Source organism: Ctenocephalides felis, unplaced genomic scaffold, assembly GCF_003426905.1.
Source record: "Ctenocephalides felis isolate EL2017-DRISC unplaced genomic scaffold, ASM342690v1 CF-g0.4_SCAFFOLD_01886, whole genome shotgun sequence".
In the NCBI taxonomy this organism is placed as follows: domain Eukaryota; kingdom Metazoa; phylum Arthropoda; class Insecta; order Siphonaptera; family Pulicidae; genus Ctenocephalides; species Ctenocephalides felis.
This window is the reverse complement of record NW_020538040.1, coordinates 180,803,043-180,875,131: the sequence shown is the minus strand read 5'-3', so window position 1 is coordinate 180,875,131 and position 72,089 is coordinate 180,803,043. Positions and strand designations below refer to the sequence as shown.

At 29.1% G+C, this 72,089-nt stretch overlaps 3 protein-coding genes across 3 annotated transcripts; 1 reads left to right on the top strand and 2 right to left on the bottom strand.

Annotated features, from left to right (window-relative positions):
• The first annotated feature begins 30,052 nt into the window (after nt 1-30,052).
• Nucleotides 30,053-32,145, top strand: LOC113378243 (S-adenosylmethionine mitochondrial carrier protein homolog). The gene is made up of 7 exons (XM_026618769.1): nt 30,053-30,195; nt 30,266-30,422; nt 30,509-30,618; nt 31,342-31,462; nt 31,533-31,685; nt 31,763-31,901; nt 31,980-32,145. Exons 1-7 carry the CDS (start codon nt 30,148-30,150, stop codon nt 32,095-32,097), a joined length of 846 nt encoding a protein of 281 aa, XP_026474554.1. The 5' UTR covers nt 30,053-30,147; the 3' UTR covers nt 32,098-32,145.
• Nucleotides 32,146-32,186: 41 nt separating this feature from the next.
• On the bottom strand, nt 32,187-40,194 carry LOC113378239 (protein toll-like). Its single transcript, XM_026618766.1, is given in 3 exon segments — nt 32,187-33,417; nt 33,420-35,688; nt 39,966-40,194. Coding segments are annotated over 2 exon segments (3,174 nt in total). The 5' UTR covers nt 35,641-35,688; nt 39,966-40,194; the 3' UTR covers nt 32,187-32,464.
• Nucleotides 40,195-43,802: 3,608 nt separating this feature from the next.
• On the bottom strand, nt 43,803-46,259 carry LOC113378241 (E3 ubiquitin-protein ligase UHRF1-like). Its single transcript, XM_026618768.1, has 2 exons — nt 45,643-46,259; nt 43,803-45,570 (listed from the first exon to the last, which is right to left on the bottom strand). Exons 1-2 carry the CDS (start codon nt 46,036-46,038, stop codon nt 43,807-43,809), a joined length of 2,160 nt encoding a protein of 719 aa, XP_026474553.1. The 5' UTR covers nt 46,039-46,259; the 3' UTR covers nt 43,803-43,806.
• Between the last annotated feature and the right edge of the window lie 25,830 nt (nt 46,260-72,089).

The window sequence follows — 72,089 nt, the reverse complement described above, 5'->3', positions numbered from 1 at the left end:
TAAAACTTGTATGCAACACATTAATTCCGTTATTATTAAACGCGTTCATATTACAATTATATTGCAAATATAATGTGATAAATTATTGATATCGATGCAATAAACTTCGAACTGAAACAATAATGTATGTCCTGGATATATAAATTGAAATTCTGAAACCACCATATTAAATTTCATTTTAATTTTAATTGTGAGCCATAAAGTTATCGAACATTTTATATTAATATTTATGAGCTTATGTTTTTATATATACATATATTTATGTTATATATAAATCCTTGAAATTTTTTTGTTTGACGTTGAGATATAATCTTACAAAATAAATAATCGTAATATAAAATTAGAAAATTCAACATATGATTAATCTGTAAAATTTTTATGACTATCAGAAAACTAAAAGTGAACTAGTGGGGTATATGGCATCGTGCCTTAAGGCAAATTGCTGGAACTTCCCGTACTAAAAATTAAAATTCTTAAAAAAAGCTTTAAAATTATTTAAAACTTTGAAAGAGTTAGACTTTTGAGAATTTTTGACAAAATTTGACTTTTTTGAAAATTTTGAATTTTTTTTTTGTATTTTGAAACTTTTTGAGCATTTTTAACATTTTTCAAAGCAATCGTACTGTCTAATGGTCTTTGAATGATTCAAATCGGTTAAATATTCCCGAAATCGTCGCCGAAAATTTGTATCCGCACACACACACATCCATTTTTTTAAGGTATGCCAAAATGTTCAGATACCTCTGAAACGTAAAAATACATAAAAAATTTATTTTCGATTTTTTTGCGATTACTATAACTTACCCTACGGGAAGTTAAAAAATATGTTTAAAGAAATAAAACAAGATTCTGCAAATCGTAACAAATGTGCAAATATATAATCTATCAATAATATTAGCTATGAGCCATTTAACAAATACAGAATACATCACAGAACTCCTTCTTATACAAATATAATTTTGAGTATTTGCACACTTGTTACTATTCCTCTAGATTTTAAAACATTTTTCACGCTATCCCCCATATAATTAATGAATTTAAAATCTGAATAACATAGTATCTGAGTACCAACTATTATGACAGTTTCGATCACAAATTCCATTAATCATATTACAAAATCCATTCACAGCACGTTCTAACATATGAATATATAGATGGTAGGTTTTCAAAATAACAAGTTGCTATGATATCTATAACATTAGTATTAAATCTGTCCATAAAACACGCTCAATCATCGTCAAGTTTTATGTAAGTTATCAAGCGTATAAAATTTCAGTAAACTATCCTTGGAGAGGATCTAAAATGCCAATATATCTTTTCTGGATGATTAACGCTCCGCAATTTGACTATGGAGCTTGACATGGGATTAAGAAGTTTGAAAATACTTGATTTATATATAAGGAATTATAATAAACTATATTTTTTTATATCAAGAGAATAATTTTGCAAATCGAAATAGTGGTGCTGAAACATCCCGTATCGTAATTCAAAATATTTAAAGGCTTTTAATGTTTTTTTCTGGAAAGTATGAGAAAATGAGATTTAAGAATGTTGGATTTTTATGAAAATTTAAAATTGTTTCAAAATTTGGAAAAATTGAAATTTTTTATCGACGTATCACTGAGGGAGAGAGTGGGTCCAAAAAATCTCTAAAAAATCGATCACGTGTTTAATGGACGCCCCCTGACGAGTATACTCCTCAATTCCAGTTACTGGTTAATGGTTGCACCTGAAGTATTTTTCTTACAAGTTAGTATATTTTTGTATCTACATAATACGATTACATTACAAGTTTATTATGGAGTCGAAAACCGTGGTACGTGAATACAATACAAAACATGACGGCTGATGTACCTACTCCAGTATGCTCAGAAGAACAAATAATATAAGCAAATAGCCTCTGTTGCTCAGCTAATGAAACAACTGCGTAAATACCAAGAATTTTTTCCATTCGGAGACACGTTGTGCATCGGGAATTTGTTTACTTATAATTTATTATGGATTTGCAAGTATGGTGATGTTTTATGTTGACACGGAAGCTGAGGTAAAGGAATTAAGAATCCAATAGTAGATCACACAAAAAATCAAGCTTAAGAAGAACACTTCAGAGAAACATCAACAGATCTAATAGTAAAGGAATTAAGAATCCAATAGTAGAATCACACAAAAATTCAAGCTTAAGAACAACATTTTGAAGAAACCGTCAACAGATCTAATGGAATAGAATTGGTAAAGTTGGGTTAAATGTAGGGCGCTGACTCAATGCAATAATAGAAACTTGTTCGAACAAGCATACTTCATCTTTCTCCGTTTGAACCCTATCTCAAAATTAATATAATTTAGCTGTTATGACCACTGTCACTGCCTTACCGGTCTCCTCTATAGAATATATAGAGCCAATAAAAAACAAGAATAAGATACTTGAAAAATATATTAGTTCATGTCGAATAGATCCTAGAAACGTTTAAAATACCTGGTTTGGACTTCGAGGACAATCTATAACATTGTGCAATATAATGCAATTCATATTAGTTCTCTCTCACAAATTGTAGATTGGTACTTTCATACACACTCCAGGTCAAAGATATTCTAGTTGTCGTTATTCAAAGTTTGGCCACGTACAACACAATTACCTCAGTTGATTCTACTGGAAATTGCATTCCGAATTCGTCACGTGAGTGTTTCATATATTTTAATTGCATATATTGTGTGCAATATTGGCGAACATTTCTATTTTGCATACTGTTTCATGTTAATTCACAAAATTCATTATATCGAATATTCGAACTAGTGAGCTTGTTTGTTTGAAACGTAGCAGTTCTTGGAAAACATACACACACACACACATATATATATATATATATATATATATATATATATATGTATATGTATATAATAGTTATTCAAAAATTGAATATTAGATATCCAAAATTTTTTTTAATTGTTGAGAAAAAGTAAGTTACTTCAATTTTCAAATAAATAAAAAGTATATACATGTATAAAAATATTTTTGTTTATTTTAATAGTTCCTCAAGAAGGGCACATTTCATATCCCCGAAGCCTAAAAATAATTACAAATGAAAATTAAATTGAAAAAACTAAACTTGTAGTTCGAATTTTGGCAAAAATTCGAACCTTTTAAATCGCTGTATTAACTAGTTCTCTGAAAATAGTTATTAAATTGAAAAAATATTGGTTAGGAACAAAAGTTAATGAAGCACATTATATATTAAACTCGGTATGTATTTTTAGGTATTGACATGGTATCGAAGTATTTTTGACTCTTTATTATATTTGCCTTCAGGTGTTCTTCAGAATTTTAAATATTTACGCATTTCATATGTTGATATGAATATTTTTATCAGATTATAAATCGATCAAGAATTTTTGTATTAAAATAAATATTTTGAAGCAAAAGTAATTTATGTTTCCTGATAAACTTAAACACACTACCAGGAAAAATGGATACATATCAAATGTCAATAATAAGATACATATTAATTGTCAATTACGTTATTATTAGATGAGTCCATTATAGTTTGTTTAGAATCAAACTGATGTACTCTTGGTGTCAAATTTTCTCTTTTGCCTTATAAATAAAAATGTAATTTTAAACTAGTGGTGTATGGCATCGTGCCTTTAACCAAATTGCTGGAACTTTCCTGACCGTAATGAAATGATCGAGGAATAATAAATGTTATCAAATAAATTATTAAAAATACTGTAACATTTTCTAATATTTATAAGAATTATATAAACTGAATTACGAAGTTAAAATTATTTATTTAAGGTATATAAGTGAGCTTTAGACCTTTAGCCTGAATTAAAATTAAAATCTGAATTATTCTCGATATACAAAAAAAATTTTTGGGAAAAAATTGAAATAAAAAAAATCCAATTGTTTTGCAGACACAAGCAGAATTTTTTTTGAATCATTCAAATCGGATACTCCGTTCTCTCAAAAACTCGATTTCTATTTTTACACTCTTTTCTCCGTATCTCCGTAACGGCTGGATCTGTATTGCCAAAAACTCAATAGGAATCGATTGCTTCTTGAACCATTCAAATTGGTTCATTCATACGCCCGAAATCGTCGTCGAAAAATTGTTTCCACACATACACACACTCATCCATTTTTTCTGAGGTATGCCAAAATATTCAGAAAACGCTAAAACATAAAAATATGCGAAAATTTTCATTTTCGATTTTTTTGCGATTACTATAATTTACCTTACGAGAAGTTAAAAAATATGGTCACCTTAGTACTAGATAAGATTAAAGATGCCGAAAGAAAACATCGCATGATACTCTAATGTTTCAGTTTCCTCGAAAGCACCATAAAGTCTTGCTAAAGTACATGAATCTTGCAGAAGTTGCTCATTATCATTAATCGTCCATATAGTAACATTGTCCTCTGAGGAAGGTAATATTATAGAAGGGTTCAAAGACCTTCTTATTCATAAGTGCCCAAGTATGTTTGGATCCCGACACCGGTTCCTTCACGTCGCTCGCACTATCAATTCTATATTTTACGATGATATAATAAAACATTTTATATGACATTGCGGTAACGTGCGAATCTTGAATAAAGACCAGAAAACGAAAGCATACTTTTCGCACATCACGCCACAAATGCGAGTAAACATGACACTATTTTTTGTAATGAAAAATATTTCAATTATATAATTAATTTTTCTTGGGGTAAATTATAGTAATTGTAAAAAAAAGATCGAAAATCGAAATGTTTGCATATCTTAACTTCTTAATACCTCCTGAACATTTTCAGAAGAAATTGATGTATGTATATTAGGGTAATCCTTAATATGGACATTTTCGAATTTCCTTGGTCCCAAGGGCTCAAATGGTTCCAAATTGATAAGAAACAATTCTCTGAAAGTTTTAGCTCTTCATATTAACTTTTAGATAGTGCGCAATTCAATCAAACTTCGTATGGAAATAGCATGGAAAAAAATTTGAAAATTAAAAAAAAAAATTTTTTTTAGGTATAACTTAGCCACAAATGAATTAAAAGTGAAAAGTCGTGTCATTTTTTATTGAAAATTTAATTTTTGAAAATTTTTTCATGCTATTTCCATACAAAACTTTGATTGAATTGATTCTCTATCTAAAAGACAATATTAAGAGCTAAATCTTTCAAATAATTGTTTTCTATCAATTTGGAACCATTTGAGCCCTTGGGAGCAACGAAATTCGAAAATGTCCATATTAAGGACCACCCTAATGTATATGTGTGTGTGTAGTATGTATGGTGAGACGTACTTATTAGTTTTTGGTTAAAGCAGGTCAACCCGTTTTGCAGATACGGGGCAGAAAGTGCTCAAAATGGCAAGTCTGGTTAGAATGATTTGAAAAACATTTCACTTGTAGTGACAGAGAAAAATTGATGAAATTTTTGGTCCAGCGGTTTCCGAGATCCAGAAAAAAAGTTGTATAAAAGCCATTTGGCGGTCAAAAATGACCATTAGACTAATGCATGACAAATTATCGAATATTTTATAGAGAGATTAATAAGTACAAAGGAATGTGACTTGAAAATTACCAGGACTCATAAAGAGTAATTTGAAAAACAATTATTTATTATTAATCTATTTAAGTTAGAAATGTAAGCTAAAAAAATTTTATACAAGACGTTTATTTCAAGTGTAGATTTTATCAAGTTTTTGAAAATTGGCATATTTCAATGAATACAAAAATTTTCTTTATGATTAAGTCTGGATATGGTAATCTTGATGTTTATAATTCTGTCTACGATAAGCGTTCAAAAACAGATTTGTTAATATTAATTAAATGATAATCAACGGTTTGAATCGGCCATTCAAAACAACCATGTTTAAAAAAAAAAAACACGATATTTAATTTTCGTATAGACTGTTTTCTCATGACTGCTCGTAAATTGTTATCGAATTCTCTATTCGGAATTCCATATGTTCGACGTACGAAAACGGAATGTGGTTTTTATCAGAAAGTTTATAAAATATAAGAAATATGTCTTCGGATAATGAAAATTAAACAGGACATTCTATCAGTATCAAAAAAAACAACTGCACGGTTTGCAAATGCAAATTTTGTTTAGATTTGTATGGAATGCCCGGTTTAATATCCAAAAATTTAAAAAATGATAACTGTGATATTTTGAAATGATATCCGGGGAATATATCTATCTCCATTGTCACCAAGAGTTACTGGAAAGAAAAACATTCCATGTCTCCAAAACGTAGAATAAAAAAAATAAAAATTAGATTATAGTGAGGAATTATGAACCATTTTACAAACATGAGTAAATGCGCCAACTTTTGGCGAAACTAGCAAACACATTTTAGTGCTTTTTTTTAAAGGATGGCCTGTCAAAGTCGATCAAGTTTGAAAATTTTTAATTCATAATTCAACAAAAAGTCATAATTCTTGAAAACTTGGAGCAATTGAGTCATTATTTTAGTAGACAGTAGTAGTCCTAGAAATGTTATTCACCTTTACACTTCCAAAGTTTAAAAAACCAAAATAATAATAATTAACCACAGGAACCGAAAAATCGTCACATTTTCATGAAAGCTCTAAGCTGTATTAAAAGACTCATAATTTTGAATTAAGTAAGATATTTTTTTGCCAATTTTTTTATGATAGTTATGATCAGTACTCATAACCTTGTTTCGGCTTGACGGTAAGTTCTGGGATACCCTTTATATAGATACTTTTTGTGTTTATATATAAAGAGATACGAAAAAATAGTCCACTAACACCTGGTGCATTTCAATAACCCATAAATCCTAATCAGTTCAAAAAAGTGTTCAAAAATTAAGAGAGCCAGATACAATAGCACCGACCATGAAGACCTGATACAAAGGCGAATATTTCTCATTCGCAAATCAGAGATTCGCTCGCTTATTGTGAAATAGTCAGGGCAGAGTGTATTATAATTAAGATGTCCAAGAAGGCAACGAACAAAGGTATTACACTAAACAATGGGCCAATAAATAGTCGGCCGAGTCAGCACGTTGATATGCCTTCTCTTGGTCTTGGAGAAATGAATGCATATTGTAATTCCAGAACGTAGCGCACGTGGATGGAAAACTAACGAAAACAGTCAGTTTATAAAATACATTGATTGCGACCTCTTCAAGACCAACAAACAAACAACTTATAGATGCTGGTAAGTTGATTCTGTCAACAGGGTAAATAGAAGCAATCAGAACTACTCAGAACTGACTGCTTGACAACTTAACCTAGTATTTGATGAGAAGACAACCCAGTGGTTAACCATTATCATTTGTATGGCGATTATATTAGATACATATATTCTATATAGTTTATTTTCACTTAAGAACAAATGAGATCTATGATCTGGTAACATTCTGTTTGATATAGAGCTAGCAGAATTGGGATCTAATCAAGAACAAGGGATTGCTAGCACCTAGTACCTTTACCATTGCTCCTCAATGGACTCGAACAAAATATATACATGATTTTCTTAATGATTTATTTTGTATATATAACATTGAGTTAGAATAAATCGCTGGTAAGTCAATTCTTTCACAGACTGAATAAAATGGAGTAAATTTTTAATTATCATTATTAACTTCCCGAAAGAGTTAGTGTTTTGGTCAGAAAATCCGATTTGCTCATTTTATGTTTTTGCTTTCTAATCACTAAATGTATTGACATCAAAATTGATCCAAAACTTGACAATTGACAGTTGACAGACATTGAAAAAACTCAGTAAGGACTCAAGTTAATAAGTTTTGTGTGATCAAGTTGTTTCTTATTAATTTGCAGATAAGTAAACATTTATTGTCCACATTTTGACCAGAACTCCTAAATCGATTTTGAAAATTCAAGAACTTTTGGAAAGAAATCTTGGAAATCGTACTGATTAGATATTTTTGGTAAAGATTGGTAAAGATTGAAGAAAATTAATTGTTCAAATTTTTGACGATTTTGATGATACTTTGTATGATAATGATATAGTTAATAGTCTAAGCAAACATTCTAAAATATTATAGTCCTGGAGTAATGAACTGTGCCAAAGTTGCAGAACTCTATTGTCCAAATTTTGAAAGTTGCTTAATTTTTATGAATTAAGTCGATTCGTTCATATATTTGCTAGACTATGCAATTTGAATTAAGACAAAACTAAGCAAAGTAAACAGAAAATCCAATTTGATCATGTGTGTGTGTGTATGTGAGCCAAAATATGACATTTCGTCGACGTCTTCTCACAATCATCTGCACCAAACAAACCTCCTGAATCGATTGATCAATTTTTATGACACTTTATATGATGATGATATATGAGCCAATTTTGCTGCAAAATAGACCAATATTAGGGCTATGTTACGTTCCAGTTTTCATACAAAATACTACTAAATACTATCAAAATGGCATGTATTTGCTATGCGATCAGGCGTCTTACACATAAAATGCTACTTCACTCATAAGTTATCAAGCTATATCTCAAAGATGCAGTTATGAAAACATCGTTTTTTTCTATTTGTGCGTTTTCTAGGATAAGATTTCTATCTAAAACGCCTGACTGCACAGTAACCACGTAGGATTTTGGCAGTATTTTGTACAATTTTGTATGAAAACTGCTACATAACATAGCCTTGCCATAACATTGGTCTATTTTACGGCAGAATCGGCCCCATAGTTAGAAAAATATAGTCCTAAGAAAAGTGCTTTAATTATAAAAATTTGTCCATAAAATAATGGTCTGGGTCGAAGTTGCTATTGTCTAAATTTTTAAAAATGCTAAATTTTTATGGATTTGTTCACATATCGAAAAGTCTATGCAATTTGAATTAAGACGAAACTAAGCCACTTACACTAAGTTTTAATATAATTTTGTATACTATTACATAAAATTCATTATTTTTTATTACGCGAATGTCATCAAGCGCATGCTATCTCATGAGAAATGAATGAAGGTCAAAAGAGGGTTTCATCATGATTAATTTTACTGATAACATGAAATGCCAAGTTTAAAATTAACCCTGTGAAGCAAAATTCATTAACATAATTAGTGGACGCTTCAGTCCATCGGGGAACGGCTTGAATGCGTAATGAAGTATATATGAAAGATAAATAAATGCTAAATCATTGGATATGGAAATTTTCCTAAATATCAAATAGTGCTTTATATACTCATACAATAGAAAATGAAATATAATTACAAACATTAAAATTAAAAATTTACTATAAACAGGTAATAATTAGCAATTAATGATCAGCCTGTGCTACTATCAATTCAATCTAATACATTCTCTGTATTTATTTTAATTATTATTAATAATAAAACAGCATGCAGAGCTTCTGTTCATGCTGAGATATCATCTCACTTCGAGCAGGTAATAGTACGTGTTATAGTTTGATATGCAGATAGGTAGATTTTACGCCTCGAAATGCATTGCAACGCAGATGAATAGGTTATATAACATGAATACATGTCGACATTATGGAATTATGGGATAGTATGCAATGCAAACTTTGTATTATATTGTTTCACGTTTATTTAAACTTCCTGTTTATTTTTTTGCCAGAAAATCCGACTTGCTATTTTAATTTTATCGCTAGAAAATCCGACTTGCTAATTCAATGTTTTCGCCAGAAAATCCTACTTGCTAATTTAATGTTTTCGCCAGAAATCCAAAGTGCTAGTTCCGTGTTTTCGCTAGAAATCAAAAGTGCTAATTTCATTTTTTCGCCAGAAAATCCGTCTTGCTGATTTAATGTTTTCGCCGTAAAATCCGATATACAAATTTAATGTTTTTGCCAGATCATCCGACTTGCCAATTTAATGTCTTCGCCAAAAAATCAGACTTGCTAATTTAATGTCTTCGACAAAAAATCCGACTTGTTAATTTTATGTTTTCGCCAGAAAATCCGAATTGATAATTTAATGTTTTTGCCAGAAAATCCGACTTGCTTATTTAATGTTTTCGCCAGAAAATCCAACTTGCATTTTATGTTTTTGCCAGTAAATCTGGCTTGCTGATTCAATGTATTCGCCAAAAAATCCGATTTGCCAATTTAATGTTTTTGCCAGAAAATCCGACTTGCCAATTTGATATTTCTGCCAGAAAATCCGACTTGCTAATTTAATGTTTTCGCCAGATAATTCTACTGCTAATTTAATGTTTTTGCCAGAAAATCCTACTAGCTAATTTCATGCTTTCGCCAGAAAATCCGACTTGCTAATTTTATGTTTTCGCCAGAAAATCTGGCTGGCTAAGTTAATGTTTTCGCCAGAAAATCCGGCTTGCTAATTCGCCAGAAAATCCGGCTAGCTAATTTATGCTTTCGTCAGAAAATCCGACTTGCAATTTAATGCTTTCGTCAGAAAATCCGACTTGCTGATTTGATGTTTCCGCCAGAAAATCTGGCTTGCTAACTTCATGTTATCAATTCGGCGTTTCAAATCATTCTGAATCGTTTGAGATCAAAATTGGAAATGGTATGTGTGGATATGAGCCGAAACTTAATCTTTCTGCGAAAAATTTAGAAACCATTCATTCTATAAAACTCTAAGGATTCACATTGATTCGTTATGCAAACTATTTTTTTTAAATTAGTAAAAAAATACCAGATTTTTTATGAATGTGTTTTAGAATAAAAAATTCTGAACCGATTTTGAAAATTTAAAAATACCATTTGGGAATCGTGTTTGGGAACTGGGAGCTTTTGGCCAGTAAAGATGGGCCAGGCCTTTTCTTCGTAATCGAATGCTAAAAAAATTATTTCTTGCTTTTTCAATAAAATTATGTCCATAACATCCTAAAATATCAGAGTGGGTTGAATTATAAAAAATATCAAAGTTTAACAGGTCCCGCGTTTAGGACACCCAAACTGTGTACTATACAATACAAATTTTTTTTTTTAAATATTTCAATTGGAAATCGCATTAATTTAATTTTAGTGACAGCAAAAACTTTATTTTTCAAATAAACATTTGAAAAATATATCTAAATAGCTAAATCTTAATGGTTACTGATTATGTCCATTTCATTATTAAATATAAGGAAGTACATAATACTTGTTCTAAGGTAAAATGCCACTTACAACTATTTATTTTATACCGGCATAGCCTAAAAATATTCTGAATATCTTGAAATTTTGAAAAAATAACCAATGGATACTTATTTATACGCATGACACTTGTCAATACACAAAATTCTGCCTTTTCTCCTCACGAGTCTACTCGTCAATGAGAGTTAACTAGTTAATTAATATTATAATTATTGCTAAAATTTTAATGTATTTAGTTCCAAGTTCGATATATGCACATTTAATCACAAATTTTTGTAACTGTAAGAATATAAAATGAATTTTATAACTAAAAACTGAGTAAATCGTGATAGTGATCCATCTTGGCCTCAGTGAAGAAATCCGACTCACCTGTCTTGGGATTTCTTCGAATTCTTTTCTCAGATTTAAGATAGAGCAACTCTATAGTTGAAAAGTCGTAGTCACGCAGCATTATATCGAAAGACACACCAGTTGCACAAACTCGTTGCTTTGAAGTTCAAACTCAAACGCTATTCACAGAACTGAGAGAACTCAAAGTGGTCGACTTACTAGGTTCGCAATAAAAAGAAAATGATATGGTGCAATATAATAGACTGACACACCGGTAAAGCAACATGCACATTCTACGGCAAACAATAGTACGGTTTCATATCAAACACGAAATTAAATCTTGCACGGCTCCTGTATGAATGCATGCGAATGCCAGAAAAATCGATACGCATACGCGAGATTGCTGTTCATAGTAAAGGAAATTTGCAACACATTCATGTTCCTGCAACATTCCTTTTTGAAGATTGTGAGAAAGACTTTTCACTTTGAAATGCGTTTATTGGCTCTCAAAATATATGTTATGGCAAGGCTATGTTAGGTAGCAGTTTTCATACAAAATGGTACTAAATACTGGTAAAATGGCATGTATCTGCTGTGTACTCAAGCGTGCAACCACATGGCTTTTGACAGGATTTAGTACCATTTTGTATGAAAACTGCTACATCAGTTTTTTATAACATAGCATTGCCATAACATTGGTATATTTTAAGGAAGAATCTTTAAATGCAAAAGAGCGCACTAAATGCCAAAAATGGATACAAACTTTTTCATGTTTTCATCGAATCAAACTCTTACTAACATTTGACTCATAACTTTCCTAACTGAAGATTAAACAAAAATAATGAACAAAATGAAATAAATAAAAGATTATGAATATAAGACATCAGCAACTGAGAATAATCTTCAAGTGTTCATTTAAGTGTTTCGTTATTCTCTAAGCTTCTTTAGCATAAGGACACAAATTAGGAAGAAACTATAGCTAAAAGAGAAAATCATAGCATTCTAGATCCTCCTCCATAATGTAATGCCTAAGGAAAAAGCAGAGATTTTAGTCAGTATTATACCCAGATGATATTGAGCCTAACATACCCAGGCCAAAAATCTAAGCCTGGGATTCCTGAGGAAGTATTTCTTTCAAAATATAAAAAAGTGAGTGTTCTACGCTACTAAAAATTAATAGCAACATTGTAAATTACAATTATACATTTCACGTGTTATTTTTATCTGCACACTTATGTCTATTTACAGTAACTTTAATAAACGATTACTAAATGTGATCAAATGGATACTAATTGTGAGTTCAAGTTTAAATTTTTTATATTAAGATCTATACATGCTATACATAAAACAAATGATACTGCAATAAACAGTAGCAAAATCCATGTAGCTTCCTAAACTTGTTTTGGAGTAAAAATCAACACAAAATGCTTCAGTTAGAAAAAAAAAGTTCCGTAAACTAATTTTCTAACGTCAAATATAATTGCTCTAAAGTGCTTTTAAGATCACTTATTTTAATGAAATTTTTTACTCTACAAAGTCGAAGATGATATTATATTCGTATTCGTGACAATATTTTTTATATTGAAATTTACATGCGCAACACTTAAAGCATATAATACAAGATAATAAAATCCCGAAATCCATATATTTTATAATTTGGTATTAGGACATATACCTAAAAAATCAACAACAAAAGATAATTCAGTTATAAAAAGAAGAAACTTTTCTTTTATCAAGCAAGATACATAACGAGCTATGATAAAAAATTAAATGATACAAAAAAGTACACAAGACGAATATATAAAAACGCCAAGGAGTGCCTGTTATACTCATATTCAAATAAGCATAATTGAAATTCTTTTTGGTTTTGTTTGTTGTTTTATTGCTAGTTATCAAAAATAATAAATGATAAAAAGGACTGATAACAGAAAATCACATATTTTTATAGAGTATAGTTTGGTGTAGGTGCCCTTTTTGTTAGGAAAAGTTGTATGAACATCATTAAATATGTTCATCATTAAACTTTACTACAGTTAGAAATTTATATAAAAAAACTCGATGTTGGGTAAATAGGAGTCCCATGCAAAGCTCAAGGGGGGCTTTTACATGAAGATGTGCTTTTTTGTTTGAAACTACTAAAAAGGTCAATTAAGAATGCCAAATATATAAAATTTATATATTTTTACAAGACATATCGATTCGAGCACGTGTAATAGTTAAAAACTTGGGCTAGCACAAGTTGTGATTATCACGGGTTTGATCTCAGTTTTGGCCAGCTAGATATCAAGCAGTATGATATTAAATTTCAATTTAAGGTTATTATATTAAGTTTCAACTTAAAGTCAGAATTTTTGAAGAAGACGTTGACATAAAATTGTGCATTTATCTGCAAATTATAAAGAAACTGCTCGACCGATCGTGGAGCAAAACTAATCCACACGAGTCCCCATCACGTTTCATCAAAAGGCCAGTACATTTTTGAAATTGATGCAGCTTTTTTGAGGAAATATCAATAAAACGTCAAATTATGCCTCACATGCACGAATGTTTTTTCCTAATTTTCGTGCAATTTTTTTTTTAGTTTATATTTTCAATAGCAATCAGAATGCAGTATAATTATATGAGCTATGTGGCTCATATCATTCACACACACACACACACTTTCAAACACAAATATAAATTATTGTGATAAATATTATATCCATAGTTGGAGAATCACTCCAATAATCGTGTAAAATGATTCAGAATGATATGAAATGTTGAGAAAATAAAATTAGCTAATCGGATTTTCTCACTAAAACAAACTTCCCCTTTGAAAAGTTAATCATTTTAATGAACTTTTTTATCATTATCTTGAACAGCAATCAGAAATTAAGAGTCTTATAAGCTGGTGTACTGATTTGGCAATACTAGTCGGTTCTCGAGTTGGCAACCCGAACAGTTGGCCCATTTGTGCGGTGAACTAGTTTTGAAATTTTTGAAAAAAATTGATTTTTTTTTAAATATCTGAATTATTCAAATCGATTGATTCGTGTTCCCGAAAATTATCGTCAAAAATTTGTATTCGCATATACACACACATCATTTTCTTCTAAGGTATGCCAAAATGCTCAGGAACCTCTGAAACGTAAAGATATGTAAAAAGTTTCATTTTCGATTTTTCTGCGATTACTATAACTTATCCTATGGAAAGTTAATTATTATTTCTGTAATAGAGCAAATATGTATTGATGCAGCAATGCCGGATGAGGACTATGGTTACTAGGAAAGATATTGCTATCTATATTTATAAGAGAAATGATGTTACTACTGCTTTACAACAAGCTGCTCGAAGCGGAATCGAACCCGCTACCTTTGAATTATTATATAAAAATGTATATTTTTAGCATAAGACATTTTCCAAATCATGTCCTAATAGCACAGTGATCTTTCTAGCCTTGTATTATCCGTATATCGTGTCTCTATAATTGAAAATCGATTTTCATTGTCGTTTACAATGCAGCCCTAGTGGCTCGTAATCAGTGGAGCGCTCAATCCGAACCAGAACGTTGCGCAACAATACCGACATCGACATCGACATCATGCAACGGCCGTCTCTCCTGCACACGAATCTCTCCCAACCGAACTATTCTACAACAAAACGAATGGATTCGCTTGTCAAAATGTCGATAACATTTATAAATCGAAATAAAATTGATATATCACCATTGTGCAGATGTCGTGGAAATATGTATCGAATACGACGAGCAAATTTGCTCAGATGGAAATTATTTGAACAATTGCGACGAAGTAGACGAGATCCAACAGTAAATGGAGTCATGTTAATAGAAAGTATAGTAAATAAACTATGTATTATTATAATTTCAATTCGTGCAGTAAATGGGTCAAATTATTGAACATGTTAATAAGTACATAGTAAAGTGCTTATTACAATTTTATCGACACCTACTCGGCATAATTGAAGTCGCGGCCTGATTTAACTAAACTAAATTAATTCGATATGAATTGTTTAAATCAGCGATCATAATGTGTTTGCTAACGTACATCCTAAACGAATATTTTTTTCTCAAAATTACAACCCAACGGGCAACCACTCTTCTTCATATTTGTATAGACTATATATATTGGATATGTTTATATATAATAGTGTCCATGTATGCGTTGTAGTAATGCCCACAAAAATCAATTTGCACTTGAGATTATATTTCGATCTATAGATTTTTAACCTCAAGAAGAATTTGATATCATACAGCTTGATATCGAGCTGACCGAGATTAGTTTGTTCTAGCCCACGTTCTTAGCCATGACACCACAAGGGGCTCAATTCCATATTTCTAACAAAAAATTATAAATGTTAAATACTTACCAATCTTAATTGAAGTTGTTAAAAATTTTATGTCAAAATAAATTATGGAGAATGCAAGAATGCAGTTGAATGAAGATTTGTGGTTGACAAGTCAGACAATATCACAGATTAGTAATAATGATATTTAATTTATTTATCTATTTATTTTAATTGATATTTTTTAGAATTATAAATTACTAATTTTCGAATTAAATACAAATTCAAGAAAATAATGTCTACGTGAAAAATAATCCCACTCTAATAAATTGGTAAATTATTTTATTAAAGCCTTCAAATAAGTAGAGCTTCGGCTTTGAAACCGCAAGATTTCATGTTCAAATCCCACGTTAAAAGCAATCTGGTATCAAGCAGCAACGATCTCGATTCTCGCTTGAAATATATATTTAGAAATTGGAATTTATCGATAGCAACTTGCCTGTAGTTGCTGAATTCGAAGTTGCGATATATGGGAAAAAAACTAATAATTTTGGGACCTTCCTAACGATGTATAATACTTTATATGTTTTCTTTACAGAAATATCTAAACCGTAAGATCACTAGATCACTAGGACCACTAGATGGACCACCCGTTACCTAAATATGCAAATGAATAAAGACAATGGGCGTACTATGTCACATAACATTTTTTTCTTTTTTGGACAATGATCAGAAATTATTTCGAGGAGCTTTAATGTAATTCTTTAATCTAATACAAATAATTAAAAAACAATGATATAATTTTAACATTAGCCATTCTCTGTTTGCAGGGAATACATTAAAAAGCAATTTTCACTTAATATCTTAATAGATGTTTTACTCAAGTAAAAATCTGATATCACTAGTGCTTGTTATCAAGCTGGTCAAAATGGGTGTCGAACTCAGAACTGAGAGTTGGTAAACCAAGTACAATGAGCAGTATGTAACAACCGTAGGTTGCCTTGTGATAAATCTTGGTAGTAAAAAATCATCATAACAGCTCATGATAATAATAATAATAAAGGATATTGATGATTTTTATCAGAAAGGTAGTAATGTTTACTATAGTAACAGATTGAGGGGCCAATTCTCGGATAAAATAGAAATGTTACAAGTCCATAATCGTATGCGTTTCACACATCTAACCTCTAAAAGGCACAAATGTCAGAATCATAATTTTGGATAGACTTCATGTATATGTTATCGAAGTGACATCAAAAGTTGTGCCTTTTGTAGGTTAGGTTTGATGTGTAGACAGATAACATTTCTATGTTACCTGAGAATTGTCTCCTGAGCCTGTCTAAAACAAGGTATGATATAAATCATGTCTAATAATACATATGTACTTGTGACTTGTGATCATTTTCCACCTATTTTCATTGTTTTATCAAGATACATTTACCTGGCAAATATATTTCTCGAGAGCAATTCAATTTCCCGCAACGGACAATAACCTCGTGTAATGGTTACGAATAATTACTAAACGACGGAACATAAAAGTGAGGAAAAAAAATTTCACGCCGCGATAAGGACAATCCGGTTAATTAATTAGTGAAGTTCACGGAGACCGTGCGGCGACAATGGCATTGGAAGAATGCCATCCAGATCATTGCGCAACTTAAACCGTTATTTTGTTATTTACTCTCGAACTCTTTCGAAAACTCAAACGAAATTTGTTGAAAAGAACTTGGAGGAATTGATAATTTTCTATGTGAAAATTTTCTCGTTGAAAAAGGCAAGGTGCAAGAAGCAATTTGCCTTAAGGCAAGTTGCATGAACTTGCCAACATATGTAAGTAATCTGGAATTTCGCTGGCTCTAAAATATAATGATAAAAATTTTAATTGTATGTACTTTCTAGTTTTAATGACGTTATTAATTATATACACGTGCTTTTTAAATTTTGCTCTCAAACGATTCAAAATGACTTGAAACATCGAAACAAAATTAACACTAGGATTTTCTGGCAAAAAATTATCAAGGCTTTATATGAATCAAGACCTTCATATCTTATGCAAGTTGATGAATATTTCTCAGTTTTCATTTTATTTTAAATTAAAATCATATATTTTTGATACAGGTTTGAACATTAAAATGTTTAAATACAACTCGATCATTGAAGGCATTTTGGCAGATACTATGCAAATTCACTACATTGAAATTTTATCATTATTTTTATTTTTAATTATTAAATTACAATCCGTCTTACAGTGATTTTAAGGATATATGTAAATTATCGGATTAAAGTTTTTAAAGGTTTTCAATTTTGATAAAATAAGATAACTTGGATAATTGGATAAAGTTTTATCATATTGATTTTTACACACTCTTTGCACAACATTGCCCAGAAAAGTTATTTCCACTTGGAAACGTTTTTCTATCTAGGTAAACATTATGTTAAATAAATTTCTATTTTATAAAATTAATTAAAAAATCCTTGCAAAATGGGCGAATATGCTTTAAAAAGTTGATCAACTATTTAAGTGAGTATTTGGTGACTACTTCAAGTGAATAATTGATGTCATTAATTTTATTATATATTATTACCTGCATACACAAAATAAACGATGCTACTTAATTAATTTCATTAGTATTTTTAAAAATACTCAGCTAATTCAGTTTGGTTAAAAAATATACTTCATATATATAAATTTGAACAAATTAAAACAATAATGATTATTATTTCCATGATATATTAGACGACATATTATTATTTTCACTTTATGAACTATTACAAAAATATTTTAATTAAAAATACATGATGTAATAAAAATAAACTTCATTATTCATGCATCATTTATTATTCTTGTGGCATTTTATAAAAATCGCAAGTGTGAATCATACAAAGTAAATGCAAATTCCGCGATATCAGCTAAACAAAAACTTGTAATTCAATATTTTTGGAATAAATATAAACAAATTAGTGACCTAATAAAATAAATAAATAATTAGTAATAGGGGCAATCATATTGAATGGATTAGATATTTGTATGAAATTTATCTGAAAATAGTAGGAGGAAATAAAATATAATATGAAAAAACAAAATATTTTTTCCCGAGTTTCAAGCAGTAGCGAGTTTCAGACAACCTGATATCGAGCAGTAGTGATATCAGTTTTTACTCGAAAATTAGGAAAAAATATGTTTACAATAGAAAATATTGTGTCTCCAATCGAGTATTATTTTTAAAATTTTTGAAATTGGTGCCCAGCCATTTTTAAAAAAAACATTGACGAAAGATCACCAATTTTGGAACTCATATATACTATGTAGGTGTGTGTTGTTACAATTTTGGTGTCAAACGGTATAGAATGCCTTGATACCTAAAATTAGCAAATCGGATTTTTTGGCAATCATCTAATTTAGATTTATTAAAGTAGTATAATTAGTTAATTAGAAAAGTCATAGCTTAACCACTGTATTTAACTAGCTTCCGTTTCACCAAAAACAACATCGGGAGCGGCATGTGTATCCGGAATATTCATGTTTGATGAAAAAGCATTTACGTGTAAGCAATTTTATTTACCCATTCCATTCTACAAACATACAACATTAATAAATTCATTCCAATACTCCAAATTTCTTCAACATCTAACATTTAAACATACAGTTACAAACATGCAGGTACCGACATATACAAAAAATAAGAAACGGTTTTGTGCCAGAGACGAAATATGATCGTAGGTGATTAATTCTTTAATACGTTTGCCGAGAAATAGAATAATTTTTCTTAGAAATCGTAATGCAAAAACCCGATACCATGTAACTGATATGTGTGGAATGAGAAATAGACATATGGCTGGTGAATAATTTATTGATAACATTAAATAGGATATTTTATTCTTATATGGTGTCCCAGAACTCAACATCAACGGAGTGAGAGTCATGATTGTAACCATTCCGAGACAAAAAATTGCATGCAGTTTTAAAAGTATGAGCTTTTCAGAATATACAATGTAAATACATATAATTCGTGTAGGTAATAATTATAAATATTTTTGTAATATATAACTATTCAAGCAAAAAAAATAATTTTTAACTAGTGTTGCATGGCATCGTGCCTTAAGACAAATTGCTAAAGCTTCCCATACCGTTTGAAATATTCGAGAAATACTAAATGATTTCAAAGAGATAATTATAAATACTGTAACTTTCATCATTTGAATTTAAATGACAGAATATAAGAGTGTATTATGAATGAATAAAATTCGAATCATTTTTGATATTAAAAACAATTGGTTTTTTTTTAATTTTGGAAAAAAAAATTGTCTTTCTAAACTAATCGTTTCCTTATAAGCAAAATTCAAGAATCGAACCATTCAAGTCGGATGCTTCGTTCTCTCAAAAACTGCCATTTTTTATAAATTTAGCTCCGTATCACCAAAACGGCTAGACATGTTTCTGCCAAAAACTAATCAACACTTCTCCCCATCATTACAAATTTAATGTTTTTTTTTGATGCTCTGTTCTCTCAAAAACTAAATTTCCATTTTCTGCACTCTTTGTTTCATATCTCCGAAACGGCTGGAGCGACTTTTGCCAAAAACTAATTAGCACGTCTCCCCATCAATAGGAATCGATTGCTTTTTGAATATTTCAAATCGGTTGATCCGGGTTCCTCAAAACGTGGACGAAAAAATGTATCCATGCATACGCACACACACAAACACATACATCGTTTTTTGTAAAAGTATGCCAAAATATTCAGAAACCTCCAAAACGTAAAAATATGCAAAAATTTCCATTTTTATTTTTGGACGATAACAATAACTTACCTTACGGAAAGTTAGAAAAAATTATATGCTGACGAGATTTGAACCCAATCTTTTTAACCCTGTCATCTATGAAACCGAGCACGAGAAGTTAATTTCAAAACTTAGATTAGTTTTTATAATTAAAACCATTTTTCGTAGACCTATAATAGTTTAAACTATTCGGTTTCAATATCAATACTATCACCATGCAAAGCTTCATAAAATTCCCCAGAAGAGTAAACATGAGAATCTCCTTGTTAGGTCAAATAATAGTCGATCAGTAATCAATTGGATAGAGTTTATGTTTTATGTAACATTATATAAAGTATGCAGTATATAAATAAATTCATTAGGTTTATTACTAATTAATAATTTATTAATTTTTTTTTCGGTATCCAGCTCTACAGCAACAAGCGCGTATAGCACAAGGTTAATGAGTTTTAAAATGAGTCACTGGTTAATGCGTTTCAAATGCGATCCAATTAATATAACATTAGTTGGAATTAAGTAATCAGTTCATATAGGAATTCGCAGATACGTTAAATAAACATAAAATTAGTTTATTATTGGAATACATGTTTCAAAACTAAAATATTTCTACTAACAGTGTTCGTATCACCTACAGCATTGAACACTAATGGATTGCAGAACTCGTAAGGTTTCTTTTATAACGTTATTTATAATCTCACATTCTTGTATCTAAATCCTTTAACTCGAACATGTATTTGCATTCTTAGCAAAAATAACACACACAAAAAATTGCAACCGTAGAGTGTTTTCTGACAACTACCAGTTGTTACATCATAAGCAGATAATTGCAAACATACGTTTTGCTTAGAATCTGCTTAGAAATACAATCTAGTTCAAACATGTAATTTGTCTTATTGCTAATACCTTCATTTTAAGAAAAGTTATTTAACGTATTGAATATTTCAAACATAAATAGTTGCATTTAATTTTTATTTGGGGAGTAAGTGGTAGAGTCTCGGCTTTACTTTAATCATAACGTTTCGAATTTCAGTACCATTATATGAATGATTTTTTTTATTGAACTTGTAAATAGCAATCGAAATAATATAATTTTATAAGTTGAAAAGAGTAATAAAGCTAATATTTTTTTAAAATAATGCATAGGAAATTAAGTATGTATATAGAAATATTATTGGGTAGAATAGAGAAATGTTGCATAGAATATAATGTAATGTAGTAGGTGACTAAATGCTCAAAGTTAGCAAGCCAATTAAATGAAAAAAAAAGAAATAATATTCAAAAATGTATGTCATAAATATGTTTTAAAGTGATAGTGATACGAATAGTGTTATCGGGTAACCTTATAATAAAAATATATAAGAAGTAGAATTCCAGGTCCATTGGGTTGTCTTCTAATTAGCCATTGGTAAAAAAAATCATTACAACTGTTTATAGGAAGTCAAAATCTAATTGCTTCTGCAAAAGAAATGTTTGTCTACCACTAATTCCCATTAAATATATATTTTTCAAAACTATTAATTATTATTAATTAAGCCAATAGGTTGGAAAGTTCTTAAAAAAAAAAAACAAATATGTAAAAATTAATTTATTCTATTCTATTCTATCTAGTATTCTGGTCTAAAACTTTTAAAACATCGATTGTGTTGTTTATGGATATTTCCAAAGTTTAACAATTCAAAAATATGTGTACAAGAGATTTTTTTCAAAATTTAAATTATTTTCAGAGATTGACCACAATAATTCTTCCACTCTTGCATTTTTCGCGAAACTATCTTTTTGGATATGATACCCACGATTTCCCAACTTCTACTGGACCGATTTACTCAAAATTTTTATGAAGTCTTTCATATAAAATCCTCTTCAGTATAAACTACTTCCATCCTCAAATTCCGATTTTTTACTACTTTTAAAAAATTGTATAGATTTTTTTTTCCGGGCTAAAATCATGAGTATGGTCAGGTGACATTTTTTGAGAGACTCTACCTCATCACATCACATTTTTTTTATTTCTTAAAAGAATAATTAACAACTTATAAAAAAATATGTAGTAAAAATATTGTTTGCCTATTTTACTAAGATGACCATACGTCCCGGTTTGCCCGGGACAGTCCCGGATTTTCATCTTGTGTCCGGGTTTTTCTAAAAGCAATATTTGTCCCGGATTTAGTTCTTCTGTTCCGGATTGTACCGGTTCTTAAAAAAATTATAGAAAAATTACTAAAAATTATGAAAACAAACAAACAAGTGCTAATTTTTTTTTCAATTAATTATGAAAAGAGTGGAATTTTTCCTATATTCTAAGTCAATGACAGGATTTTTGATCCGAAGATTCCTGTCGCGAAATCGAACACCCTACCAATGAGCATGGCTATATAAAAGACTTGTTTAAATATATGAAAAAATATATAAAATAATAAAATATATAATTAAATATAAAAAAATATATCCATGTATAAAATATATATTAAATTTCGTTGATTATAAACCCTACAAAATGTCATGACAATTTGTTTCTATCAAATTCACGAGGCTCACTTGATTACCCCAGTATCTTTAAATGGCATTTGTTATTTTAAAGACCTCCCTCCCTGCCCCGGATTTTTTTAAACTAAAAATTACCGTCCCGGTTTTGACTTAAAAAAATATGGTCACCTTAATTTTTCAGCCATTTAAAAATCGCATAAAATTCATGCCTCTAGACCAGACTAAGGGGGCGTGAGGTTTTTTGGAGGAGAGGGGGTTTGACAAAAAATCACGAAATATCACGTGGGGGAAAGAGGGGTATAGTAAGATATCACATGTATTTATTTTTTAACTGTTTTTTTTTTTTAAATCAAACATATTCAAAAAAAAATTACTTCATTCAAAAGTTTACAGTTTTTTCACATAACTAAAAACACACGTGATGTTTGGTGAGGGTTGGGGAGTAATTTTGAATATCACCATGTATCACCAAGGGGAAGGGGAGTTCCAAAAATCCTTAAAAACTCGCTCACATGATTAATGGACGCCCCTAAGGAGGTATCCCTTAAGACAAAGAAAGCAAATTTTCAAAATTTTAGTAAGTTCCCACATCATATAGATATATGTAAGCTACTAACCGGCCTCGATCATTAGACACAGAAAAAAAAATTATCCGGTTTAGAACAATATGAGCAAATTACTCACATGTTGCAAGGAAACGTGTACGAACATATAATTTATTATACAACGCGCAGATATTTACGATTAGCCAGTGTATGGCATGCCGTCAACAAAAACAGAGTTCCAATTATCGCATGACAATAAAAGTTGCAAAAAGCACGAGAGATTATTTCGATCGCATGCCACAGAGCTAAGAGCGAAAATTTCAAGGTGTAGAAGAGATACCTATAACCGAGACGCGTCGCATTTAAACGCATCCGCCTACGCTGGTCAGGCATGTCAGGCTCACGTTCGAGAATGGGAATGGGACTCTCGGGGAAGGGTCAAATATGAAAGTACTTTGAACAAATACTGAATTAGGTGTAAGTAGCATTTTGCCTTAGGGCAAGATGCATGAATTTTCCGATATATGTAATAACTACCATCCAAACGAACTGATTGCAAGTCTTTACAACACCACACATAATATATAAGATTAAAAAGAATACAATTAATAGATCTACCACATTAATAAATAATAAGTTGTTCCACCATATTATTTAAATAGGTGTGTGTATGTATGTGAATATGTAGTCTGTGTAATGTACTTTGTTTATAATTGTATGTATATTTGAGTTTCTTTTTTTTCTTTATTATACCAAAATTAAAATATAATTTAATACACTAATAGAAGGTGAACCACTGGGTTTATCTTTTAAAATTTAATATGTTGTTTGTCAAACTAATTACTCAATGTCTTTCTATTTAGACAGATTGTAATTTATAAGAAAAAAAAATGTAATAACTAGTGGGGCGCATGGCATCGTGCCTTAAGGCAAATTGCTGGAACTTCCCGTACCAAAACTTTTTTTTTTGAAAAAGATTAACATTTTTGAAACAAAATTACTCTGAAAAAATTAGATTTTTGAGAAATTATAAATCTTGACAAAAATTTACTTTTTCTGAAAAAAAGACTTTGAAGAAAAGTGTATTTTCAAATATTTTGGTAATTGTAAACTTTTTTTCAAAGCAATCGTACTGCTTTAACTGCATAGAGACGAAATATCGAAGCGCGTAAGCGACGCGCCGCCGACTAACGTATAAGCATTGGTACGGAACCCATAGGAATGTAAACAAAATTTATACTTATTGTTAAAATCTCTATAAAATATCTGATTATTTGATGTACATATGTCCAATAAACATTTTTGACCGCCAAATGACATTTTTCTTAACTTTTTCTTATTGAGAGTCCATAACCGCTGGACTTGCCTTCCCAAAAATTTCCCAGTTCTTCATCTTCTCAATACAAGTAAAATCTTTTTTGCCCCGTATCTTCGGAACAGCTAAACCTGCCTTCGCCAAAAACTAATAAGCACGTCTCCTTATCAATACGAATCGAATGTTTTTTAAATTATACAAATCGGTCGATCGGTATTACCGATATCGTCGACGAAAATTTGTATCCGCACACACACACATACATCCTTTTTTTTAAGTATGCCAAAATGTTCAGAAACCTTTGAAACGTAAAGATATATGAAGATTTTCATTGTCGATTTTTTGCGATTACTATAACTTGCCCTACGGAAAGTTAATAAGGCGACCATACGTCCAGGTTTAGCCGGAACAGTCCCGAATTTTCACCTTGTGTCCCGTGTTTTTACTTAATTTTAATATTTGTATACCGTTTCCGAAAGAATATTCTTAAGAGAGTTAAATTTTCAAAAATTTAAAATAAAATTTATGTCAAATCAAGGTGCAGTTTATAATTTAGAAGAAATGTTTTTTTTTATTGAAAATATAAATTTTATACATCTCAGACAGACAGAAGTGTCTGGTATGAGAGATCGTACAAAATATGTATACAATAATATTATTTTATACATATCATTATTATATATATTATATGTATATAATATGGTCATTACAAACATTTTATATCATTTATTCTGGGTTACAATAAATTTATTTAAATTGATTTTATATTGAAAAATAGTAATAAAAGTGAATTTAATTGTAAATTAATTTATATATCATTAATTGATTAAAGTTCTAGAATATGTACATATTGCGCGTCGCTCTTTTCAACTTATTAAAAAAAAGATAAGTCGTACTTCAGTTTTTTTTTAAGCAAAATTTGTCCCGGATTTAGACCTTTTGTCCCGGATTGTCCGGGTTTTTGAAAATCAAGCAGTAAATTAAAAAAAATATGAAAACAAACAAACTAGTACTATTTTTTTCAAATTAATTATGAAGAAACTTGTACAAGGCTCAAGAGTGAAAAAGCATATAATATATCTAAAAAAGCATATAATATAGATGGAGAAGTATTACATATAATCACATAATAACGTTCTTACTAAAAGTACGCAATTTTTATTCTAAAAAATATATAAAAACCAATTTTTATTGTCCCCTTAAATAGCATTTGTTATTTTAAATATCCCCCCTTCCGTCCCGTCCCGGATTAGCATAACTAAATATTGTTGTCCCGGTTAAAATAAATAAAAATTCTGTCAAAACCTGAAATTAACCTAGTAAGAATCCAGTGAAAATCTAATAACATTCGGACAAGAATCAAACGAAGCAAGAATGCTACAAGAATTTGATAAGCATCTAGCTGGAATTTGGTTGATCTACTAAGATTCACGTTAGAATCTGGTTAGGATCTAGTTAGCATCTATGTAGAATTTGCTTCAAATAGTTAGGATTGATTTAAAATCTGCGTACATGACAAATACATTAAGAAAGTTACAGTTCTAGTGCGAATCTCTTCGCAAACTCGTGAATTAACCTTAAAAAACTAGTCAGCAATATTATCTTTCAAACTTTCGATTTTTCAGATCGATTCAGAGATTTTTATTCAAAAACTTATACAAAACATAGAACAATAATTCACAAATGAACATCAAAATAATTATGCTTAACCATTAGGTATCCAAAGGAAACTGTCAATGTATAGTAGTTATATTTCTATGTTATTGTTGATTAATTTTTTTATTTTTTGAAGTAATAATGTTGAAATTTGTGTTTTGGTTTTTCTTGGTTTGATTTACTGAATGTTGACACTTATTACACATATTAAGTATTATTTTAAATTATAACACACTGATAATGAGAACCTAGTCTCGAAACGTTTGTGAAATTATTATTTAATAAATTATTTCAAATAAAGTGTTGTTTGTTAATATTTCTAAATTAAATATTAACCCCTGTGTTGTGTTATAATAATCATTAAACAAGTAACATAAGTAAAAATAGCTATTATTTTAAAAAATGTATACGTGCAAGTACTCATAAATATACATCTCAATAAAATAATTTATACATTTATGGTTTATAAATTTATATAATTTATAAATTTAGGTATTTTTACTTTATCTGGGTATTAGTTTTAAGTTAGGTTTGAGATTGTAAGTAATTTGGAAGATAGGAGTAAATTTTAATATCTTGCAACCACCATATAATTTGAAATAAACATAATAGTAAATTTAAGAATAAATTTAATTAACTGCCCAAATAATTGCAAATTCGCACAGATAAACAGGTCTATCTCCTCCGCCGCGAAGATGCGCAAACATTCAAATTTAACGATATTGGTAAAAAAGGAAGACAACACAACACAGAGATTCTTGGACTAAGGCGTCATGGATCGCGTGCATCAAATGTGTAATAAAAATTCAACTTATACACAGGGTAAAATATCGATCAGAAGCACACATATATAGGTCAGCTTTGAGAATAATATGCCTTGCTCACCTGAACGTTTGGATTTGATGTTTCAAAATTGTTTACACTTGTTTACACTGAAACACACACTTTGAAAGCACAAGTTGTTAACCACGTGGGGGGGGGGGTAGAAAATTTATTGGAAAAAATAAAGTTCACAAAAAACTGAAGTTTAACTGCACTTTGAGGGTTTTAAATAAATTTGTTTTTATCACAAGCAGGTGACTAATGTGAGAACGATACGACGGGACGAGCGACTTGCCTTAGCCGAGCGCCGCGTTGTTGTATGATGGTTGTGATTGTGATATAGCGGATTCTCATACCGCGACGAGGCCCCACCATCGCGTCGTATACGAAGCCGAACTCTTGTACACTACGATTCACAAGTTTACGAGTTGATTACACACCTGACTTACGGGCGGACGGGCGGACGGACGAGGCAACAGATTTTTGACATTTAAATTTTAAATCGCTTCGGTAAGCATTACTTACATTTTTTTATTGAATCATGAACTAGAAGTGCATGGCATCGTGCCTCGAGGCATATTGCTGGAACTTCCCGTGCCAAAATTATAATTTTTAACTAGCTGTAAGTGGAATTCTGTCTTAAGGCAATTAAGGCATCGTGCCTTAAGGCAAATTGCTGGAACTTCCCGTACCAAAAATTATATTTTTAAAAACGATTAACATTTTTGAAACAAATTTACTTCGAAAACAATTAGATTCTTGAGAAACTATAAATTTGACAAAAAATTACTTTTTTTGAAAACAAAATTTTTTTGAAAAGAAAAATGTTTTCTTCATTTTGACATAGTTTGGAAATTCTGAACTTTTTTTCAAAGCAATCGTACTGCTTGAACTGCATAGAGACGAAATGTTAAAGCGCGCAAGTGCCGCGCCGCCGTCTAACGCATAAGCATTGGGTACGGAACCCATAGGAATGTAAACAAAATTTATACTTATTGTTAAAATCTCTATAAAATATCTGATAATTTGATGTGTATATGTCTAATGATCATTTTTAACCGCCGAATGGCATTTTTTTTACTTTTTTCATTAGATCTCCGAAACCGTTAGACCTGCATTCCCAAAAATTTAACCAATTTTTCATTCCGTCAATATAAGTGAAATGTTTCTTGAATTATTCAAATCGGACGCTTCGTTCGCTCAAAAACTAAATTTCAATTTTTGGCACTTCTTGACCCCTATCTTCAAAACGACTGGACCTGCTTTTATCAAAAATTGATCAGCACGTCATCCTATTTAGAGGAATAGAATGATTTTTAAATCATTCAAATCGGTTGATCTGTGCTCTCGAAATCTTGGACAAAAATTTGTATCCGCACACACATACATACACACACATACGTACATTTTTTAAGGTATGCCAGAATATTCAGAAACTTTCAAAATATAAAGATGTGCAAAAAATTTCCGTTCCGATTTTTTTGCGGTTATGATTTTTTGGCGCAATCGCTTTGAAAAAAAATTCAATTGCTATCAAAATTTACAGAAAATGTTAAAAATTTCAAAATATTCGAAAAAAAATTAAGGCAACCATGCCTTACTAGTTAAATATAAAATCTGGCCGAGATTTTTGGCTAAAACGCGTACGAAAAAATTTGTTTCTTGGATATATAGAAACTATATAGAAACGGCTTGGACGATCGACTAATGAGTGAAAAACTTATCAAATTATATCGAATACCTTTTAAGTTCTTGAAATTAGTTCTACCGTTTTTTCTTAAAAAAAAAAACGTCGACAAAATGTGAAACTTCGGCTTCATACACACAGGCACATTTTTAATTTGTACTGCATTTACTATCCCAGTTAAAAACAAATTTAGTTTAATGAATGAAGTTATGAGAAATATCAAACAAAAAATAATTTCAAGATGATATCTCTTAACATTAATCTTCAGAGCACAAATTACATTGAGAATATGTGGACGAAGCTATAACAACAAAAACAGAAAGAACCAACTAAATTACAAATTGTAAATGTGAAAAGAAAAGCATTAAAACATTGCAAATGATTAATTTTCAAATTAAAAAAAAAAAACGACGACAAAATGTGAAACTTCGGCTCCATAGACACAAACACATAGTATTTTCAATTTATACTGTATTTACTGCCCTAGTTAGGAACAATTTTAGGGTAATGAAAGGATTCGAAATATCTAACAATAAACAATTGAAGAATAAAATTTCTTTCAGAGCACAAATGACTCCAAGAGATGTATACAAAGTCTCAAAGTTTTAGGTTTCAAATAAAACGGACGGTATAAAAAGGTTGCAAACCACTGATTTTGAGTTTCAAAGGATACATTATTATTACTACGTTTTTGGAAAAATCAAGAGAATAATTATCCATTTTTTGAAGCTTCTAATCATTATTTTTGCTGTTGCAAAATTTTATAGAACGCATATATAATTATTGTACATTATAGCAAAAAATTAAGTAAAGGAAATTAAATTATCTCATGTATTTGGATCCTTTTTTTAGCGGAAAATTCAAATTTTGGAAGTAGCAAAATATTCTAATGTGATTCTATTATAGTTTATTAATATATTTATTATCAAAATAGATCTTTGGAAATTTAAACACAAATGGCATTTTGAACATTTTTAGAGACTTATGATCTCTAATATTTTGAAATTTATAAAAAATTGTAGATCTTGAATGAGAATCTTATATGAATCTTAAAGAAAACGAACTGAAGTCTTTCTTCAAGAGATAGCAGCACAGTTAGAATTCCATAAGTAAACAAATGTCAAAATGCACATTTCTGTTGATTAAATAAAATAATGCTATGAAAATAATAACGTAGAAAAAGTTTCATGACTTAAACATCAAAATGGATAATACACTAGAATCAAAAAATGTGTACTTATCATCCTTAGTGGTCCGTATCAAAAAAAATTCACATCAAAATTAAGAATATTTTGAGGTTAACTTCCAAATTTAATTTCTAGTCTGGAGGGGTAGCAGGGCTTGTAGTAGACATTGCTCTATTTCCTCTAGATACATTAAAAACTCGATTACAAAGTCCAAAAGGTTTCATCAAATCTGGTGGTTTCAGAGGCATATATCATGGTTTGGGGCCAGCCGCTATAGGAAGTGCTCCATCAGGTCTAACTTAAAATCTGGTGCATATTTTATCTATTTTTCAACTAATTACTTATAATGTAAATATTTCATTACTTTCATTGATTTAGCGGCTCTATTTTTCTGTACGTATGAAAGCTTCAAACATTTGGCATCGCCTTATGTATCATCATCTACGGCTCCTTTAATTCACATGGCTGGGGCATCTGTTGCAGAAGTGGTAATAATAGAATCTATATTTTAAGTATTAATTAATTATAATGCAATTTAATTGTGCTTGTATTTTACATAGAGCTGGAATACTACCTGTGAAAAATTTACTTGCAAATATATATATATATATATATATATATATATATATATATATATTGCCATGTTTTTAAAATATACGCTATCAATTATCACTTCATTTAAAAATTATGTCAGAATAATTTTTTATTAGAAAAAGTGATGTAGTTCAATCATAAATTATAAGTAGGTCAATTGCTGAATTTGCAATATTTTACAAAAACTCAATCATCATGAAAACCAGCATGATGCGAAGACAAATATTTGATCACATTCTAAATGTAGAATATATTTTTAACTTCCCGTAGGGCATTCTTCTTTCTAAAGTTCTTACTTCCTGGTGCTGTGCTTCAGCTTTCAGTTCCCTGTATCAATCATCAGCATTCCAATCTATTTAGTCCTATTTTTGGTTCAATTAAGTTATAAAATATTAAAACCTTTTTACAAAACTATCAGTATAAAAACCAACTTGATGTCGAACCAATATTTGATTAGTTTTTAAATATAAATGGAATAAAATGTATTAATATACCACAATTACTGTATTAAGATGTTCTGAATGAATAAAACTGAATGAAAATCAAACAATCAAATTCCACAAATTTGACCAATTGTAATTCATTACTTTTATTGACCTAAGTTATTTTATTTTCAGGTGGCCTGCTTAGTAAGAGTTCCAGTAGAAGTAGTTAAGCAAAGAAAACAAACAGCAGGTATAAACAGATCATCCATCGCTATCTTAAAATCAGCATACAGGATAGAAGGCTTCCTAGATGGTAAAATATTAAATTTAATTCATTTCAGAATGCATTGAAACATGTTACACCTCAATATTATAATTTATAGGTATTTATCGTGGTTTTGGATCCACAATATTAAGAGAAATACCATTTTCTTTCATACAATTTCCTCTTTGGGAATATTTTAAGAAGCTCTATGTTGAATTATCAGGAAGTCCATTGAATCCATTAAAAGTTTCATTATGTGGAGCACTTGCAGGTGGTTGTTAAATACATAAATATATGTACATGATTATGTTGATATCTCAATGTACTATAATTATTTATATTTCTTAGGAGGAATTGCAGCTGCTGCTACGACACCATTAGATGTGGTAAAGACCAGAATTATGTTAGCAGAACTAAGCTCTTCAAAAGTCAATTTGAAAATATTATCGGTACTTAAAAATATTTACAGGGAAAATGGTATTTCAGGGTAAGCATATAATGCCTTGAAATTGTATTTTCATTATCTGGTTGAGTACATGTTTTTTTTATTGCTCAAATTTCTTAGATTATTTGCTGGCATTGTTCCAAGAGTTTTATGGATAACAATAGGTGGTGCAATATTTTTTGGTTCATATGATCTCAGTAAAAGAATGTTTGAAATGTATCACACAGAACCAACTTAGAAATGTTGCAATTATGAAAGGAGTGAAAATGTAGACATAGAATATTTTTAGAAGAAAAACCAAATTTTATATAAAACCATGTTGTGTATTATAGCTATTTATATAAAAATAAATTCACTAAAAATGTGATTTTCTCATTAACAATAAAACCTTATAAAATATGTACATAACATGTAAAATTGCATATAAAACTTATCAATTATCAATTATCAGATCATTAAGTCACAGTCGATAGGAATGATTCTCACATTTGTTCAGTCCACATGAGTATTTGCAATAAAAAATTATGTTGATGCTCATTGAGCACAATAAGACACTATATATATCAGTCATATCTCTAACACTTAATTCTAATTAAATTAATCTATTAAACATCACTTTGTTTAGCACTGCCATTGATTGCACCAGTGAAGAATCCACCATTAACTATGCCATTTAATTTAATATCACCATTTTGCATAATTGGTGAATTTGTTCCATTATTTTTAACTACAGGATGAATAAGATCTACTTTATCATCAAAAAGACCGTTTTGAATATTGGCATTATTTAATCTTTTCCCTTTAACTTTAGGTGGATGAGGTAAGGCATATCTCAGTTTGTCCCAGAACCACGGATCGCCCCATTCTAAGTAGGTATTAGTAGACAAGTATGCTTTTAACTCAGCATCAAGGCTATCTAAAGGACCAATATCCCCGTATATAATTATTATTACTCTTGCTCTGCCTTCTGTTAAAGCATTGTTGTGTGCTGTTCTAAACTCCATTTTACCCCAAACACTTTCTAAGAAATTTGCTGATAATATAACTACTGTTCTCTTAGAATCTTCAACTGATCGAGCAATTTGTGTGGGTATCCATTCCCCAGCTATCCAATCACGGTAATGCAAGCATAACTTGAAAGGATACTCTCCGCCTTCTAAATTAGGCACTAACTGATCTGTTACAAATTCTTCATCTTTATGAGAATATGAAATAAAAGCATCAAATAGTTTGTCCTTGTCAAGTTCTTCTTCTGTAACAAACCAGAGGCACATATTATGAGCAAAGAGCCAAACTTTGATCTCTTGCTGGTAATAGTAATACAATGCAGCTGCCGCTCCTAACAACAATCCTAATATTGCAACAACTACGCTTACTGCCACAATCACTGTATTGTGAAAGGGACAAAGTTCTCCAAGGGAAAGATCAGACCACTTTTTACCAAAACAAGTTATATTTTGAAGACCTTCCACAGTCTTGTAATTACTTTGCATGTATGATAATAAATCTTTGGATAAACAATTGCACATCCATGGATTGGATCCTAATGTCAATTTCGAATCCTTGTTTTATTTTTGAAAGCTTGAAATACCGAATTACTTATAAAGGATAAATTGTTGTGAGCCAATTCGAGAACTTCTATTTGAGGTGGAATATTACTTAAAGATAGCTCTGAAATATTATTGAACTCAGCATTGATTTTTCTAACATATGTGTATCCTACAAGGCTCATATTTGGAAGACTACTTAGATGATTGCCTTGAATATACAATTCAGTAAAATTCAATTTGCTTGCATTAAGATTTACAAGTGGGGGAACATGCACTAAACCTGCATAAGAACAATTAACAATCAAAGCAGTGTCAAAAATTCTGACTTCACATTTGCACTCCTTTGGGCAATGCTTAGTTGCACTTTTTGGATGATCGAGTGGACAAACTAATAACTTAGGATCCACTTTGCTTATTTGTACCCCTTCAAATTGTTGTGGCTGAGCACATGACAAATTTTTAGCTTCTAATTGTATCATTTTGTGCACATTTGGATTAAGTGTTCCTTCAAGATACCTCACAAAATGGTAGATCGAGCAATCACATTGTAAAGGATTGTCATCTAACAAAACCTTCACAGTATCTTTACCATCACTTTGAGAGTTTCCCAGTTGTGCAGCCATTTGTTCAGCTTTTACTAAATCAATTCGTGATATCATATTATGCCTCAGATCAACTTCAATAGAATTACTCAAGAAGTGGAGATTACCATGGAACGCCACATCTTTGATGTTATTGTAACTTAAATCCAATTTCTTCAAAGTTAGTAAACTCAGTCTCCAATCAGCAAAAATGCTTGTTAATGAATTGTTGGATAGATTCAAGGTGCTGAGCATGACAAGGTTTTTGAAAGGAGAATAGGAACCATAGGAATCATCAAAAGTAGGTGAACTAAATGATAAAAGATTATTTGCTAAATTAATATGAACTAAATTGTTTGTTCTACTAAATGCATTATAGTCAATCAGTTGTAATTTATTATTGGCCATGTTAAGATTTTTCAGATTTTTAAGGCCATTAAATAAATCTTCGGATATATTATCAATGTTATTATAACTAAGATCTAAGATTTCAAGACTATTTAAACTAGAAAACAACATATTTGGTATAAACGTGAGATTATTGTGATGTATCATGAGAACTTTTAAATTAACCAAACCTTGGAAGAACTGTTCAGTAAATGAAGATAATCCATTGTAACTCATATCAATGTTCGTCAAATTAGAAGAATTTTTAAATAGATTATCAGGAAGTGATGTCAGTTGGCATCTATCTAAACTTACATTACTAAGATATTTTAAATTAGCAAATAAATAATCACCCAAAGTCATATTTGGATTCTTATTAAAGGAAAATTTTACAGTAGTAAGATTTACATTTTGTTCAAATAATTTTGATGGTAACAAGGAAAGATTATTTGATGTTATGTATAATACAGTTAAATTGGGAAGACTGTGAAATATACTTTCATCTAATATTTGCAGCTTATTTGAGCTCAAATCTAAAGCTTTAAGATTTGATAATCCTTCGAATGCATTATTTGATATTTGGGTCAAGCTATTTTTCCATAAATTCAGCTGTGTCAATTCAAAGAGATTTTTGAACACACCATCAGGCAAATCATAAATATCATTATTACCCAACTCCAGATATTTCAGCTTTGACATACCGTCAAACACCCCTTGAGAAAGTTTTACATTGTTTGAGCGAAGATCTAGAGATGTTAAATTTTTTAAATCAGAAAACAGATCTGCTGGTAGATTAGTAAGCCCATTACTAGATAAAACGATTTCATTTACATCTGTAAGACCTGCAAGATGCTTTCGCACCAGTTCATTCGACAAATTCCTGTTGTATGTTTGAAAACTCAGTCTTTTGAATTTAGTGATTCCTATGGATTTAATGATATCCAGCAAGGAATCATCTTGAGGTAAAGGGCACATTTTGAACATCACATACTGCAGATCACCTATAGCTAGATTTGGAAGCAGTTTGTAGCTTGAAGATTCTGTTATGGATTGGCATTGAATCTTTACAAAGTCTTTGAAGCGGACATCCATTAAAAAAATAGGATTTTGTAAGTCTCCATCCTGAGAACATAAGATATCTTCTACGCCTGAAGTGAAGCCCAAGCATTTGCAGTACTGAGTGCTTTGGCATCTGAATATTTGTGTATCGCTGTAAACTTGACTTACAGCAGTCATGAGAATGATGAAAATTAAGGCACTCATTTTGGAATGTAGTTCTGTTTAACGTCAGTGCATATCTGCAGTTTTTATCTGTAAATGTAAATGATTCAGGTCCTTTAGAATAACTAGATTGTAAAAATGAAGTAAAACAGTACCAAAATGTATATGAAACTAAATTGTAAAAAAAATATGAGGTTTGGTGAAAATATGGAAATGAAATTTGATGAGGATGAGATGAATGAGAATGTAACTAAATTATCTACATCCAACACTTGGAATTTTGGGATATATCCATAAAATCAATTGCTAGTTTAAGTTTTTAATTCAGTGAATATAATATATAACCAAATCGTTATCCTAGAAATTATTTGTTAACGAAATGGAGTATTTAATAATATTTGTGCACAGTCCATGGTTGCATGTGAAAGCAACAATTTTTGTTTGTGCATATTTACAAGTAAAAAATAAATATAAATATAATAGAAGAAAGTACTATATACAGTTTTTTAGTGGAGAAAAATTATGACAATGTGAATATAACATTACACTTGAAAATTTTGTTCACCACCAAAATAAATGAAATAATAATTATATAGATATATAAAACGTTTAGTAAATTAATTATTTTATTAATTTATTTATTAATATTAAGTTATTTTTATTAATTTATTAAAATATTAATAAATGTTTGAAATTTGGGCAATTATAGCTGACATAGATGATGTTGATTGCTTTATACAAACATTTTGCAAAAAAAGAATGCAAAATTTATGAATATTAAATTGTAGTAACTGAAAAGTGATCATTATAACTAACATTATAAATTATAAATTAGACATAAATAATAATCTCAAGGCAAAACTGAGAATAGTAATTATACAAATAACTCAGTAATTTTAGCATACACACAAATCTATTAGTATAAATAATAGAAGTTTTTTAGTGCAGAAAAATTATGACAACGTGAATGGACGTACAACACTACACTTGAAAATTTTGTTGTAACACAAAAATGAATGAAATTTGGGCAATTTTAACAGACATAGATGATGTTGTGTAATTTGTGTAAACAAAGGATACAAAATTTATGAATATTACTTTGTTATAAAAGAAAAATAATCATTGTAAATCAAACAACTACTGATAATTATATATACTAATAACCCGAGCATAACACCGTAGTTCTATAACACGGATTCGCTCTAACACGGTGTAAGAATTGATACCATCCCCCTTATAACACGGTAATTCTATACCGTGATTCGCTCTAACACGGTTTAAGAATTGACACCATCCCCCTTATAACACGGTAATTCTATACCACGGATTCGCTCTAATCAGTTCGTTTAAGAATTGATACCATCCCCCCTTATAACACGGTACTTCTATAACACGGATTCGCTTTAACACGGCTTTAGAATTGAGCAAAACCCTGATAAAATACAAAATATAGTAAAATCTATGAAAATCAAACTTCATTTATTCTAAAATTAGTAAAATCGCAGTACAATAGCTCAATGAATGTGAGGAAACTAATGCAAAAGATAACTAATTTGATAATTATTATTCGAGCGCGTACGTTCTATAAGAAAAATTCTAGGCCTGTCCGAACAATTAATCTTAAAAAAAAATTCTTCAAATAAAATGAGCATAAAATTTTAATAAAGATAACTTTGCATGTGGTAAATATATAAAAAATGATTACTTTTGAAAAAAAAATAATGGACGGATCTGGAGGAATCTGAAAAAATTAATGAATATAACAATATTTATTATAAAATCATCATGTGTAGCATATTTTTTTTAATTCTTCAGAACGTAACCCCTGTTTTTGTACTAGTTCTTTGTATCGTATAACACGAATTCGCATAACACGCTAATTTTTTGCCATGTAAAAACGTTTAGTAATTTCAACATACAGAAATCAAGGCCTAGACAACATTAAAAATGATATCTTCATATAAACGTTTATATCTTTTGATTTTTGCGCCATTCAGAAAGGATAGTTAAAGGATCCTACACTCAGACGTGAGGGCGCTGCTTTTGGCATTCAAATTAATGGCGCAAAATTTGAAATAAAAATTAATGAATTTTAGTAATCGAGTATTCGAAACTGAATTTGGTATTACAATCGTATTATGTTTTGTAATAATACAATAACAAAAACATACTAAACTATATATAGTTGTTTTACTATAATATAATATATAGTTATTTTACTATATAAAATATACTAGATAATAAACATATAATGAAATCGAAATATAAATCAACAAACGCACTGCCGGTTTAAATATATATCACATCTAATCTACTGAAATAACTTCTACACTTTTTCTACTTATTAATATAAATATTTGATGAAATTCAGTGAATAATGTATTAGAGTATTAGTTCATTACATCGTTGTCATTCTTTAACTCCTATTAATCATCCCATGCAAAAGTTTGACTTTCTTAAGCTATTCATTTTCTTCCAAGTATATCCAGATTCGTATAAAGTGATAAGCTGGAAAATTTCTAAATACTTTGTCTTTTTTGTAGAAGCTTATACTTGATTTCTTACATAATTTCCTACAACTGGTCTATTTAATAATACTACGATAATACTATTAGACTAATCCGTCAATGCACTATGTAGTATTTATGTCCTGTATCTGAGCTGTTCTATTTATTTAGTCGAAGGGCTATGCATTTGAGAGCATAGTAATGAAATCTTCATTAACAAATTAAATACAAAAACAAAGAAGAATCATTATTTTAAGCTTATACATGATTTCTTACATAATTTCCTACAACTAGTCTCTTTCCTTAAAGTGTAATACGATTAGACTAATTTGTCAATGCATTACGTAGTATTTATGTCCTGTATCTGAGTTTGAAGCTGTCCTATTTATTTAGTCAAAGGGCTATGCATTTGAGAGCAAAGTAATGAAATCTTTATTAACAAATGTAAATACACAAATGAAGAAGAATCATTATTTTGTCAAGTGATACAAAAATAACACTGACGTTTCTTAGTATCCGACATAAAACATTTGACAATACTTTTTCATCGGTCCTGAATCAAGGTTTATCTCTGAGCAAAAACAATATTGAAATGTGATTAATTTAATGATTGTAATTATTCTCTTCACAAAAGTGTTAAAAATATGAAAATAAAATTAAATTTGCTATTTAATCATTCATATAAATATTTAGTGAAATTTAGTAAATAATGCATTATAGTGTTAGTTCATTACATCATTGTCATTCTTTAACTCTTATTAATCAACCCGTGCAAAATTTGACATTCTTAAGCAATTAATTTTCTTCTAAGTATATCCAGATCCGTGTGAAGCGATAAGCTGGAAGATTTCTAAATATTTTGTCTTTTTTGTAAAAGCTTATACTTGATTTCTTACATAATTTCCTACAACTGGTCTCTATAATAATACTACGGTAAATACTATAAGATTAATCCATCCATGCACTATGTACTATTTATGTCCTGTATGTGAGTTTGAAACTATTCTATTCATTTGGTCGAAGGGCTATGCATTTGAGAGCATAGTAATGAAATCTTTATTAATAAATGTAAAAACACAAATGAAGAAAAATCATTATTTTGTCAACTGATACAAAAATAACACTGACGTAGTAGCTAACATAAAACATTTGACAATACTTTTTCATCGGCCCTGAATCAAGGTTTATCTCTGAACAAAAAACAATATTGAAATGTGATTAATTATGTGATTGTGATTATTCTCTTTACAAAAACAGGAAAACAAAATTAAATTTGCTCTTTAATCATCCCCTTCACAAAAATACTAAAAATGTACAGTAAATTTTAGAAAATGAATAAAGGGCTTCTATTTTCAAACGGCTTACCTAAAACCAAAATATTTCTACCTGAAGACATTTTTTGTAATATTGAATAAAACTTGTGTATATATCAAATTCAGCGATACGTTCTCAAAGCGGAAATAATTTACACAAATACTGCGTAACATTGAATATAAAATTATGCAAATTTTGAAAAATATATGATAAACATTTGTTGGTAGTAATAGAAATAGAAGTAGAAATGTAAAGGACGCATATAGTAAGGAACAAAAGTTTGGTAAATATTTTGTTTCCTAAATATATGCGTATATTAAGAATTATTATGTATTATTATTATATTATATGAGTAAAAATGTCAAAATTAAATGTGTAACAAAATATGTTGCATACGACATTCATCGTAGTACTTAAGAGGTTAAACATAAAAAACAACAGCATCAAGACGCACAGAGTAGAAAGCGTACAAAACGGTAAATTATGCTAAAACCACATGAAACAGTTCCACACCAAATATTATCAAAAATCTATTCCTCTACTTACATATGCACTTATTCCGTGTTTATCCTCACATTATTAAATAACACAATGCAATAATAACAACGAAACTTCGATTCGATAACCGCACTAACTAATGTTTGCAAGTACAACAAAAATCCTGCTCAACTAGAATGGGAGACGGCGTCGCCATAGAATAGTTTTAACATTTACGTATGACGGAGCGGCAATCCCCATGGGAAAATTTCACGACTTCTAACAACTTCAGGTACTGCGAGCGTCGTACTTCGCTCGTTTCGTTCGTTCGTGGTCGCAGTGATTATTTTTTAAGCAAATACAGCGATTCTCAAACTTGGGGGAAATTGGGTTTTACCCGGAATTGGATAATTGGTTTTGTGTTTACTAGATTTATTTTAGTGTAGTAGTTGTATTTTTGCAATTCATTATTTCTCATAAATTTATCTAGTACTTTATGTATATATTTTTGGTTTTAATTTTCTGAACAAATAGACTCGAACAAAGAATCCCTTTTTTTCAAAAAACGTTGTCTTAATAACAAATACGAGTATAACTAGTGGGGCGCATGGCATCGTGCCTTAAGGCAAATTGCTAGAACTTTCCGTACCTAAAATTATTTTTTTTAAAAAGCTTAACATTTTTTGAAAAAAAAGATACTCTGAAAAAAATGAGATCTTTGAGAAACTATAAATTTTTGACAAAAATTTACTTTTTTTTTTGAAAAAAAAAAGACTTTTTGAAGAAAATTATTTTGAAATATTTTGAAAATTCTGAACTTTTTTTCAAAGCAATCGTACTGCTTTAACTGCATAGAGACGAAATATCAAAGCGCATAAGCGCCGTCTCGCTGTCTAACGCATAAACATTGGTACGGAACCCATAGGAATGTAAACAAAATTTATACTTATTGTTAAAATCTCTATAAAATATCTGATAATTTGATGTGCTTAAGTCTAATGATCATTTTTGACCGCCAAATGGCATTTTTTTACTAGATCTCCGAAACCGCTAGACCTGCCTTCATGAAAATTTGATCAGTTCATCTTGTTAATACAAGTAAAATGTTTTTTGAACGCTCCGTTCTCTTAAAAACTGAGTTACCGTTTTGGCACTTTTTGCCCCGAATCTACGAAACGAACGAAACCTTGTCAATACGAATCGAATGTTTTTTGAATTATTCTAATCGCTTCGTCCGTGTTCCCGAAATCGTCGACGAAAATTTGTATCCGCACACACACACATACATCCATTTTTTCTAAGGTATGCCAAAATATTCAGAAGGTTTTGAAACGCAAATATATATACAAATTTTCATTTTTGTTTTTTTTTTCATTTTGACTATAACTTGCCCTACGGGAAGTTAAGAAATACATTCTAACTTTCGTTGTATATTCATTTTTATTAACTTCCCGATGAGTAAGTTATTGTAATCGTCCAAAAATCGAAATTGAAAATTTTTGCAGATCTTCACATTTTGGCATACCTCAAAAAAAATGAATGTGTGTGTTTATGTATGTATGGATACAATTTTTCATCCCTATTTTCGGGCGCAGGAATCAAACTAATAGAATGGTTAAAAAACATTCGATTCCTATTGATAGGGAGATGTGCTAATTAGTTTTTGGCAAAAGCAGGTCCAGCCGTTTCGGAGATACGATGCAAAGGAGTGTAGAATATAGATATCGAGTTTTTGAGAGAACTATGCATCCGATTTGAATGATCTAAAAAACATTCAATTCATAATGATGGGGAGAAGTGATAGATAGTCATAGAGGATAGGTCCAGCGGTTTCGGAGATACGGAGCTAAATGTGCAAAAAATGGCAGTTTTTGGGAGAACTAACTAAGCATCCGATTTGAATGATTCAAGAAACTTTCTGCTTTTGTCGACGAAACGATTGCTTTTGGGAAAAAAGCATTTCAATTTCAATATATGTATTTTAACAAATTTATTTAAGTGTTTTTATATTAAGTATTCTTTTAACAAATCCATAAGTATTTTTATAATACAAGTTTTTTTACCAAATTTTTGTTCATGTCAGTCATATGTGTCTGATGCTAAAAAGGTATACATGAGCCATGTCAGACATATATGTCTCATATACTTTATTTGGTAGAAGGTTTGTCGAGAAAGAAAGCTTTAATTTAGGGTCACGTCAGCCATATATGTGCGACATAAAAAATAGTGTTTTTCCAGGAATTTTGGCCATACATCTTCACATTAGCGAGTAAGTGCTAATATTAAAATTTTGAATTCTAAAGTATAATCAAATCATAACAAAATATAATTATCAAAAGTTTTTTTTGTTGAAAAAAGTAGGTTTCTGAAAAAAACAATTTTTTAAGCAACCACAGTGCTTTTTAAAACTTTAGTGAATTTTAATGATCAATTTGTATCACTTTTGTAGGTATATAATATTTTAAGATGTTCGGTTAAACCAGTGATTTCCAAAAGGGGTCTATGATAACTTTTAAAGCACAAAAAAATCGTAATTTACGAAATGGAGATGAGGGTCTGCGGAAGTGGATCACAACACACCATGTTGATATATTAATGTTATTTACTTTTACTTTAGGTAATATACGATATCTATAAGTAAAAAAAAAGTTTATTTCTATAGGATTGATAAATAATTGATATAGGGTCCATGGCAAAGCCCTGGGGCCCAAAAACAAAATAGTTTGGGAACATATGGGTTAAATCATATACAGAGTTTTATCAAAATCGCAAAAAAAAAACAAAGTAATGACGTAGAAATGGCTCGGCCGATCTTTAAAAGGAACTAAACAGGTTTGTACTTCAAACACGTTTATCTTTCAAACGGTTTCTGAGATTTCAGCCGTTTTTGAGTCGAAAGGTCAAAATTGCACACATACCCCACATACTTCTCCAAATTTTTAGTCAAATTGTTCAAAATAGCAAATAGGCGAAAACGTAAGTTAAAAATATAAAAATGTATCGTCAGAAACATGGCTTTAATATGATGCACCAAAGATTAATGAAAAAAATATATAGCGGATATCAAATTTTGGGATTTTAACAGATTAAGAACTTCAAAGTTTTTTCAAATTCTAATTTAAATAATTAAATAATTATTTTTTGCGGTTGGACCAGTCAAGGCTAACTTTCTATAAAATTTAATACTCCTGTGAATGCAACATTGAAGACACTAAAATATAAACAAAGCACTTAAAAACGGCGTATAAATTGCCTAATATTCATCCATGAAATATTTAAAATTAAATATAGTCAATACATAAAAAATACTAAATTTATTTTAAAAAATAGTATTATAAAAATACCTAACAATTTCTTTAACAACTTTATTGTAAAAATACTTATTAATTTGTTAAAAAAAATTGTAATGTATAAATACTTGAAGTTGAGCAGTGTTCTTATATTTTAATAATAATTATAAATTAAGTAAAAATCAATTTCGATTATTGGACGATAATGAAAAACAAATAAATAAATAATAATTATATAAAAATTGATAACATATTGACATGAGTCTTGTTGTATTCATTGCACTGTAAGATAAATAAATAAAATTGAATATACAACAACCATTTAAAAAATTAGAGTAAATTTATTATAAAAATATTAATTATAAAACACGATAATTGTGTATTCTCTTTGAACAATTTGATAATAATCTAATATTAACAACAATTAGTAACAGCTAATAGAACACAATTGAGATATAATAAGTTTATACACTAATGTAGATTAGTCAGATATATAAATGAATCTATAATTACAATTTCCCTATAATCTAATATGAAGGAATCCTAGGAAGGAAAAAAATTGACAACAAAATACTTAAAAATAATTTATCATAAGCTTACAATTTAATCACTGGTATTTATCATCGGGCATCATACCCAGGTAGTAAACATTTTAAAATTGCTGATAATTCTTCATTAACCTTAAATTTGTACTCTTTTGTTAAATCTTGTCTGCAATATGGACAAGTATATACCTCTGCAGCAAAAGATCTTTTCATACAAGACAAACACATATTGTGCAAACATGGAGTTGTAATTGGTTTTACACAAATTTCTTGACAAATGATGCAAGCAAATGTAGATTGAACGCAGTCAACAAATTTCTTTTCTCCTTCAGGCAATTTCTCCAGACACAGATCCCATAACTTTTTGTTGATTGTATCTTCTAATATTTTCTCGTTCTGCTCTTGAGTCAGCTTATGTTCAGGGATAACAACAGGACTAGATTCTGATTTAGCATCATCAGATTTTTGTTTTTTAGTTGCTTTACTTGAACTATCCTCAGCTTTTCTTTTCTTGGATAGTTTTTCGTTCTGTGCTTCCAAATAGTTGTCTGGATATATTATTGGAAGCGTAACACCATTTTCCTCCCATGGCGCTGGTGCAGGATCATCTCTTTTTAGTAAATATCTCCAAACTTTGAACCCAGATTGCCCAGTTTGCTGCCAGTATTTAACAACTTTGTATATACCATCATACCTCAAGCCTTCTTTTGGTGCATATTTTGGATTATGTTTAACTAACTTTTCTGAACGAATTACTCTTACTGGTTTCCCCTTTTTCCAATCTTTAGCTTCACCACCTTTTTGGTTTAAAGGTATATTACAATTTTTAGCAAGAGCTTCATTTTCCCTAGTCAGTTTTTGATCATGATTTTGTTCCGCTGTGCGTTTATTTCCGGAGAGGTCTCGACCACCAGAACCAGTGTAAGTGAATTCTAGACCATCATCCTTATCGTCTTCATAACCTGCTGCAAGAACTATGCTAAAAGCACCTATAGTTGCTTTACCATGTATACCTGAAACCGGTGGGCGATGAACACCAGCTTCACTTGCTTGAATTCTGTATTTCCAGCAAGTGCCAACCGGAACTCCTGGAATAGCACCAAAGTGATCAGGTGGTACTATGGTACATGTTGTCGTACGACCAGCACATGCCATTCCTCTTCCCCAGTCTTTGGAGGTATTTACATTCCGCACTTGTTGTTTTGTTGTACTACCGCTTTTAACAATACTATTGACATCTGTCTTGCACTCAGGACAATACCAATTATCTTCTTCTGGTAGTTTGTCCAAGGGCGGTGTTAGACATTGTATATGATATCCTTTATCACACTCATCACATAAAATTATGTTATCCGCATTATCTTTTTTTGAACAAACAGAGCAACCGCAATTTTTGCAATCTTTAGAATTATCATCACGACATTTCAAGCAGTAAAAAGCAAGGTACCTTAATTCTGTGTCAGTTTTCATTAGCTTTTCATCGGCATCAGTCCTGTCTGTTAACAGTTTGTGTGTTTCAACTTGATAAATGTCTTCTAACTGAACGACTTTACAGTCTTCTTCTCGAACGTTTTCATGTCCCATGTATAAAGTACCAATTAAATGTTTGACTTTTCTTCCTGATTTAATGTCTGATATTTCTAAATCATACCAATAGCCTCTTTCTTTGATATCGTCTGTATTATAATTAACCATAACCCTTTGTCCAGGTTTTAAATCATCTATATTTAATTTTGTGCGTGCTCTAGGTCTAATACATGCCAACTTTAATTCCATGGGTTCATCATCTGAAGACACTTTAAATTTGACCAAGTATAGAAGCCCATCATCTTTTAAATTCTCTAAGTTATTATTGGAAGTTGTTTGGGAACTCTGGCCAGCTTTGGTATTAGTCGATTCAGGATTTTTTACAATTCTAACAATTTCTCCTTCAAACCATGCACCGTGGGTTATATCTTGACCGTCTACCAAATCACCAACATGGTAATATTTACTGTCAGAAGAATCTTCAAATTTATCTTTTGGTTTTTCTTCGACAACTTTATTTGTGCAAACTGGTGCAACTGAAGGTAACTCGGACTGCAAAATCCGAGAGACTAGTTGGATTAAGTCATTTTGTTTTATTTTATAATCATGAAATCTTTTACCGTCTTCTAGCTCTCTGCCTCGAAATAAAAGTCTCTGTCTCTCGGGGGCTACTTTGAACTTCTCATCAATTAATTTTCGAAATTCTTCAACAGTGATTAAAATGGAATCAATATATATCGTGAGAGCCTTGTCGATTCCTTGTCGTACAAGTACATGCATTTTGTAGTACCTTTTTATATACACAAGCAAAAATAAAATTTCTAAATTGTAATTAAAATAATGTTAGATATTGTATTTATGGCACTACACACAAAACAACTGGATATGTTATAATTGTTATGTGACTTTATTTCACGAATTATTAAAACAGTTGGATAAAATCTATAGGTGTTGAAAACATGATGCCGCGCTGAGTTGTCAAAGCAACGGGTTTGCTTCAACAGGTTATGTTTTGGCGGTTAAAATGAAGTCGTAGAGACGTAAAAGATCCAATTCGGCGAGATGTCATGTTCGTTAACAACGCACCATCATGAGCGCCTCTGGTGGCATTTGGTAACATTAACTTTAATTAGTTATTATCACCATAAATAAATATGCATATTATCACTAATATTATTCAATTATTTATTATCACTTATAATAACTTTAATTAGTTATTATACTCTTTTTTTATCTATGGTTATTATATATAAAATGATCATGTGATGGCTAAAATATGTTTTATTATATCAATTCAATTTATATCAGTATTAGTATTTAATCCAACTTTAGTGCAGACAGAGCATATATCAGATATTCAGTATCAAAATCGAAACATATATTCGAATAATTCATTTTATTCAAATTATAAACATAAATTCGAATAATTTATTTTATTCAAGGGTATATTATTATATATTATTTATTAATTACAATTAAGTTTAAGTACGTATGTATGTACGCAAGCGTTCTGTGTATATATGTGTATAGTATAGTGTTAGTAATAAGTAAAAATATATAGATGTCTTCATGTAAGTGTGTTACATAAAATTTAGATTTATTTTTGTTATAATTGCTGTGATCTCTCATACCAGAACAATTGTCTGACTGAGATACAGTATGTACGAATTATATCAAATACATAAAAAAAAATAAAAAAACTATAATGGGAAGAAACAAAAATAATACAGAAAATCTTATCTAAACGAATATCTCAGAAATGTATTTATAGAAAAAGTGTAATTGCATATACTGAAATATAGATACAGTATGAAATTTTGTGAAATATTTCTGAATGAGTAATTCTGATATAAAAATATATTAGTAGAAAGTTGTATTAAAATATAAATCCTGATTTAACAATATATTTTAATAATTATACCACCGAAATTTGAATGTTGATGATTTGATTAACCATGAATGAAAATTTTGCTTTGTGGTTTTATAAAGTATAATTTCATAATGAAATCAACTTTAGCATAAACTAATAGAAAACTTGTGTATGTAAATATAATAAATTGTGATTTTGTTTTTGTAGCAACTCCAAATACATATTTTATAACAAAAAAAAATTCAAATGGGGTCGGGAGTGATTTTAATGTCAAATATTTATATCATTTTATAACATCACGTCTTGATTTTTGTACGTTCTCAACTAATTTTTAAACTATATATTTTCATATATAAAATTGTATATGCATATTGTAACCAAATAAATAAATAATTTAAAAATATTTTTTTACATATGTGGGGTCGCCAAAAAATTGCAATCATAAATGGGGTCGCGAAGGACATAAGTTTAAGAAGCCCTGGTTTAGAGGCATTAATTTTATGCGATTTTAAAACAGTAAAAGGCAAACAGTTTTTTTCACGTTATTATTTATTGATTAAAAAATATAAAAAAAATATTAAAAATAGTCGAAGTTTTAATTCTAGAAAAAGATGGATTGGGTGTTCTCAAAAAATTGACACCTGACCATCCCCTCTAAATTTTAGCCCTCTAAAAAATCTGAAGTAGAATATTATATATATTATTAATATAGAATAATGTCGTAATTTAGAAAAAAATATTAAATATAGCCATTAAGTTCTAATTTTAGAAGGTGATGAACCTAGACAATATTAGAATACGATGTATTCATTGGTGATGAAGTCGGGGATTTCAAAAAATTGGGACCTGACCATATTCATGATTTTAGTCATCCAAATAATCTGAAGTAGAACATTACATTTATTAATAATCTAGAATAGTGTCGAAATCGTATAAACTATATATTTATACCAATAGTTCGAAATTCTTTTTTTCTTACTTTTTTGATATATGTACTCGTCTTCTTAATAGTAAAAAATAGATGTGGATTATTGTAATTTATACTAAAAAGATGTCTGTAAAGAAGAATCTGCAAAAAATCATTAGGGGTTGTCTTCATTTTAGAATTTACTTTCAGTATAAATTACGCCTATTTCCAAATTTTGCGTCCAAGTTAAACTATTTTAAAAACATTCGAGAATTTTTTTTTTATTTCGAGCAGTAGCAACTTTATGAAAAAATATTTTATTAACTGGTCCGTAGTTCAAACGCTTGCGACATTATTCTAGATGAATGTTATATACATATTTTTTCTTCAGACCATTTGGAGGCTAAAATCATGGGTATGGTCATATGCCAATTTTGTGAGACCCATCACATTCCAGAATTAAAACTTTGACTATTTTTAATTTTCATTTTTAATTTTTATTTTTATATTCTCAAAAAATTAATTATAAACTTGTAGAAAATATTGTTTGTTTTTTTAAGGCCTTTCAAAATTAGTTGTGAAGGATAAATAGAATGCAAAAGTGGAAGAAGTAGGTTTTTGGGGTCGATTTTGTAGAATTCACAGAATTTTAAAAAATCAAATTAAGAAACTAAAAGTAGAATAGCAGAAAAAAGTTAATAAATTGTTTAACAGCTGAAAAAATCTATTAAATATTTAGGTAATCAAAGTAGCTGGTGGATATGGTCTTATGGTCACAATGTCTAAACCAACTGTTCAACTTAAAAATCTTAGAACAAACCAAAGAGAAATAGTACTTGAAGAAAATAAATCTATTTAATGAACTTCAAAAAGAAGTTATAAATCAATGGACAAAAAAGCAAATAAAAAAGCTTTATCTGAAAATTGTAAGAAAAATATAAAAGCAAAGACTCGAACTTATCCAACAAATGATACTAAAAATCTTTTCATCAGTTTAATTTGGTCGAAGTTTGAATAAACTACGTTAGAATTTTGCTGCAAATTTGTATATATATATATATATATATATATATGTATAAATATATTTATTTATAATAAACACGTTTTATATGTAGTTCCGTATATGACTTCTTTGGATGCAGAAATGTGAAAGTAAAAACAAATATAAAACACCTGCTTAAAATTAGATTTACGTTCTCATTTTAAAATATTTAAATTTGGGAAATATTTAAAATATAAGTTGCTACATATTTAAAAATAATCCAAATTCGTATGTAATTGACAACGCTGAGAAAAAAATAGGGAATGGCGTTCTGGTCTATGCACTTTAATTGGCATTTTAATTAGTTTGCGATGTTTTTAATAAAATCGTTTTCCATAAAAAAAAACAAAAAAAAAACGATTCAACATTTTTGAAAATATTAAAATTTTTTAATTATATAATAAAGTATTAATACTATCCGAATGTGATGACTCAATTATAACCCAATCCAAAAATCGTTTTGTTCGGTATAAGAATTCATTTTATAGAAATCAATTCTATAAAACAAAATTAGTTTGAATTAAGATATATACAATTAGTTATAAACTCCAACTAGTGTTAATTAATAAATTATAAAATATCGGGGACAATTATCAGGCCGATAATCCGATAATTATTATAATAATCCAACACGATAAAAGAATCAAGTCAATGTTTATAGCCGTAGACAATAATATCATAAAATATATTTCAATAATAAAATCTTCAAGCATTCGCTTTTTAATATGTATAATTTCTTCTTGACCATTAGCATCGAGATGACCAAGAGTTCGATTTAATTTGCTATTTGGGTCACTAAATTTCGTATATCAACTTTTTTATAATACTTCATTTATTTATGTTCTGAATTTATTATGCAAATGTAGAAAAAATTGTGGGAATACTACATACTAAATAGTTCTGATGGTAAAATTTTATATTGATAATGGAATAGACTTCAAGTAAGTATTAATTTAGACTAACTAAAAATTAATTTTTGCATTTTGATTAAACTGGTTTGCCTTAAGGAAAGTTGCATGAGCTTTCCGATATTACACATATCGACTTTATCAATAATAATTCAGGTTTTAAAATTGATCTCATATACTCACAATTATTTTTTCCATATTTGGTCTCAAATGATTCAGAGTGACCTGAAACAAAAAGAAATCATGAAATTAGTATGCCGGATTTTTTTTGCAAAATCTTTTTATTAAAGTTAAAAAATGGTTATTTTAAATAAAATCAGATTTATCTGTTTTATTGTAATTATGCTGCTTTATAGGTAGAACATTAGTAATCTAAATTTATTTTAATTCATAATACTATGGTACTGGTATACCAATTCCACATACTTCTTTTTAAATTTCCATATAATTACAATCTGTCTGGAAAAGCTTGCAGAATGCTTAGAGACTAAAATTTTGAAATAAAATTTAAAATGCTATTCAGCGGTAGTCATTTTAAGTTTAAAAATGAATGTTTAATGTAGATGATATTTTATAACATATTTAATTAATTAACTTGCTAAATCTGAAAAGCTTATTTTTTTGAGACTTCTGAAGATGTTTGAGGAAAGCAGACCTTTATCAAGTTAATTTGGATGATTTCCCAGGTAGTCTGGTCCTTAGATGCAAGTATTCTAATTTTTTCAGTCATTGTATACAAATTGAAGTTTTGGTGGATAAGCCAATTTGGAACATATTTGGTTAGTGAGACTTTTAATGTCTTTTATTCCACATACTTAACAATATTAACCAAATATCATTGTATGTTTATATCTCATAAAAGAATAAAGAAGATTTTATTCTTATGATCCATAGTTTGGCTTTCTCGTGAGGTTCCTGGTTCCATACCTGCCTTCGGGCAGCAACGACATCGGTTTTTACATGGTAATATAGATATGAAAATATGTTTCCAAGTGAAAATAAGGCTTGATTTGCTTTACCGTAATAATAAAAATTCAAGACTATTTTGAAGATAGTAATAATAAAATTCATCACAAAGAGATAAGTCAACTGTTTGAATTGCCATCTATAAAACCGACGTAGCTGGTTTAGTCAAGTCGTCAATGGCTTATAGTATATTTAAGTTCTGACTGATTGCTGTTTAAAATAATAAACAATAAAAAAAATTACAGAAATTGTAATAATAAGAATTCATCAAATAGAGATAGGTCAACTGTTTAGATCGACATCTACAAAAGCGATGTAGTTGGTTAAGTCAACAGAACCCTTAAATTCTGATCAACAGGTCCCTTAAATTCTGATCGCTGTTCAAATATAAAAAAATATATTGAATTGATAAAAAAATCATCTATAATTAATATACACTATTATTGGCTGGATACAAAAATCAATTATTACAATTATTAACCATGTTTTTTGATATCATTCACGAGCAATCAAATTAAGAATTGACATCATTATTTTTTAATTTTTAATTAATCAATTAATTTCAACCGAACCAGACATAGTTTAAAACACTATCACCGGAGTCCAAAAATCGGTCAACTGGGCAAACAAAAAAAATTTGCCGCTTTGACTACAATCGAAGGTAGTTGTAAATATAGATTTGGCAAAAAAAGAGACAAAGTCGGACAATGTTTAGGTTTATTCGCGTTCTCTTACAATCAGTCCATCTCCCACCTTTGAATTTGCTGCAAGAAGTTGGAACGGAGAACGTCTTTCACCGCGAACAGGTTGAAGTCCCCGTAGAGCGCGCAGAGAACGTGCAGACAGTCGGAAACCAGTGCCGCTATAACCGACATCGAAACAAAATACCACTTGCAGTGTTAGAAAAATTTGCGAAAAAAAAATTTAACTTTATAACACCCAGTGCACGCGTGATAATGTCCCTGACAGTTGTCAATAGATAGCGAAATTTCATAACGAGGAATATTTTTTAATTTTTTAAAAGTTCTTCTACCCCAAGACTTGTGAATTCAAATCAGTGTGTAAAATCAATAAGTGTCTTTAATCCAGGATATACTTACACAGTGTTTTTTTTATTAACTGTGCTGAGACTGTTTTGTAACAATGTTGCAACCGAGGTTCGGGGAGTTATGCCTCATTGCGGGGTGTCTTTTAGTTATGTTTGTGAATTGCGAACATTCGTCAACAGGTGAGTTTTTGCAAAATTTCTAATTTAGGTTATTTGTAAGACAGTTATGACATACGGACTGTTTTGAAACCTGTCAAGAGTCAATATCTGTAAAAATAAGCTGTGGCATAAGATATGGCTGCAGGAGGTTTCATGTAAGATGACTGCGATGTCGTTAAACGCGTAGCGCCGTAGAGTCGTAGCGTCGTAGCGGTCGGGCACCGGAATAAATACCCGGAAAAAATAGTAGAATCTGTTTATAATGACTTGAATGAAAATCGTATAGAATATAAAAATTCACACGTTGTAGATGGTTAAATGCTTCAAGTAAGCGAGGCCAGTAAATAAAAAAAAAAAACTTATTATGACGGAATAAGTTTAATTCTTTTTAAAAAACGGACATTATGATCTGCAAATATCCCTTACAGTAACGTGTCGCTTATTATGACCAATGTTAAATTAATTGCAATATTGAGAATGATAATTTGATTATATCGATGTCTTTTGAACACAATAGTATTAAAGATTGTTTTTTAACATAACATAGAAGAACAAAAATTAGACAGATTACTTATAATAAAAAATGCATTTGTTTGTGATGAATGTACTTAACACGTAATTTTTTTATTTTCATTATATTAAAATTAATAATGTACTTCACATATTAAAATGCATATTTTTCTATAAAAATACTTAAATGTATATATAATTAGATAAACAAGATTTTTTTTTACAAAACGTTTGTCAGTTACCTTCGATGTCATTATAAACGAATTATATATATATTAGGGTGGTCCTTAATATGGACTCAAATGGTTCCAAATTGATAAAAAACAATTCTCTGAAAGTTATAGCTCTTAATATTAACGTTTAGATAGAGCGCAATTCAATGAAAGTTTTGTATGGAAAAAGCATGGAAAAAATTTTGAAAATTTAAAAAAAAAAATGTTTTAGGTATAACTTAGCGACAAATGAACGAGTTTTATTCATTCATTTGTTCGCTAAATTACATTTAAAAAACATTTTTAATTTTTTTTGAAAATTTTTCCATGCTATTACCATACAAAACATTGATTGAATTGCGCACTATCTAAAAAACAATATTAGGAGCTAAAACTTCGAGAGAATTGTTTTTTATCAATTTGGAACCATATGAACCTTTGAAAGCAAGGAAATTTGAAAATGTCCATATTAAGGACCACCCCAATATAGATATATATATACACATTTTTGATTTTTTTTGTTCGACGTTGAAACATATTTCTGAAATGTGTATTTGCAACCAGAATAGTTGAAATAAAAAGCAATAAATAATTAACTATTTATTATGTACGTTTTGACACTGTATGTATGTCATCCCTCAGCATGTTAAATTCTACAAAATATTTTACGAATTTCAGAAAAAAATACAAGATTATTATAAGATATAACAAATAAAAATAATATATATATATATATATATATATATATATATATATATACATATATATAATCAGAAAATAACCTTGTTTCACCTTTTTTCCAACCGAACAGAATTTCTCAAAATTTGATCTTGAATCTACATTTGTGAACCCCATCGTTTCTAACATTTGCATTTCTCTTTGCATTAAAAATTTGTTAGTCAATGTGGCTTTATTTTATTATAAACTTTCCGTAGCATAAGTTATTGTAATCGTCCAAAAATCAAAATTGATTTTTTTTATCTTTAATACCTTATCGTTTCGAAGGTTTCTGAACATTTTAGCACCAGAAAAAATTGATGTGTGTATGCGTGGATACAATTTTTAGTCGACGTTTTCGGTAGCACCTCTCAACCGTTTTTTAAGTTTTAATTTATTGGCTTATTTTTTATTAAACAATGTCTTTAAAAAGTGTGTTGTGAGTTTTATGCTTTGGTATGTATTGATAGTTTTCATTTGTTATATTTCTTTGTAATTTTATATTTTTTTAAACTTTGTAAAATATTTTTTAGAATTTGTTTAACGTGCTAGATGATGACACACATACAGCGTCGAAACATACATAATAAATAGTTAGTTAATTATTTATTGCTTTTTATTTCGACTATTTAGTGCAAATTAACATATGTATTCTATATCCATTATATATTTTCAAGTCCCATTCATTTAACGATTTCCATTAATCTTTACCATCGAACAATTACATTCATGAAAATCATAAAATCATTCTAATTAATTAAACTTTTCTATCGAAATGTTTGGTATTTAAAAATTTCTCTTTGCACAAACGCTCTATCATAGGTCAAAGTTGAAAAACTGATCGTAGACACTGAGAACGATCATTCAAACAGCAAACACCTTTTTAGAAGTGCTAAACATTGCAATAAATTACTAAAAGTGGGACAAAATTATTATATGCTATTGCAATTATTTATACTTTTTCAAATCTGATCTTTCTTTAACGGTTCGTACATTTGATCTTAGAAAGACATTTGATTCAGACAAAGGAAAAATGAAATATAGTAAGACATAAATTTATGATTAAACTTTGAAAGCTAGGACTGATTTTTTTTAATATTACTTTATATATTTTCTGGGATTTTTTACCATGATCATTTAATAATAAATTTCTTTCATATTCATATATGTAAATTTTTAATTTATAAGTACTTGATTTCTTGCTGATGCAATAAATTGCATTTGACCAGAACTAGTAAATGTCGCTGCATTTCTTGTGCCCCTTGCATTGTGCAAGATCAGTTCTATAACATTATTAAATAAAAAAAATCTAGGAAAACTTAGTTTGTAACAGTAATAAATTTATTAAAATAATAATAAATGTAAAATGTAAAGTGATATTAATAAAAAAATAAAATTTGGTAACAAAAATATACTAAAAATGTATTTGTTTATGGTCAATTGTCGAACATACTTAATAATGTTGTTTGCAATGATAATATTTTTTTGATTTTAGATAATTTGGTTAAAATAAACTAGGATAAATAACCTTTTTTCTTAAAGCAAAACAAAATTCACAAAATAAAAATTTGGCAAGTGTAACATTGCAAGATAATACCCTAAATATTGCAATTGCTGATTGCAAAAGTAATGCATATAAATTTTCTGATTTTATATAATAATAAGTTAGGATAGAAAATTCAATAAAGAAGATTTTTTTGTCTGAAATGAAACAAAATAATGAATAAGATAAATCTTTAAAATAAAAATTTGGGAATGGCATAATTGCAAGAAAAAGCTTCAGAAATCTAGAAAAAAAATCAACATTACTAATTTCATTAAATTTCATTAATTAATTATGATATACTTGCAGTAGTAAAAATTGACATTTAGATATTTTAGTTTAGGCAAAATGTAATACAATTATTCAAATTAAACTATATTTTTCCAAAATACACATAAAAAACCTTATTTAGAAGCATGTCAACATAAAAGCTCTGATATTACATTTGAAGTCTCAGAAACAGATTTTGGATATTAGATTTAATTTTTTATGAATTTTTCCCCAAAATTTTTATTCTTTTTAGCAGATGTAGCAAGTAAAATATAATACAGAAATTTAAATTAAACTATTATCATTCAAAATCTTATTTAGAATCAAGTCAATATGAAAGTTCTGTTAATTAATTCCTTTGAAGTCTCAGAAATAGATTTTGGATATTGGATTCAACTACAATTTTTTTAAAAATTTTGTCCTAAATTTTTAAATAGACTCAGAAAGTAAAATCTAACACAAAATTTTAAGTAAATTATACTTCTTCGAAATAAACACTATAAATTTTATTTAAAATCAAGTCAACATGAAAGCACTGGTAGTGGTATTGCCAGCAGTCGATTCAATTTTTTTAATAATTTTTACTCAAAATTTTTGAATGTTTCTAGCAAACTTAGCAAATAAAATGTAATAGGAAAATTTAAATTAAACTATACATCTCCAAAATAACACAAAAAACCGTATTTAGAATCAAGTCAATACGAAAACATTGATATTACCTTTGAAGTCTCAGAACTAGATTTTGGATATTAGATTCAATTATAATTTTTTTTCTTAAGGTTTTTCTCCAAATTTCTTAACCTTTTTAGTAGACTTAGCAAATGGTTTTGAGTATAGTTGTATCTACTATCTTGTAGGCTATCAATTCCGACAAGATGACAATGTTTTTCAATATACAGAAATGCTACTAATTATTCATAACGGTTCCACAAAATCGTGAAATAGTGTTTGTATTTGTTTAACACAGATTCACAGCGCATTCTGGAATAGATGTCAATATTGACATTACATTCACATTATGACGATAAAACATAGATTTAAACATATCAGTTATTAGGACCATTGTAAAAATAAGATTTGAGGTGTAAGAATTGAAGGTGGAGGGGACTATTTTAGCAAGTAATAGAAAAAAAATATTGTGTCTAAATGTTATTATGCCAAATATTAATATCATAAATAATACATAATTTTCAACCTTTAATACACAACTTATAAATTAACCTAATTTTTAGTCATCATTTTCTATAATGGTCAGTGAAATCAATTATTACAATTAAGCAGAAATAAAATTCTATAATTTTTTTTAGTATGTTTTTTAAAAGAATTTGATAATACGTGTTTTTGTATATGAAAAGTCAAATCAAATTAGTTTTACAAATATAAGTAATTTTGTTAGTAATGGCATTAGTTAGTTATGGCATATGAAATGGTAGTTTAAAAAAATAACGTGATTTTTTATGGATTTTGTAGCTGCACTTAGTATTTATAGTCATTTGATAGCAATTTAAAAAAATAACGTGATTATTTTATGGATTTTGTAGCTGCACTTTGTATTTGAAGGCATTTGATGTTTTTTTTTATTAAGTATTGTACCGTTTTGATAAATGCATTTTTCAATAATTAAAATTGCACATCATAAAAAATAACGTCAATTTTATGCATTTAAATATTAAAAAAATATTGCAATAACATAAATGTATTATTGTCTTTAGAATGCGTAATGAAAAGTCTAGATTTATTAAAAAATTCTAGGAGAGCTTATAAGATAGTTTATACCAAATTGTAGTGAATTTGATCTAGCTTTTGCTAAGCTAATTAAAAAAGAACATTTTGGAAGAAATGTTGAAGTTATTCAAAGAATTGTAAAAAAGTGTCTCAAATATTGTACTGCAAGATTTTAGAATGCGTTATACCGAGTTACAAGTTTTATTAAAAAAAAATGTATGAGCTCTTTTAAGACAGTTTATGTGAAATTCTAGTTATTTGAAGAATTGTAAGAAAGTGTCCCAAATATTTTACTGCAAAAATCTCGATTGCATAAAAAGGTGTTCAAGGTTCAAGCTAGATTTATAAAAAAAAATAGTGTGAAAGCTTATAAAACAATTTATAGAAAATGGAAGTAAATTTTATCTAGTTTCTGCTAAACTAACTAGAAAAAATACTTGTTTATTTTAATGTTTTATTTGAACATATAAATGATAAATATGAACTATGATAAACAAAATATTAGACATTGGACATTAATGAATTAGTAATTGCATACTTATTTTTGATTTTTCTCTTTCAAATATTAGCACGTGTTTTATTATCAGCAAATATTTAGAAGACAATATTTTAAATATGTAATTATCATCTTTAATTTTGAAATAAATCTTAATTAGTTTTTTTGCACTTGCAATTTTTGATGTATAAAGTAAGTTAGATTTTGTAATTTTTTATGTCTTATTGCAGTTTTCCGGGCATTATTTCACCACTTTTATGAGAGTTACAGAAATTTTAATAAAAAATTGATCAAATATAGATAAGTCAACCTTGCTTTCTAAAAAACCGACGAATTAAAGTAAACTCATCAAAATAGATTATAGGGCCTATAAGTGAAAAAAATAATCCCGACTTGATTGAAATGTGAAATATAAAATACCTTTATTAATCTAAAAGTGGTATTATTATAAATTATTGTTTTTATGTACGTGTGTGTGCGGATACAATAGTTTGTAGACGATTTCGAGAACACCTTTGAGCGATTTGAATAATTTAAATAGCATTTGATTTCTGTTGATGAGAAGACGTGCTGATTAGTTTTTAGCAAAGACAGGTCTAGCCGTTTTGCAAATACGAAAAAAAATTGGCAAAAAATAGTAATTCAGTTTTTGGCACAATGGAGCATCCGATTTAAATGATCCAAACACATGTATTGACAGAATGAAACTCTGATTGGATTTTTGGGAAGGCAGGTCCAGCGATTTTGGACATCCAATAAAAAAAGTTTAAAAAATGTTATTTAGCGGTCAAACATGATCATTTGACAAAGGTATATGAAATTACAATACATTTTAGTGAGATTTTAATAAAGAGTACAGATTTTGATTACATTTCTATGGGTGCAACACAGCGTTTCAATTTTGTTTTTAAAACAGCAACGCAGCAGATTTTTTTGAACATTTCAAAATTAATAAAATTAGAGTTCCTAAAAATTTTAAATCACGGTACAGAAACTTCCAGGAATTTGCCTTAAGGAATGAAGGCTATGCATGCACCACTAGTTATTTCCAAATATGATTTTTACATTTTACAATAAAGATCGAGTTCCCAAAAACATTATATATACTTTCAGCACTTTACATAATTTCAACGTACATTTTCAATACATCAAATTATATTTTTACAATCGATCATGCTGAGCCAAGACGTCCGTTAACGAACGCACTTTCTTCCGAACTTTTCAAGTACCCGTTAAGGCGCTTTCTACTCATCTTTTGCATCGAATGAATCAAAACTTTACAGATACGTTCATTGTTTATTCTCGTATTATTTTTCTGGCGTTCTATTAATATTTTCGACATGCGGATTATAAATTTATTCTGCTAAAAACCATTCTCTTGGCAAGCGGCATGCGTGTTTCTAATACATTAACAATAAACTGATATAACAATCAATTATGATACATAATAGCAATATAATTATGCATAGTGTTGTGCAAATATTAACTGATTTATTAATTGGTAAAGGGATATTGTTATGAATTTAGTCGATATGTTGAAATAGAGACATATCAAATTCATAAGAGCGTGAACGATATTATGTACTGTGGCGAACGAGTAAAATTCAAATATTTTTTGTTCTGGTAAATGCTACAAAACTATTCGACTGAATAATAAATCAAATTATCAAATGGTAAATTGTGAATCAGTTATTTGCTTTGTGAATCCGGATAAAAACTCATGTAAACCATCCTGCATCATATTGTCATAGTTACTACAGGCCGACGCAATATACAGAAGTGTGCAGGTCCGTCATATTTGATATGTAATATAAAATTGTATTATCATAAAATTTCGGTATGCGTTATATTTATCGACTACATTTAAATTTTATATTTCAAATTCACCAATCTTTGATAATGTGTAACCATTTTTGTGATTGCTAAATTTGTTAAATAGTTATCTATCTTGATTGATCTTGAAAAATAACATCTGGGGTTAGTTGAAATAAAACATTGGGGCTAAGTTGAACCATGCAAAAATGTTATTGTGTGGTATGTAGTAAACCTTATACAGATTTGGTGAAATGTATAATCTATAAAAAGCGTTATTTATATTAATTGTAGTTTACGTAGATTTACGAGAAGAAATATTGACTTTAGAAACATGTCAATTTCCTTAAAAATAAGCAAAGAATATATTACAGGCGATACTTTTGCAAAGAAAAAGAAAATGATAATTTTTATATATCTTTGCGTTTCAAAGGTTTCTGAACACTTTGGCATACCTTACAATTAGAAAAAATGTGTATGTTTGTGTGCGGATACAAATTTTTGTCGGCGATTTCGTGATCACGGATTTACCGCTTTGAATAATTCAAAAGATATTCTTATTGATATAAAGACGTGTTGATTAGTTTTTGGCATAGGCAGATCTAGCGATTACAAAGATACGGGGCAAAAAGTGCCAAGGATGGTAATTCAGTTTTTGAGAAGACGGAGCGTCGAATTTGAATTAATCAGAAAACATTTTATTTGTATTGACAAAATCAAAAAATTATGAAATTTTTGGGAAGAAAAATGCAGCGGTCTCGGAGACCCAATAAAAAAGGTTTTAAAAAATGCCATTTTTGGTGGTCAAGAATGATAATTAGACATATGCACATCAAATTATCAGATATTTTATAAAGATGCTAATATTGTGTACACATTTTGTGTCAATTTTTTTAGGTTCCGTACCAAGAATTTCTATTTTAAAATATACTAATATGGTTCAATCAAATGTCCTCGACATGGAATAATTCAGTTTCAAAAAATTCAAATTTTCGAAATTTTTTATAATTTACAGAGAAAAATAATTTTTGATAAATTTAAATAAATGTCAAAATTACAAAAATTTTAGAATATTTCGAAATTTCAAAAAAAAAATGTTTACGACAATTTCCAACTTCTCAAAAAATAAAAAAGAATCGATTTTATTTCTAAAATTCAAATCAAAATTACCAAAAAGATCAAAATTTAAAAAAAAATGCACATTGATTATTAATTCTTTCTATTCCTCCAATGTTTAATTACGGTACGGAAAGTTCTAGCAATTTGCTTTAAGGAACGATACCATGCATTACCAGTTTTTACTTGATTTGTTAGAGTTAAAGTCACACTATCTATCAATCTTCAATTCGTAGAAATATTATCAGTGGATCTCAAGATATACTAATTTAAAAAAAAAAACCGTTACAACAATCTCTAGGCTCCCCTATTTGTTCATCCTCATCCATCGATTACCGCATTCTCAATAATATGAATTATATATCATCCTTTTGTCTGTTAGTCATTATTATAATATTAATAGACGAGTTGTTAATTTCATTCACTAACCTATTCAGAGGCATAAAATCAAAACGTTAATGCGCTATCATAGCCGGAAACCAGTTTAAATAGCAAAGTTCGCATGGCATTGCGCATATGTGTTTTTAAACTGGTCAACAGTACAGGAAGACTCTCTTGAACAAAGCTGCTTTTGGATAACCCACATTCTATCATGTAATCGTAATGGTTAATTTCTCATCATACATCACGGAAGAAAAACGCACAAAAAAATGAAATGCGATCAAAGAATTTCCAGGGAGACTAGTTTTTCTGTTCCTACAATCATTGATATGTTAACATCTTGACAACTATAGAAGTACATTTTACTCAAGTTTTTCAATATACAAAGATTTTTTATTATGCTATTAGCAGGCAACCCACTGATTCAGATACATTTTATTTACTTCTGAAAGTTATTAGAAAACAACCGAAATGGTTGACCTTTTTGTTGCAGCAATGCCCCAAAATGCTATTTGTATTTAAAATTGTATTTTGTAATGAAAATATATTTTCAAGTGAAAATATATATCAGTGCTGCTTGACATAATAGTCGTTACTAGGTCATACATCCACATACATATAAAGAAGCGACATTTTCTTTAATTTTTTTTTAACAACCAAACTGAGTATGTTGTTTTAGTTAATTGTCTTTAACATTTGTGTAATTTATAGATAAATACATTTTATCTAATGGTATATCGCATAGATCTTTACGGAAAATTGCTGAAAATTCTCTATTTTAAAAATAAGGTGACTATTAAATTAAAATTTGAAATCCGCTTACGATGATACAACGAAACTTTTTTGAAAATTTCAAATAATTTGAATGTTTTTATTGTTTTGAATATTTAGAAAATTATTAAAATTTCGAATATTTTGAGTACTCTAAAAATGCATATTTAGTTTATCATTCATATTTTAATAATTTTTTGAGTATTTCCATGAAAAAGTATAAAGTGAAATCCTGCCACATGACATTATACTGTTAGAAAAAGGGTAGTTTCAAATTTTGCAATAAACTATTTATAATATTAATTTTCTTGAATTTTTGTTATGCTCAATATAGAAAAATAAATGATTGAAAATAACTATTAAATAATATAAAATCTGCCTGGAAAAAAGTAGAGAAACAAGAGTCGATGACTTATATTAAAGTATATGAAATTTTGTACAGCTAATAAAAAATTAGACTTGGGGCTAAATTTTGTAAATTTTAATCATTTTGTCTTTTTAATAATGTTATTTTTTAAATTGGGAAACGATCGTTTTTTAATTATAATAAACTAAATTTATCATGAAAGAATAATTAACAACTAGAAAATTTCTTGAAGAAGTCTAATTTAATAGAATTTTATAAAAAATAGAATGCAAGTTATGAGAAGAACACCTATTGCATTTATAGAGTTTTTGCATAATTTTTATTACAATCATAGACTATCAAAAATCTGTTTCAACAATACTTCTGATTTTATTTATTTACCAGTATATTCATAATATATAAAACTTGTATTTATATATTGTATTTAACTTCAATTTCAAATACAAATAAAATTCTCCATAAAATCTATTGTGATTTTTATTTCTTTGATAGAAACTAATTTTAATAAAAAAATAAAAATTTCTAGTTATGTGAATAAAACTCATTGCAATCACAGGATTTTTACTTAATTTTTATTACAGTCACGTACTGTTCAATTTTTTTTTGATACTTCTGATTTTATTTGCCAGTACATATTCAATATCTAAAAATTGCATTATTATATTGTATTCCATTGCAATTTCAAATACAAATAAAATTTTCTATCAAATTTATTAGAAGTTTTATCGCCATTAATAAAAGAAATTTCATGAATTTTAATAAAGAAGATAGAATCCAAGATATGTAAAGACAACCTATGGCAATAATATGATTTTTGCTATACGATTATAAAAATCATGAAATATCAAAAATCTAATACTGCTGGTTTTATTTGACTGCTTCTTCACGATATTCAAAACTTGTACTTGTATATTGTATTTTACTTGAATTTCACATATAAATAAAATTTTCTATTAAATGTAAGAATTTTTTTCGCCATTGATAAAATAAATTTTATAAAATTTAATGAAAAGATAGAATCCAAGGAAAGTAAAGATAACCTATGGCAATAATATGATTTTTACTTTACTTTATAATCATAAACTATCAAAAATCTAATACTGCTGGTTTTATTTGACTGCTTTTTCACGATATTTAAAACTTGTACTTATATATTGTATTTCACTTGAATTTTAAATACAAATGAAAGTTTTTATCGAAACTATTTTGATTTTTATCTAAGTGAACTGTAATTTATGTAGTTTATTGTATTTTTTTTCAAGTCATCAGTACAATGACAACACTAGAACAAGACCAAAAAGTTGTATGTATATATTGTATTTAGTAACAAATTTTAAATACAAATAAAATATACTATCAAATCTATTACAAATTTTATCGCCAGTAATAATTTTTTTTTATAAAATTTAATAAAAAGATAGAATCTAAAATATGTAAAGACAACCTATAGCAATAATATGATTTTTGCTATACTTTATAATCATGAAATATCAAAAATCTAATACTACTGGTTTTATCTAACTGCTTCTCCTCAATATATAAAACTTGTACTTATATATTGTATTTTACTTGAATTTCACATACAAATAAAATTTTCTATCAAATGTAAGAATTTTTTTCGCCATTGATAAAATAAATTTTATAAAATTTAATAAAAAGATAGAATCCAAGGAAAGTAAAGATAACCTATGGCAATAATATGATTTTTACTTTACTTTATAATCATAAACTATCAAAAATCTAATACCGCTGGTTTTATTTGACTGCTTCTTCACAATATTTAAAACTTGTACTTATATATTGTATTTTACTTAAATTTTAAATACAACTGAAAGTTTTTATCAAATCTATTTTAATTTCTATCGCAGAACAAAATAAAATGTTATCGTACTTATTTTTTATTTACCATTCAAATTACAATCTGTCTTATAATTAGTGAAGACATTTAGTAGTTCGTACATTGTTAATATATATTTTATTTAGAAATATTGCCCAATGATAATTCTTTCTTGTGTGGATATATGCTGAAGTTATCGTAAGTAAACTATAATTTATGCAGTTTATTTTTTTTTCAAGCCATCAGTACAATGATAACACTATAACAAACCTGATGCCAATATAATACTTTGAATTGAAATTTTGAAAATTCATGTCGAAATCGACTTTCGATCCCTTTGCCTATCCCTAGTGGTGTCGAAGGATTCACCTGTCTTTTGGTAATGATTCGTCCAAGTTTATCGGAAACGAATCGTCGTCCGTCCTCGTCGGCCGCGAGAAAAAACCAACTGTATCTTCAGTCTGCGAGGCTCCCGCTCTCGATACAATCGAACGGTAAATTCGGCGGAAAAAATTCGATAACAGTCTCCGATCATTCATTTCGTTAGGCATATTTCATTCATTTTTATTGATCCATTAATAATGTTTATAGTACGTGTTTAACATAAGCATATATCACGATGTATATGTGTGTCAGATTTTGTATTAATATTGTATTATGTATTAATGGATTGCTTTTGACGGTGAGGTGGCCGTCCCGAATTTTACAGAAAATATTGAATTTGGACCGTTATCAAACGATAACAATGAATTTATAATCGATTACACTAGAATAGACATTCTTGGATAAAAAATATATATTATTAAAAAATATTTGTTTACATCAAACTTGAATTAGTGGTGCATGACAGTGTGCCTTAAGGCAAACTTGGATCTTGGAACTTCCCATTCCAATTCCCATTCCCATTCCATTAAACATTCGAGGAATAAAGATATTTAGTAATCAAGAAATGCATTATTAAACTGAGTTGTATTTATATAGGATTTGAAATTTTGATATCTATTTTTTTTTTTAATTTTGACATTTTTCACAACTTTGGTTTTAAAGTTCGAACTGTCTTCCCAAAAACTGATCATTTCTTAACACTGTCAACACAAGCAATATTTTTTTCAATAATTCTTTCTTTTGTTGTTCTGTATCTCCATAACAGCTGGACTTGCCTTTGTCAAAAACTAATCAGCATGTTTGCCCAACAATGCGAATCGAACGTTTTTTGAATCATTCTAATCGGATGCTCCATACTCTCAGAAATTGCAAATTTTTGTTCTTTGATATTCTAAATTTCCAACAGAAGCTAGACCTGCATTTGCCAAAAACTAATCAGCACGTCTCCCCATCAATACAAATCGAATGGTTGTTGAATCATTTTAATCAGATGCTTTATTTTCTCATAAACTGCTACTTTTTGCACAAATCAAATATTTTTGTCTCAGATGCTCCATCCTCTCAAAATTGCTAATTTGTTCTGTTTGCTCTGTATTTCCAACAAAGAATAGACCTGCATTTGCCAAAAACTAATCAAAAGGCCTCCTCATCAATACGAAACGAATGTTTTTTGAATTACTCTAATTAGATGCTTTATTTTCTCAAAAACTGCTATTTTTTGCACAAATCAAATATTTTTGAATCATAATTGAATGCTCCATACTCTCGAAACTTGCAAATTTTTGCTCTATTGCTCTATATCTCCGATAAAAGTTGGACCTGCCTTTGCCAAAAACTAATCAGCATATCTCTCTATCAATACGAATCGAATGTTTTTTGAATTATTCTAATCGAACGCTCCATGCTTTCAAAACTTGCTAATTTTTGATCTTTTGCTCTGTATCTCCGATAAAAGCTGGACCTGCCTTTGCCAAAAACTAATCAGCACGTCTCCCTATCAATACAAATCGACTGTTTTTTTGAATCATTATAATGAGATGCTCCATTCTCTCCAAAACTGCTATTTTTTGCACTATTTGATCCAGATTGCCTTTATCAAAACTTTTCAGAATGTCTCCCCGTCGATAGGAATCGAATGTTTTTTGAATAATTCAAATCAGTTGATCCTTACTTCTGAAATCGTGGACTGAAAATTGAATACAAACATAAACACACACAAACACATTTATTTTTTCCAAGGCATGCGAAAACTTTGAGAAATTTTTGAAATGTAAAGATATGTAAAAATTTTCATTTTCGATTTTTTGGCGATTACTATAACTTAACTTATTGAAAGTTTAAAAAATTGTCTTTTATAATATAATAATGTGCACATTATCAATTGTCAATTAAGGCCGCCCCGATTTTCTTCTTATTATAACTTTTCATTAATCACACAACACATTTTCATTCTAATGCATAATTAATTTATCACTAATCAATTTCTCATTATTTCATGATTTATATCAATTAATATAATTTGTGTGCTTAATTATTTTGTAGTCAGCTCTCGTCTATATGGAAACATAATTAAATTTTATATTACTTTGATTCGAATACTGATAAACAAAAAATTATAGTTATTAATTCCATCATTGACTTAAACGGACAATAGTATTCTATGATGAATAATATCCGAATGTGAATGTTCTTCGAAGGATATCAACATCTAATGTTGTCATGTGACATTGTGATATTAATCATGTAGAAATTAGAAGGTATATTAATTAAGTGTTGGTGTGACGCATTAGCATTCTAATAAAGTTAAGATTAGAAATGATAAAATATTTTGTTCCTCGAATACATAGGCTCACAAATTCTGGAAACTTCTAAAATACTGGCTCACAATTTCTGTAAACTTTTAAATATTTATTTTAAAATTTTAGCCAGGCTACGACAATCGCTGATTGAACAATTTCTGTGAAATTGGTTTATTGCCATGTTGATATTAGTGATTAATGGGCCTATTCTCGGATACATATCTTAAGGCAAGGTCACATTTATTTCGTTCCAAATGTTATTATAAGTGTAGCTTCATACCTGGACGTCTATTCACTGAATTGGCATTTGATTTAGACATTCTAAGTACTACCAAGAATTTACTGAATTCATGTTCCATTATGGAATAGACGCAGTGATTAGGAAAAAAATGTAATATTTATTTTCAGTGACATGTTTTATCCTAAATCGCACTAAAACATTGAGCAGTTATAAATAAAATATTAGCATTACTGTAATAACACGAGTATTTGTACTGGTGCAGCAATGCCGGGTAAAGGAAACATATTGCTATCTATATTTTCAAGATAAAATTGTTGTCACTACTGCTCGACAACAGACTGCTCGAAGTAGAATCGAACCCGGGATTTCAGATTCAAGTCCAATTGTTCTACCAGCTTACCTACGAGTGAGCCAATTTTTCAAATAATGCAGTAAGGTATTTGGATGTTGGTGGAAGAGCTAACATCGAGGCGCTTTTTGCATAAAGTTCTAAGAGTTATACAAATGGTGCAAAATTAGAAGATTAATCGGTTATCTTTCAATAACCTTTCCACAGTTTGCAATACATGCAAATTACATAGATAATCTATTAATCAAATGCAAAAATTTCACACGCGAATCGCTTGAACGCGGACGCTTATTCGGAATGGGCCAATTGAGAAATAGGCATCATAATAAGTTCCGAATAAATCACGGACATTATTTAACTGATAGCTCCGGGGTATTCGAAGATATGCGTGCGCTTTTATATAACAAGGAGCCAAGAACTCGCATTCCGGCTGCGACAAACCGACCGACGGGCATTTCGAATTACGACACACCACCTTCCGCGTCGAAAACGTCCAACTTTCTCCAAGACTTCACCGTAAACCACTTATGCTCTTTATGCTACCCGGTGCAAATTATTCTGGACAATTGCCCTCCGGGGACTAATCACGGATAAACAATTTACACTGTGCCAAAAAATAGATTGATAATACTATTGCCCTAAGAACAATGTAAAAGATCTTGTCCAAGTTGACAAAAAAAAAATGGTATTGGTTAGTTTAACTTCAAAAATTAGTAGGAGTGACATTGAAGCTTATTCAATATTTGAAAAGAAGAACTTAAGAATCCTATAAGCTGTTGTCATGTTTTTTAAGTACGTAGCTTCTTCAGGAAGCAACTTAGCTGTTGGTCTTACTGTTTGATAAATTTCATTATTAGAATTTCTCTGATAGTGATTAGTTTCAATTTGATGCAGCAATGCCGGGGAAAGGTTATTTTTACTCGGAAATATAATTTCATCGAATATTCTGATGTTTCAAGCCTTCATTTATTCTATTCAATTAATTAGTAATTTATCAAGCCATCAATATAAATTGAATCCATAGACCCTACACTACATAAACTGCTAGTCGAGCATAAAATAAGTGTATAAAGATAGAAGAAAACTGTGAAGTCACTTGCTGAACGAGCGTTGCCGACAATCGTGGAACACTCCCGATTGATTAAAAGTCATATGTCATATGTTTTATTTTTAGGGCAATTGTGTGGACTGGATATTTTATAAAAAATGATATTATTTAATAATATTTATCATAATAGCCAATGTAATTCAAATATTAACTGGGATAGTTTTATTTCTTACAAAATTATCAGTCCACATAATTGCCATTGTATTTTTAAAAGAAAACATATGACGTGACAATTAATCGGGATTATTCCACGATTGTCGGCAACGCTTGTTCACTAAATAACGTCACAGTCCCTTTCAATCTTTTGACGCTATATAAAATGGAAACATATGAGGACTAGCAGTCCATGTAGTGTAAGGTCTATGATTGAGTTATATAAGGCCCATGATAAAATGTTGTGTGCTCAATTTTTGAAATGTAGGATCGTGGGATTAAAAAAATCTATGGTATGTTTGAGGTCATTAATATGTTCTGTGAGCAATGTTTTATATTGCTTTTAGTTTTTGGAATTGTTTTTATGTTGTGATATTCTTTTGTGTAAGTTTTGACTGGTCTCACCTATGTAAACGCAAATCTTTATATTCATATTTGTGACTTTTAATTAAATCAATGAATTATAAGAACATTATCGTTACCACTCACAATCATTTCAAAAGTTTTCACTAAAATGAGATTTAAAAATGTTTGAGATAGATTTTGCATGACATTAATTTAGTACTTTATTCATTTGTTCTTTTAAATAATAAGCACCAATATAATGCCATTATCTAAGCGTATTATTACGACAAAACTGTATTTTGTTCTGATAAAAAAATAACAATAAGATCTACCCACTTTGTTTAAGTCCCAAATTTGTCTCATGCCTTATATGTACTGAAACAATAAAATTGCTGGTTGATCAAGTTTATTCCGTTTGGTAATTAAACCCACGCTCAATCCATATAAATTCGGCCTAATCAACAAATAGAAGGATAATATAATATTTTAACATAGTGATTAACTATATGCTTGAAACGCTTTTAATTAAATATAAATCAAATGACAGTGTAAGCCCAATCGCTCTCAATTCGATTGTCGGCAAAACGGTATCTTACACTACAGTCACTTGGGTAATAGAATAAAAAATTATACAAAAGTTGTAATAGTAATGCAAAATAACCATTGAGTGGAAATTTAGAAAAAAGTCAAACATCGCGATATGTAGTCTGGGACGAATATGGTGCTCATCAAAGCGCGTCAAAACGCGACGTCCGCTATATTCTAAAATTTGCAGCTGGTACACCCAGGAGTAAGACGAAAATTTGTAAAACTTTGGAAAAAGAGATTGAAAATATATGAGAAAATTTCCAGATTAAATTATTTATTTGGCGAGTTGATAAATTAACTGAATATACTGCCTACCATGACAAAAAATGAACTAACATAAGCTATTTAGAAATTTGCCAGCAATTCGTTATATGTTGTTAAAAAGATACTTGTCATTTTATTGAGTTTTTTAATTTCACTATTTTTCAATAATTTCTACATGGTTTAGTTACATGTTAGATCTCCTAGAGAAATCAATAAATGTTAGAAAAGTGGAAGCATTTGTCGTAGTTGGATACATCACTAATTTTTATCCGTCAGGGAAACCATTGGATCTCAACAAAACAACAAAAATTTGATTATGCGTTGAAATAAAAAAAATATAAATAACAAAATATTAAATTAAAATTTAAAACAATATCGGCCAATTACGATAAGTTATGCAAAATTGTTTCTAGTTTGTGTTAGGTTTCTTAAAAAATGTTTTCCAGAGATCATGTTCTACAAATTGGGTGCAGCTCTCCCACTATGTGTTTTAACACTTCTTGTAGATCGTGTTGGCAGATAGGTGCCGAATATTATCGTGTCACAGTCGAAGGACTACAACAACGTGTGTAATAATAAAAATAGCTTCGTTATTACATAGTTTTGAATATCATCGTATTTGATTCGAAGATTTATTGGAGTGAATGCAAATGCTATAGGCAGCTACTTGACTTTGATCCATATTCTACAACTTGTATAGTTTTTAAATAAATGGTGCAATATAGGTCAATTTTCATATTTTAATTCTATATTTGTGCAATGATAGGAATTACATTCTTAAAATCCAAGGAATAAAAAAAGAATCCTAATAAGTTTATTTGGATCTCTCCACAAACGTAGCATATATACCTACTTGCTATCTATTTTGTGAAAAAAAGCAAAATGTTGAAAGAAGCTATATTCAATTTGTCGTAATTTTGTATAACCACAACAAAAGATCACACATTTCCAAGCGAATAGAATCAATCGTACATAATTATCGAGCAGTCACCTTCAATTTCTCACAACCACCTCAGTAACGCGCATCTTTCTAGAATTACCATCATGATTAATGTCTATGCGAGCATGTTAAATCAGCAAAGAAGTGCTAGAATAAATGTATTTATTGTTATTTATGTGCAAAAAGAAGATTACAGAATCTGCAAAGTAACAGTACAATGCCGTAATATCACGAGTACCTACTACTATCAGAGAAAAATGATCACGAACAATAAAATTATCGACATTAGCATTTGTATCCAAGAATAATTATAACTTTATTATAATAGTCAGATAACCGCAATGTCGGCTTTTTATCGTGATAATCAGGACAAGTAGCTTGTAACAGTAAAATTGGTAAAAAATAGCTTGACATTAAAAAAGTACTTAAATATAATAATGTTTATCATAACACTTAAAACAGCTAATACTTTGATGATCAGTTTAATTGATTCTGGTTATAGAAACCAAATAATTACCAGTAAAAATATTTTTTATGAAAATGTATGACACTTGAAACCTTGAACTATATTGTTATTGTGATTACAATTTATTTAATATTAGTAATTTATTTGTTTTTTTTTAATTTAAAATTTTCAACAAAAAGCATTTTGAAACAACTCAGATGTATGAAGTTATTTAAAAAAAATCAGAAATTTTATGATTTGAAAAATAAGTTGTATATTATCAATTGTATCAACAGGAGTTTGGTATCTTTTACCTTTATTGTAAAATTGAGTTTTAATAAAGGAGCCACATATTTTCAATGATATGTCAGCCTGATTTTAGTTTCAATGATGAAGTAGAAAAATGAAAATTGGAACATCATATTTTCATAGAATTTTTTTTAAAGGAGCAGTGAAATCTTTCACATACAACACTAGAGTTGATTTAATATAGCAATACTCTCACATAAACTGCTAAAATCATTTTCTTGAAAAAAATAAAATATGTAGATCATAAAGTTCTTTGCGAATTATAGTTAATAGAAAATTTTCCGTCGAGTAGCAAAGTTTTAATGTTAATAAAAACTTTAAAAATTTGTGTTGTTTTTCTAGTATGTATGTGAAATTGTATATTGTTAAGACAATTAGATTAAAAAATGCTTTAATAGCTTCTTCTATCTTCATAATTTTTTGAAATTATATAAGAGATGCTGAATGCTGACACATATCGAGTGTCGAAACCTATTTTTATTAGTTCGATAAATTATATATATATATAATATATATATTCAATAGATAAGTCCTGGATTTTTAAATATATTGATTGTTTCTTTTCCGAACAGTAAATCCAATAATAAAAAAAAATTGTTTTTTTGAAGATGTTTTAATACGACGTTTCGGAAACTAGGTACGTTCCATCATCAGGTTTATTCTGTCAAATACAATGTTTTTTAAAATACTGATTAACATTAATTAACAATGGTCAATACAGATTAATTAGAAAAAATTTTGTTATAAA

Bases quoted from the DNA above. Each gene is read 5' to 3' on its own strand.
- LOC113378243 (XM_026618769.1), top strand. From the start codon at position 30,148: ATGGATAATACACTAGAATCAAAAAATGTGTACTTATCATCCTTAGTG. The intron at 30,423-30,508 runs GTCTAACTTAAA...TCATTGATTTAG, and splicing joins TATAGGAAGTGCTCCATCAG to CGGCTCTATTTTTCTGTACG. The intron at 31,902-31,979 runs GTAAGCATATAA...CAAATTTCTTAG, and splicing joins AGGGAAAATGGTATTTCAGG to ATTATTTGCTGGCATTGTTC.
- LOC113378241 (XM_026618768.1), bottom strand. From the start codon at position 46,038: ATGCATGTACTTGTACGACAAGGAATCGACAAGGCTCTCACGATATAT. The intron at 45,571-45,642 runs GTAAAAAATCCT...AATAACTTAGAG, and splicing joins AAGGAGAAATTGTTAGAATT to AATTTAAAAGATGATGGGCT.